Source organism: Lepeophtheirus salmonis, chromosome 1 (assembly GCF_016086655.4).
Source record: "Lepeophtheirus salmonis chromosome 1, UVic_Lsal_1.4, whole genome shotgun sequence".
In the NCBI taxonomy this organism is placed as follows: Eukaryota; Metazoa; Arthropoda; class Copepoda; order Siphonostomatoida; family Caligidae; genus Lepeophtheirus; species Lepeophtheirus salmonis.
This window is the reverse complement of record NC_052131.2, coordinates 45,313,201-45,385,289: the sequence shown is the minus strand read 5'-3', so window position 1 is coordinate 45,385,289 and position 72,089 is coordinate 45,313,201. Positions and strand designations below refer to the sequence as shown.

General features: G+C 31.0%; 1 long non-coding RNA gene and 1 pseudogene across 3 annotated transcripts; both read right to left on the bottom strand.

Moving 5' to 3' along the window:
- Positions 1 to 12,140: 12,140 nt before the first annotated feature.
- Positions 12,141 to 31,954, bottom strand: LOC121130368 (uncharacterized). 3 transcript variants are annotated; one of them, XR_011784299.1, is made up of 7 exons: positions 31,914 to 31,954; positions 31,318 to 31,846; positions 30,527 to 31,206; positions 30,359 to 30,452; positions 20,405 to 20,500; positions 20,260 to 20,342; positions 19,583 to 20,190 (listed from the first exon to the last, which is right to left on the bottom strand). It is a non-coding gene; the product is annotated as an uncharacterized lncRNA (long non-coding RNA). The 3 variants fall into 3 exon arrangements; XR_011784298.1 differs by lacking the exon at positions 31,914 to 31,954 and having other exon boundaries at positions 31,318 to 31,890; XR_005868719.2 differs by lacking the exons at positions 19,583 to 20,190; positions 20,260 to 20,342; positions 20,405 to 20,500; positions 31,914 to 31,954 and adding an exon at positions 12,141 to 12,455 and having other exon boundaries at positions 31,318 to 31,893.
- A 24,599-nt stretch (positions 31,955 to 56,553) lies between these two features.
- Positions 56,554 to 64,429, bottom strand: LOC121117557 (eukaryotic translation initiation factor 4E-like; annotated as a pseudogene).
- Positions 64,430 to 72,089: the final 7,660 nt, after the last annotated feature.

Here is a 72,089-nt window from a genome sequence, read left to right as displayed (position 1 = left end):
ATTTTAAGATTCAATACTTTACAAACACCAGTGCATAAAGATAAACTAATTATTTAGTTACAAAAATATCCCATTTAGTCTGGATTAGATAACTTTCACTATCACTAAATTTAATAGAAAATAATTAAATATTCGTTGGTATAAATGGATCAAAATTTAATTTAACCAATAACTTTGCAATATTTTTAATATTAATAGTATATAAGAAATATTTAATTGATCTATAACAACTTAACATAATTTAAGTAATATCGCAAATTAGTACTTAAGCTCAAATTAACTAATTGTTTATGCTTTAATATATTGAAATATGAATTAAATTCCATCACTCAACCTTCATTACTTATTGAATTAACAAGTGTTCAGATTTCAATGGACCACCCAATTTCACGGAATATTCACCTGATTAACTCCATTTAATTCTAATATTAAGCACAAAACAGTTAAATTTTCATAAAATAAAATCGGCATAAGAATTTAAGCTCATACTTGGAGTTCAGAGAAAAGTGAATGAATGTGGGAAAAGTTACTCCAATAATGTTAATTCAGAAAATGAGTACCATCTCAGGGTTAGATGTACTCGGCCTTCTCAAAGAGCAGTAGCCAATGTGGCATTAATTAAGAGCACAACTCGTATCATCTTGCTATAAATTGAAGAAGGAGAAACTATCCTTGTACCAATCAGCTGTGCCACAACTCTTTGAGTTGCTAATCCTCTGTAGGTTAAAAGTAGGCAATTCTTCTTCAACATTGACACATGTGCATAGATTTGAAGAATAATTCCAAAGTACAGGTCGCAGAAGTGGTTTCGGTACAGCCTGGCGACATCCTCGATATACACCAGCAAGTCAAATAAAAATGAACGTGGAGTTTTTATCTGTAATGAAGAGGTAGAATCTTCGTTCCACGTATTTTATTTTGTGTGATCGAGGGAAACCTCTATTTTTGATGGTGGGGAATTTAATTACCAATATGTTTAATATAACTCTAAAGGTGTCAGACTGGCTTATTGCTCTCAAATTGAGAGGTGAGAATGTTTATAAAATCGAAACAATAGTTGCAAAGATATTCACAATTATTTACACTTGTAGAACAACCTCTTACACCTCTTTCTGCAGGTCTAAACAAAACAATCCCAAGATATACTGAAAAAATAGACTTTTAAACTGGATAAAGTTGTAGATTTTGGTTTATAAAGGGGATTATTACCCCAAACTTTTAATAACTTTGGAATCTTTGATATTTTTTTTAAACAACTTGAGAAAACTCTGTATTTTAGTGATTTGTTTTATAGTTTAAATAATTGATCTTTCGTAGGAGTTTTGTAGATGTGAAAGGATAATAATAATGGGCAAAGATAAAAACAAAACAATTCAAATTCAATATGATACTATGGTATTTACCATACATGTGAATTATTACCAATTTTGTTTAATTTAAATGTAGTTGTCTTGTTCAAAACAAAAGGCCAGTACTTTGAAAAGAGAGTTGAAAAAACGACAAGATTGAGAATGATCACGAAAGTCGCATATCTAGTACTGATACAAAAGATACGTATAGCAATCGCAATGTCGATCTTGAAATGGCTTGAATAATCTTAAACTAAGTATGCACATACATATTGTAATATTTGTATCCAATAAAGCTTTTAAAATAATGAAAGGATCTTGGGTAAAATCCAAATGAAGCTACTACATATTAGAAAAAGAAGTAATAAAAAATAAAACCCTCACATCGAATTCTGTACTTAAACATCTCATTAAACGAAAGATAAATGTATATATCTAATATCTATGTAAAGTTAGAGAAAGAGAAAAACGTCTTTACATATATACAAATAGAAATATGCACCCTATAAATGAAAAAATAAAATAAATTAACATAATTAAATTCGAATTTACATACTTTAATAGATGGGCCAAAGGATTTATTGGTCTAATAGAAAGAAAAAAGGATACACACACATACATACTTCGATCATTAATCTAAAAAACAGGGCTTTTCTCTCCCTTTCTCTATTTGCTTGCTTTCTCTATGATTTAATTTTACAAATTAAACTCTCAAAAACAAAAATATTATTTTCTTATCCTTTGTATATTGTACGTCATGCAATCTCCAAAATAATACACAAATGTTGACGAAAACTACTTATATATCAAATACGTCTAAATACGGAAAATGTATCTAATTGTCATTTTTATTTCGGGGCGATATATGAGGCTGGCCCACAACTCAAAAAAGTGCTACAAATCATCTTAACTTTTAATTCAAGCCAATCTTATGACAAAGTGATTAAAAATATTATTCTATTTATATATTTTAGCTTGCAAAGTACTAGAAAAAAATATTATTCTTTGTATATATTTTAGCTTGTAAAGTCCTTGAAAAAAAAATATTTTTATAGTTGTTATTAATATTTTATAAATCATCACAGAAAATTATCATTGGATTTTTGGAGAGATCTTTCATATTATATCTCCAGTTTTTGTCAGACTGGATCAATAAGCTTTGTAATCAGATTTATAATCATCTTTGTGCTGTTATTCTACATTGGGAGATTCTTGTTCAAAGTTTCTAACTTTTAGTATTCTTAAACAATCAGAACATGGGGTGTACGTTAAACCAGTCTCCTAATAGATGAAGCAAATCAGTTATTATTAAGATATGTTAAAAACTTCTACACTATGTGATCAAAAAATCATGGCTTTGTAATACTTAAATAATCATTCATAGTTCGTGCTAGACCTTCTCTATTTCCTCAGTTCACAGGAGAACTTATCACTTAGGTATAATCTGTGAAGTCAAATACCAGAGGGGATGACGAAGAGTTTGAAAATTTTACAAATAATTAAATATTCATTATTTTCATTTAGTTATTTGCCTGGATTAAAAGGAAATTTGGGGTTGAACTTCCTGTAATTGAGAATCAACCCATAAATACATACATCATTCCTAGCTGGTGAGATTGTCACTGGGGATTCAAACAAATACTTTACATATAAAACTGCGATGAATTGAGTTGATTTCTTAATTTTCTTTTTGTGTTCTATATTTTCTACTTTAAATTTGTTCGCCAGTATTGCTAAGATATTTGCAAGCTTGATGGTATGCCCTAGACTGATGAAATTAAACTGAGTAATACTTCCACCAAGATAGACTACTGTCAAAGAAAGTTCTATGTAATCACATGTGTTACAAACCTTATTTTGTAGAGTATTCAGACTCTAACTAAGAACTTTGTTTGTTTCTTTTTTCATACAGTCAGGTTATATAGCCTTGTCATTAAATCATCATATCATATATACAAGGACTTTCATTCTCTTTTTAAACTTGAATTCAAACTAACAACGTTCAGAACCCTGATTAGAAGGAAAGAAACATAAACATCGAAGCCACGGGTTTTTATTTATTTTTTTGGTTTTTTTTTGTATCTGTAAGGTAACAAATCTGTTAATATTTATAATATCAATATCTTAATATTCTCCAACTATTCTGTATTTAGTAGTACGAGTCCAAAAGAATACTTTTACAGCTTAAAATGTTATATGCAATGTTGTGTATTACGATAGACTTTCGTGCCAAAGGAATACTCGATCCATGAAACTAACTGAATCTTTCGTCTTTATAATAAATGATGATTATTTTTATGATGCCTCTGATCAAAAGAAATAAAATGATTTTTTCATCCATTTCCAAGTCTAATGTGAGTTTGGGTGGACTGACTATATATAATATACTCAAATTTGGAAAAGATTGAAAAAAGACACTTGATGTCCAGTACATTCACAATCTAGGGTACAATGGTGCATATTGATTTAACTTTAGTTAAGGGAATTTAACATTAATGACAATATTATTAAGAGGGTAACAGAAATCGACAATTGATAAACAAATAAATGATTATCCATCACATCTTTATTTTTTTATGCATCTCACCAACTTTCTTTGAAAAGAGAAAGAAAACATATACAATTAAGTAAAAATATAATTTGTTCGTATTATAATGCATTATTATGAAAATAGTAATATTTTTTCCAGATTTAGGAAAAGCACGGATCGACCATGAAGAACAGTGAAGGAACGGTTCTAAGAATAGACTCGACAGAATAAATTGGGACCGACATAACCAGGGAAAAAATCCTTCTTCACAACATTAACGTTATCTATGTACTTTTTGTCAGCTGTTGATTGATCTATTCTTACCTTTACGTAGCCCTATTATCTTATTCTGGCGCTGCTATAATCTACTCTATCTTATCATGACCCATATTCAGTGTGAAACAGCAATCCAGTTGGATTTTTGGTTATGGATCCTAGATAAGGATGGATACAACATTTGTTTTCTAATCCTTCTCCCGTAATTTGTAAGAAAGTGCACGCAAGCTCTAAAATTGAAAATATAGTTTTATAAGTACCTACATATTACTTAATAAAGAAATAATGACCTTGGACTTTTCAATTCAAATAATATACATAACTTATATTTTACATGCATAAGTTGCTGGCAAATATCTTTACTGAAACTCAGTTCGAGACAGAAATTTTCACCATGATCGTCGTAGGTAAAAGTGGGATCAAATTTAGGTTTTTAGGAATGAACTGGAAGGAACTGCAGTATTCAGTACTAAATAAGGACGGACACGATACTATTTGTATTACCTGTATTACCTGTATAACTCGCAAACAATAAATGAAATACCAAATTAATTGCTCATTAATACAGTAAGTGAGGGGTAGGAGAGTTTGATGACTGAATAAGACTAGGAGTCATCAAGAATATAATGAGATATATATGTAGCTATGCCCAGGTAATGAAATTGGATAATTGTGTAAGTCAAAATCCATCATAGTTTATATGTTTATTTTCTTTTCCCAGAATAAATTCCTACTTATAAAAATATGTTCATTCATCCAGGTTTAAACATTTTACCCTTTTTGGAAATTATTTCAAAGATATATAGACGAGAATGAACCCTTATTATAACAAGTATTAGTGATAAAATACTGAAGCAAAGAAGCCAACGCATATGTTTACATCAATGTCATGTTTTTGAACGGCTCTGAGAATTTCTTCGATACTTATAATAATAGCATATGAAGTGGGATAAATGATTCTGGAATGACGAGTGGAATTAAGAATCCCCTCCACGCAACTGACATCAATCCAAACTATGTAATAATATAAATGGCCCTGAGAATCAATCAGTTTTCATCTTCTTAAACAAGTCATATTACACAGATTTTTTTTAGCTTGCTTCATTAGGGACCGTATTCAATTAGAGGATGACACTGCAAAAAAGAATGAAAAAAGATCAACATCATTCAATTTTCCTCCATTTGGCCCTCATCAAATGCTATTACAATCATGAAAGCATTTTTTGATTTTTTTACTTGATTGTGAGCTTATATCTTAAATATTTTTTTCGTAATAAATAACAGTTGGAACAATCAATTAATGTATATGATTATTTAGACAAAATACTTATGTATGTGACATCTTGGCGAAATAAAACATTAATATCAGTTCATAGACAACTTCAAATGTAAAATAATAGTAGAAGATAAAGGGACGGTTTTATCTTGAGCGGGCCCTGAGCTAAAGATACATGTGGGTCCCTCTTTTTCTTTCCTTTTTAAGAAAATAAAGGTCGGGACCCTTTTATTCAATGACCTTTTTTTTGTTATAAAAAAAAGGGAGAGTGTTCTTTTCTATTTTTAGAATGAGCTTTTTTAATGGCTTGTGTCCATATTTCAATTCTCGAGATCGGGGCTGCAAGAATCTTCCCTAAATACATGTAGAACCAAGTGCATAGTGAGTAGAGTTGACATTTTTGTTTTAAGGGTATCAGATACCGCCCTAATTTTGAGGGGGAAAAGAGCACAAGGAGAAGGGGGGAACGATATATATGGCACTTCTGAATTAAGATCCTTGTTAATATCATCAGTTATTTATATTATTTTGGTGGAGAGAACATGAACTACTGCTAGGAACCCTCTATTACCCAAATTATGTTAGAATTAGATTTTAAAATTTATCTCGCATATACGAAGTATATTCTAGATAACTAATCCATATTTAGCATTAAAATGAAATATTTTGATATTAACGTCTATTTAATTGATATGTTCCAAATTTAATACATCAGGCACACAGACATGTATAATTATATGGTCACATTGGGCATTCAAATGCAAAATATCATAATATTTAAAATAATGATTACATGAGCATATAGATCATAGGATTCATAATTGTTAGAGCGGCTGAGGACCAATTAAAACACGTGCATACCTATTGATTTTTAGACGTAACTGAAATACCACGCGGTTTTTTTTTTTTTTTTTTGCGCAATACACAGTGTCAGTGTTGCGCTCCAAACATCTACTTAACCTGTTTCAAACAGATGCATACTCAGTTATTTGATTTATAAGTAATTTCCAAATGTGCCAAATATGGCACATTTGGGTCATAAAGGGTTAAGAGGAGAACCTTCTACATTTAAAATAAGATTAGTACATGGAAAGTATTATAATTATATGTAAATTCATGAATATATTTTTCATTATGCATTTTTAAAAGAATTGACACCAAATGTAGACGAGAATGCGTACTTAAAAGGGAGAAGCTAACAACACGAGGAGACCCATTAAATAATGAAAAAAAAGTAGGAAGAGCACACACAGTAAGCGTTTTTCCTTATCTAATTTTTAAAAGTAGTTTTTTCTTGACAAACATGTCAACTCTACAAATTAGGAGACAATAGATTAGTAAATATTTAAATCTAGGAATATGACAGATGGAAACTAGGTTCTCTATGTATCCATTGCAGAATCCATCGAATCTCTCAACCTCTTCTTCCACAAGAGAAATAAGTTACCCAATAACGTCACTCTATAATTACTGTTGAACTATAATTATTTTTGAAATGGTAGGGATATTTAGAACTTAATCAGCTTCATACTTGATATTTGAGTTCACCAAATCAACATTCAAGACACTAATACGTGACTTATAAGTAGACAAATCAACAGCTAACGAAAATCAAATTTACATTTTTCATTTCAACGGGATGTAACGGTGCGTTGTATTAGATGGCGCGAAATTCAAAATAAACCAATGAGGGATGGGATAATAAAAGAGTAGAAAGCAAAAATGGAAGATATTCTCTGTCAATGGGTTATTTTAATATACAATATTTATAAATGAAGGCATTGCTTATGTTTTGAATGTGTTTAACTATCTAGATATTTCAGGAGCTCTTTGTTGCGTCTTTGTCTTTGTTTCTCTTTACATAATTTATATTCTTGTGTTTCATGAATTCATTAAAACGATAACAACACAAACATACATACACATGTAATTCAATAGTCTATTTAGACTCTTACACGGATTATGCCCAAACTCATGTATGTATGTGTGTCTCCCAAGGCACTCAAATTCTCTTGTTCCTTTTCCCTTTACTTTACTTTTATTTTTATATGAAAAGTATGTCAACTCCTTATACTGAAGTAGCAAATTAATAAACAGAGTTTCGCAGCTGATGTTCTACGTCTCAGCCATAATTGATAAATAAGATTGTCAAAACAATTGTAAAATTAAATAAATAAATATATTGGACCTTTTAGATACGTTTTTATCTAGGATCCATCCTGGAGATCTGGAGAGCAGGTGGGGTTTTAAAACCAAAAATTTGTGCGGGAGGGTTGAAAAGTGGGTATATATGTGGTGCGTCAACATAAAAACAATCTTGAACAATTTCAAACAAAGAGAAAATCTTAATATACTTATTTCTTTCATAAAGTACATACAGTCCAATATTTTTATATTTCAATTATTGAGATGAATTATCATACCTTAGAATTATAGCTAAAGCTAGGAACCTTTTTTGACTTAAGAATCATATATTGGTCCCAAATTGACTTTTGATATAAATGTTTCTCCTTACTTTATTGTGACAATCAATTTTGACTACTTCAAGTACAATTTGTGGCACACACAAGAATACTTTGTTGATAGAAATTGAGGATAAATGTAAATCATTGTCAATTTTGAGAAAAATATTTCTAGCTTACCTTTGTGTTAACTTCAACAATAATTTGAGTTATATCTATTTTGGAGGTCGTTTATAAATTAAGATGGAAATAGAATCTACAAAAATTCTCCTTAAATCAGCCTCTGCTAGAGTAAAAACTATCAAAAAGATCTTGAATCAAGATTATAAAGAGGCTAAAATGTGTCTTGTGACGAATAGTTCATAATAAGACAATAATGGATCTATTAACACACACAAAAATAAAAGATTAAATATTTTGATGACTCCATTTTCTCATTAGTATATTAGTTTTTTTTTTCTCACTATCTATTCATCTTTATCAGCTGTCATCACACACAAGTGAAAAATGCTTTTTGTAAAAAAATAAAAAAGATAAATAATTCGGAAACAAACACAGAACTAAAAAATATCAACCTTTTCTCGTACAAAACAAACAGAGATTATGATAATAAAAAAAAAGATAAAATAAATAATTTGATATTTTATCACTTCAACCAACAGGAAAAAAGATACACAAAGATTTTCTGCAAAAATGATAAATGGAAATGTTTAAAATAAAAGTGGTTAAAAAAGAAAAATACACACACAACCAAATGTTTTTGTCTTGTTATTGTGCTTCTTCAAAACAAATCTCAATTTTATGATTCATTTATTACATACATACATATATGTGTATAGTAATAATATTTTTTGGCAGTTTTTTAAATTCATTTCCATCATAACTCATATGTCTCAATAGATAATAACACCGTTTTAACAGACGTCAGAGATTGCATCATAAATCGAGAGCGACGCTGTTTTGGAGATATATACATACATACAGAATGCTTATTAGAGGTGGGAAAAAATCTTTATCATGGAAGTTCAAATAGAGTCTCAAGTCGTAGAATATTTGTATCAAGCCCACGTTGAGTCCTCCGATTTCTTTGGAGTTATTTCAAAACCATCAATATAATATAGGGCCTGTTGTGTTGTTAAGGATTTTCTGAAGTTAAGTATTTAAATCCAAGATGAGTTGCGAACAAGGTTGTGCCCGGTTCAGGTTCAGCGGATCTATCGGTCCTGGTCTCGGTTCTTTCATTTCGACAGTTTTGGTCTCGGTTCCGATATTCGGTCTTGATGATTTATTATACTAGCTCAGTTTGGTAAAAGGCACTTAAAACAAGGGGCATCGATACAAAATTAGGGCACAAGAAATTATATTAGATACAAACAGGGACGCAGCTACCTTTTACGTGGTGCCCCAAGTTTCAACAGGGGCCCCGAAAACTAAGGTTGCTTAAGACAATATTTTTCGCGAGTGGAGGCAGGGTGGTTGATACAGGAGGATGGAGAATTGAGGATTGCTTTCAGTCTAAACATATATAGTACACATGTTTTGTATCAAGGGGCCTCAGCTAAAATGTATTAGTGTTGGCGGGCCTTGTTATAGTAAAGTTTGAGAAACCCTGGATCAGGAAATATTATAGTTATCATATTAGGGGGCCTTTACAAGCTTAATAGCGGACCTGGATACATAATCTACCCCACCCTTCCCTCTTTTATTTACACCGGCTGGTGCCTAAAACCACTTTTCCAGATCCATAAGAATCCCTTAGTCTTTTGGAACTAAAATACAACTGTATCACCATGGCGACATAAAAAATCATTGGGGAAACGCTGCAATTGGACAATGAAAAACTTAGAAAATTGACTTATTTATTGAAGCTAATTTATTTTTTATAATATATATTATATTTTATTTATATATGTATTGTATATAGGAGCCAAAGCACAAGAACCAAGACCGATAAGGGCACATCCTTAGATGCGAGTCTCAGTTATTGCGTCAAGCCTCGAGTCTTTCATTGTGAGATTAAATCTTCAAAATATAGACTCAAGTCCATGTCTTTTATTAAATAAAATGAGAAAATGTCAAAAAAATCTGAAGAAAACTTCATTTAAATGTAGGGTACTCAATAATCTCGAGCGAGTTTGATCAAGGACGCCATTAGCATTATGGTTGTTCTCAAAAGACACAATATAACTATAACATAGAAAATATTTAATCAAACTAAAATACATATTTTAATAAAGAAACATGTTTTTTATCGGTATAAAATTTGTTTGATTATACCTCCTCTAATATGGCTGGCTTCTATAATAATGACGTCATGTAAAAATACTCTTTTCGTTGTATATTTTTAATGGTTGAAAAAAACTGCATATAAAAGATTTTTGATACAACAGTTCTCAGTAATATTTTTTACGAAAAATTTCTAAGAATTCCTTGGCTCACATATTGTAAGAGTAACTGCATCGTCATTTGCAAATTAACCATCAATTTGCATGAGAACATTTCCTCCAATTTCTCATTCATCTCATAAATTCAAAGCACATTTAGTTATAGCTCTTTTGTTCATATTTTTAAACAATGTAACCTTGTTGTGGGAGTACTTTTTATTGAAAGTGCAACCTTCTAAAATAAAAAAATTATATTTGATATATATACTATAGCCAGGGGTGTCCACAGGGTTATATTTAGGGGGTTTGGTTTTTGGATTTTTTTTTTTTTTAAATTTAAAAAATTAAACCTCACAGTTTTTGAAAAAAAAATTTCAAATATTAATTTTTTCGAAATATTTTTCAAAAATCTACAAAAAAAAATTTTTTTTTTTTTGAAAGACCTTAAAAAATGGAATTCAAGTCTTAAATTTTTTTGGAAAAAAAATTCAAAAATCAAATATATTCACAAAAAAAATCAAATATTTAATTTTCGGCTACAGCCCTCCTACACACATACCGTGGACACCCCCTGATAGGACGCTAACCTTTTGTAAATGTAACTATGATCCATTCTTAGTGAATCATTGGCACGCTTAGGGACTCGTACTTACAGTTATGGGGCTCAACTAGGAGTTTTGCTTAAAAGAAACTGTCAAACAACATTTTTTTTTTTTTTTTTGTATGCGTGTCTGATTGTTGTTTTTTGATAGACATTTTAGAATCATGCATGAAAATTGAGTATGGATAAATCTTCTTTACCATCGGAGGCTCTTAGTGTGCATGATTTACAACATTTTTGTCTAACTAAATTTAGTCTTAAAAAATATTTTAAGGATTTTTTTTTTTTTAAATCAATAGTAACTTTTTGGTATGCGTTTGACAGATTGTTATAGTTGTACCTTCCTTAAGTAAAATGTATTTTTACATTATTTAAAAACTAAAAAAATAGATTAAAAAAATATATAATAATAATAGTTTAGCCATCATTCTATCAATCTGAGATATACTTATTTCAATACTTAATTAATTAAATACAACATTCATAGTCATATAAAAAGAATTTGAATGTTAGTTTGTTGCACTGATAGTTATAAACAGTATTGAGTATTACTGTATAATACAAAGGATGTGTCAGCACTCGTATCAAAATATTTGAGCGTGATTTTTTTCTACTTTTATAAATAGTAACGGCTCAAATTGTAATTTTATTTAGAGTTGGAATCGCCTTTATTTTATATAACATTTTCTATTATGAATAATGGCAGAGCAGGTAGCAAAACATGGAGTAATCTTCTACCTCCTTCACGCAGGAATGGGAAAAAAAGAAGATTATTGCTATGGTTGTAGACGTCCATCTAAATACATTTTACAATGTTAATAAGACTATCAACAAATTGAGCTGTCTTTTAAATATAATTGGAAGGTCAAAACAGAAAGAAAGAATAAAAAAAAATATTGCAGTGTAAGCTTGGTCCCGCAATGCAATAAACTTTCAGTTCTAGTTTGAAAAGTAAAGCTATGTCTGATCTCAACACTATTTCTAGTGAAATTTTTAATTTTCAGTTCTACTCGTCATACAAATTTGGATTCTCTCAAAAAGGAATAAATTGTCTCCAATGGGAGTATTGAGAAGGTTTTTTTTGAATTTCTGACCCTAGTATTGATACAAGTATCACTGCGAGAAGTGGTGCTATAAAATAAAAAATTTGTAAATTTAAATTACTTTGTATTATTTTTAATATTTTTTTTTAACATTTATGCAGAGACCAACTAATGAAAATCATTTATTTGAATACATATAAATTTTGTAACGAGTGCTCGTATATGAATTAAAATTATATTATATTCTGGAAACAAACAAAACCAATGGCCACAAGGGATGGTTGAGTTCCATCTTGTTGGTCATCGTGTATAACTCTCATAAAAGTAATTTAAATATATATTTAAAATCATAAAAGAATTTTATGAGACTATTGTTGGGCCTTGGAGATTTTGAATAAACCAAGGGATGAGATTGAAAAATAATGTTATAAAAAACTCTATGATTGGCAGACACTGAGTTAATCCAAACCCATAAATATATACTTATATATTCATCTCCTGTTTAGAATCCCATTTGTTAGCAGAGAGTGATCCCTAGAAAAAAAGAAAATTTACAACTTGTTTTTTTAGCAGCTGTTGATCTGCTGAATAAATTGAATTAAATCTTGCTACTGAGGCAATACCCCTACAATTATTAAATAAAGAAAAGTAATAGCAGAAGAAAATGACGTAATTTGCAAAACCAAGTAGATTTCGTATCTTTTTTCCTAATTTTTGCAAGAAAGGTTGAGAGACACTACAAAGAACTCCATATCTCAAATTATATCAAAACATCTACATTCTATCTACAAACCCATCAAAGCAAGGGGGAGGAACAGATAAATAATTCGTATATGACCTTTAACAGTTGTAAAAAAATAAAATATACGTCACTTCATCAATGACGTTTTAGCCTTACAAAACCTAAGTTGAAGTTGAGTGCGTCTTTAAGCCCCTATGGATTTCCATTGAAAATAATCATACTCTATCTGTATATTTTGCAAAAAAAATGGGGTTCCAGACGAATTCTAGGGGGAAATTGGCAAATTGTATCAAATATAACAAGGGGCGACCGCCTAATGGGGGCTGAAGCCCTCCCCCCCAAATGTATATATATATATATATAGAATTTTGCAGATACCCCTGATAATATGCTTCGAAGGCTGTTGATATTTTGACTCTAGTTTTTTGTTCTTCATACCTCAATAATATTACAAAGCCTCTGAAGGAAAGTCGATGTTTCGTTAGACATCAGAGGAAATACAGGGTCCAGTCAAACTTTTTACTCATGAATATGTATGTATATATACATATACGTGAACATAATATAAGCCTTCTCTTATCATTTGAGATGATCTCTTCTTTTAACTAATGACGGAGTAATTATTCAGGTTCACACAATCTCAAATCTGCCAGACTTAACTTACTTCAAGTACGCACATAAGTACGTTCTTCTTAAGAAAAAAGAAAGAGAATCAACCGTACTCGCCTTCTTTATTTCTTTCTAAAAAATAATAATAAGATTTATAAAATAATAATAATAATTTCCCTCCATTTGCCAGATTTTAAATATCAAATTTCAAACGTTGTGTTGAGTATAAATATAATATAATGTAATAGCCTGGGTGTACGTGATATCACGTCAGTTTTTAGAACTAAGTAAGTATATGCTTGAAGAAAGAAAAGTATAATATAGAATCAACTATGGGTGGATGCCATCTACAATTGATATAAATTGACCCAGGGACGGTACTAAGATTTTTAAGAGGGGCGGGGGTGCTAAATTTTTGTTTCATTTTTGTTTTTTCAATTTCTCACTAAAATCTCTATTTCTTTTTGACTGACATATCATTTTTCAGACTTTAATCTGAAACGTAATTTTAATACGTGGCCATAATCACCAAAGGTGGGGCTTGAGTCCAAAATAATTTCTTTGGTAGTAGTATTTATATGTATATTAATAATGAGTCAAATAATGTATATAAAATCAAATGAAAACTTTGAATTATAGCTAACATTCCTTAATTTATCAACCCATCCCAGAAATTTGAAATAAAATCCAAAACCTACCAAAATTTGAAATGAAATGTTACGTTTTTTGGAAGAATATATATTTTTGTTCAAGACTCATTTTTATTAACAGACCACCTACAAAAATCAGCAAAAGTACTTAAATAATTGAAATCTGATTCAAAAAGTTCATACTTGATGCATTTATTTCAAATCTACAATTTTTGTGTCATAAAAGTGCAAATATAAATATTTTGTTTGATCCTCTAAAAGTTTAATATGAATTATACATACTATCAAATCATTCAAATCTAAAAAGAAAAGTGATATTAATGTCAAAAAGGTTCTCTTTATTTAGGATTGTATTCAAGGGGCATAAATGACACTTCAACTTAAAATAACCCCTATAAAAACGTTAATAAATAAACGTACATTTTTACCCTCGGTACGGTACGTAAATATATATTGAAATATTAAATATTTTGATTTAATAAGTTTTTGGTTATTTTTTTATTTATTAATAGACATAAATAGTGAGGTAAGATTTTAATCTATAAGCATCCTTTTATATGATAAATAACTGATATAGATTTTTTTTATAGAGATAATGTCTTACAAAATGATAAATATATCCCAGTTGACGAGAAACAAATGATATGGTGGAGGGATAATTTAAATAAATTTCACAATTTTTCCTTGTTAACTTCACGATACCTCGTAACTACAGGTACATCTTTATTCAGCTAAATAATTTTTTCGACTACTTGTGATATAGTGAATACTAATGATATTATGTATTTCTGGAAAACTGAAAGACAATTTCATCTTTTTGTAGAAAAATTCATAAATTACAGTATTATATAACTCGAGTATATTTTTTCAGGCCTAGTATTCTATAGAATAATATATATTTAGGAATAATTTACTTGTACATAAATAAATTATTAAACAATAAAATATACAAAAAACTATTTTTTTTAATTATTTTATTATTGCATTGTACCGAACCGCGTAACGTACCGAACTATGGGTTTACCGTACTGTACCACCCCTAGTTAGTACTGGTACAAATTTTATTATTTTTGTATGTATATTAATGGTAGCTTTTATTTCATAAAAGGGTCTTGAATTGAAAAAGAAAAACGTGTTATAATAGCGATCCCCAGACAAATCCAATTCAAACAACACGGGATATTTCATGTGTAGGGTATTGACAATTTTGTTTCATTTTTTTTAAATTTAAACAAAGTTTAAATATCAGCGCTAATTGTTCCTGTTCTGTTTACCTATATAATAGTGTTATCGATTAACTACTGACACATTTGAGACGGTGCTCTACTAAAATGATCAATACCACTACTTCATTAAAGTATATAACGTTTACTCCTCAAATTTCACAAAAAATCTAACGTCTTTTTTTTAATTTTAAATGTCATATGTTTTAATATCTGAGGTGCCTGAACTATACTTTTTTGATTAATATTATAGTTGAAAAAGATAAAAAAGGATCGAATTATAGATAATCATTATGTCGAAGTAAATTATACTTAAATGTATTATATAACAATTATGCAAAGGGTTGATCCTTTTCAAATTGCAGGGAAAATCTTATCCAGTGGTACTCATTTTATTATTTTCATTTTTCAACATTAAAATTTAAACGGAAGGTTTTGTGAGTACATTTATTTAACGCGCTCATACTTTTGAATGCCGAGCTAGAGCAAAATAATCTAAAAATAGTTCTTGGTTTAAGTTTTATTGAATATGTAACCCCTCAGCTCCAATAATTGTCTCAATACGAGGCCTAAGCCCCTTGCAAGCCTTGACTATGAAGTCAGACTCGAGCTTAATCCACTCTTTCTTGATAGAAACCTCTAGAGACTGGACACTCCTGTGATAAGTAGCACTCAACCTTTCCTCCTGACGCACTTAGATGGAGTGGTCCAAGTGGTTTGCGTCTTGAGAGGAGGGTGGCCACATGTTGAGGTCTCAAAAGTCCGGAAAGTTGTATCTTAGCGATGTGATAATACAGAACTCCATCTTGAGTGGAAACAGAGTTGTCCCCGAACTTTTCTCTGTCTCAATGTAAACCTCTGCATTGAGCCACTCCTTCCTCTCTACAAAAATGGGAGGACAGACTTTGTCTGTTCTGGCCACTGGATTTTTGTTCTGAAGACATGTTTCAGTAATGCTGATACGTTGTCTGGATGTTTTGTTTTGATGTAGTGGCTATTCTGCTTATGCACAGTAGTACCAACGATGAAAACTTTTGTATCAGAAAAGAGCAATACTTTGCCTGAATTTTTGTTGGCCTCGAGAAAATTTAGAATCTTATTTACTTTTTCTGACCGTCTCAGCTTGCTCTGTTCAGGATAAGATCTCTTGTTGTCCTCCTCCGGGATTTTGCACCAATGCCATTCCGGATTGAAAATAATAAAATGTGTACCACTAGATAAGATCGACCCTCCATAAGCATCTTCAATTCCAGATCTTGTTTGTTCTTTTTGTAATATTTTATTGGCCATATTCATTAAACTTAAATCAAGTTAATATTACAATATTCGTGGTAAATGCCAAGAACTTCTTTTCAGTCAATCTATAAAATATATATGAACGCATTGCTCCATCAAAATAAAACATAATATTCACATTTTTAGTGCGTCAACATAAAAACAATATTGATTTTTATAAGGAGGAAAATCCTTATATATTATTTGCTTCATATATACATTCCAATATTTCACAAACACATTTGAGCCGATTACACTGGCCAACACAATTTTTCTTGCATGGGGATTAAAGGTTTTATTTTATTTTTCAATACGAGACACACCAATCTAATTTTGTTTAAACATACAAAAATAAAAACGTGAAAGTACTAACAAATATTTGACAAAATTCAATATTATTACAAACATAGATATCATTATATCAAACTAGTAGATGTAAGAACAGTGTATTTTTGTTTGTAGACAAACATATTAGTTGATTTTTGGGGTAATAGCCACAAGAAGCCCTTCAATGTCACTGCAGTATACAAAGTGATTGTTGGAATCAAAGAACTTCCTCAGTTCTGCATCTCTGTTACGATCAAATGTGACACTTGTGCCCTGAGCAAGCATATTTCGCTCTTGCAGTCTGGAAGCCAACAACTCAGCAGATTGTTTAGGTAAATTCAACTCTCGAATCAGGTCATTCAATTCAGGTTGACTATACAGAAAAGGTTGACCAAACAATGAACACAATGGTATGTAATTTGCATCTGTATCTTCTTCATCATCATCATCGACTGAAGTATGTGCTTCATCATCAATATCTGCTAACTTGGTGAAAACAGGTACAGTTATTTCGTCCGAATGAGGAACTGGTCGTATTGCAGAGGAGATGCTAGGGTATGTCATGTATCGCTTATTCTTTTTATTGAATCCTTTAACATTTACAAGGCAAAAGTAGCAATCATCTAGGTGATTTTGTTAGTTCTCTATAAATAATCGGCACACCAAATTTGAACTTAGCATTTTTTCCTTGAGACCAATATCTCAGAGTTTCGAGACAAGTCGTGCATACTATGTGAGGTGCCCATTTTTTGTTTTGGTCTCCAAGCGGTACTTTAAAATAAGCAAGGTACACACTCTTAACGAAGTGAGTTATGTTCCGTCTTTGAGGTGATAAAGTGAAGCATCCACAGATATACCAGAATATATCTGGGTCGTTACAGTACTTTCTTCTCCGTGAGGATGTAGACGTGGCTAGGTTATACACTTGAACGGATGCGTTCAGATTTCTTAAACAGCTATGATGATGATTTAAAAAATATTATATATATATAATCTCCAACGTTTACTAAATCCAAATGAGAGCAACACAAGAAATAATATCCAATCAGAGTTTTACTGTTATAGATTGGATGAAATAAAGGATATATTGATTGCTAAAGGAAGAACTGGCACACATCGAGATATATATTAAAACATGTTAAGTACTCGAGTCAAAGAGAGAGAAAGATACATATTTAACAGGAACACGTGGTATCATTATAGGCTTTTTTATGTAAACATCCACAGACATTAAATATCAGATATCACAAAAACTTGATGTGATGTGGCAAATCTAAGCATATATTCGGAATTAGCAGCCCAAATTCTATAAGAATCCGTTGTCAAAGTCCATGCAAGAAAAAAAAAGTTAAATTTTGTTGACCAGTGTTATAGACATTGTATTCAAATTATTGGGAGGAAATATGATAGCGTAGAATTTTAGCTTGAGTTTAAAACCTTTATTTGATTTAAGATACTTATACTGGCTCCTGATGCATCGCCTTTAAAATTTAATCACTTTCTCATTATTTTACCGTATTGTGGCGATCAATAATGACAACTTTCAGTGCAATTAATTATTCATCCGAATATTTAATAAGAATAATTTGTTAATAGAAAAGGAGAATTCATCTTATAAAAAAAACTAATGTAATCCACATTCAGTTTTGAGGAAAAATAATTATTGTTTACTTTTGTTTTGAAGGCCACATTTCTAATTGATATATTTCAAACAATTCATTTTGCTAATTTTATTCATATTGAAATTGGGAACAAACAAGTTATTGATCCTTAAATGCAAATTTAAGTTTATATATCCATTATAAATACAATATATAGAATACAACATTAGTATAGAAAATAATTTGGAATGAGTCTGTTTCGACCAATGCTTTAAAATGAGGGGCATGTTAGATAGAGAAAATTTTATTGGATATGAGAAAAATCCCCCACTCAAGATGTCGTTTTTTGAGATACAACGGATGACGCTACTCTATCTTTTTTCTCTAGTGATGTGTGCAATTTATGATTTTCTTCATTGAATTAAACTTCTTAATTGAATTAGAAGGGTGAATTCATAGTTAGTTATAGAGTAATTCATATCTCGAAACGGACAAAAAGTATTCTCGTAGACAATTGAATTTTGAGTTCTAGGTAATTTTATCATTAACATTTTTTTATTATTTTGTACATATCTACAAGATCTTGCCGCATGACATAATCACTGCTCTTTAATATTCTTATAATATTGGTTCGAACTTTACTGTTGTATCTCAATCAGATTAATTATATCCCTAGGAGAAAAAGAAAAAATGAATATAATAAAGCAAAATGATTGACTTATCATTTATCAACCATTGATTAATGAATTTTATAGTCAGCCAGATCTTTGATTTTTGAATTGTATATATTCAGTCGATCCATCATTTTTTGGAATTTCAAATATTATCCAAAAATGGAAAAGTTGTATAAAAATACCACGTGATGTTGCTATAAAATTACAAATACTATAAACATTATAGTTTTATAATTGTATAAAGTTCATATGTATAAATATTTGATCTATCATTTATAAAAACAACATTGCTTTTCAAAAATTTAGTTTAAAAGGAATCATTGATTAATATAAATGATTTTTTATTGCTCAAGATTAAGTGTTGATTGCATCATAATCAATTAATTAATTATATTTATTAAAAAAGATAATAAATCTATAGGTAAATAATGCATTTATTAACACATCAACCTCGAGAGATCACAAAACGTGACTTGCTTTTTCGTATGAAATCAAGATTTCAAGCATTTTAACATATTTTATGCATTTAAGCCTACTTTTGAGTAGGAATAAATTGATAATTCAACGTGAAAGTTAATTTATTTACAAATAATTTTACATGTATTTCAAATAATAGTGTATTTTACGTAGGACACTTCAATCATGGGAAAGAACAATGTAGAGACAAAAAAAAATTACTAGCATCACAAGAATTAATATTGAATATTATCTTGTTTTTTTCAACATTTCCAAAATGAAAATGAAACTATTTGGAGCTTCAGTAGTTGATCTCATTACTTTTAAGGGATGCAGTTCACCATAAAGATTGATTTGATTTTAACTTTATGTATTAAGGTCAAAAATGGGATTGCTATGAAATTTTAATACCGTCAACAATAAATATCGAGGGCTTTTAATATTAAGCTGCATGTAATTAATTAATCATCCCATCAGCTTTCCTCTATTTAAGTGTGTGAGAGTTTGACCCATTTAATATTTTTCATCATTTGGATACATTTGTAAGTATCTTATACCTATACTCTAGCCCCAGGACTAAGGATGACTTCAGGGCTATACATACATATATAATCTATAAGTGAGGTAGTTTGAGTAGTTGGTAGAGACGGGCAAAATATTTAATAAGCATCCTGAAGTGTGAAGAATGAGCTTATTAATAATAACACGTTACCTAGAAGAAAAATAATAAAAAAAACAGGTGAAGAAGGGTGATGTAGACATACAATGAACATGAGGTTACCTTTTTAAGTAGTGTATAATTTTATTTTATTTTTGAATGATGTATGAGAAGTAGCTGATGTCGAAAAATATCTGAAAATAATCCTCCAACAAGCACAAGAAAATTCAGTATTAAAATACATCACATATGAGGGAAGAAAAAATACCTATCAGCAAAGAGGCTTACAGTTGATATCCCTAAACTCTATTATATATCAATTTCACTCACGTCAGAGATTGAACCATAAACCGACAGTCACACCCTGTTGGAGACATATCAGCTGCTATAGTTACATGCTTCTTAAGCAAGTTGGACAAATTTTCCAATAAGGAATCTTTTTCTAATGGCTTTAAAAATGACAATGGCTAAACTTCTGTAGTTTAGGAACAAGATTTTTATTATTAGAAATTTTGGGCGTTTATGAATATTTTCTCCAAAAATGTTAGACTTTCAGAATGAATACGTCACATAAAAATATCTTGTATGAGATATGTTTCTGAAGCTAAAGAATATTAATATTGAATTTATGAAGAAAAAAAAGATAAAAATGATGTATGACTTATCGTAAATTGTAAAAAAAAACCTGGAATATAAGTAAACGCCCAATAAAGCCTCTGAATAAAATTTACTAAAAAATGTCAACATTAGTAAATTAGACATATGTTGCCTGGCAAAACAAAATGAAAGTAAGACATTTGGTATTTTTAACTCATTAATTATCTTAAATATATATTTATAAACTATTCTGGTTAATATTTAGAATAACTGCAAATTGCAGTGAACAATCAAAAGTATTTGATATTATGTTTTTTTAATCAAATAAAAATTATAAACTATTGTTCTTTTCATTTTTGTAATTCTTAATAATCAGATTACTAAAAAACTATTCAACAATTTTATATAAGTAGTGGGGCTAGTTGGCACATGGAGTAAGTAAGCGGTTTTTTTTTATTTTTAGCTAGAGTATGTATTATAAGAAGAGCTTTATTTGACGGATTTGTACCTGTCAAATATGTAACTATGTATAAAAATAAACACAATCAATATAGACTCAATATTACCTCTGTTTATGTTGTGTACAAGTTGCAATGTCTGTACAAGTTCCAACGTGTATAAGCAAATTGTACAAGTTGCAAATTTTTCTTCTTAAAATGCATTATTTAATTACAAAGATGGTCATTCTATTTACTTACTATTAATTGATACATTCATTTCTTTTTGATCTATTAAAATTACATGGCTCTTATTTATTTACGAGTAATATAACTCTGGGCATTTGATCATTATAAAATGCCACAGAATACTTATATTTCATTAATTTGTAATAAAGTTGTCAAAAATTACATTATTAATATATATTCAATTATAGCATGATGATCATCACAGGTACTGTAAATATTTAATCTCATTTTGAAGTTGTAACTTGTACAATTCGCAATACAATTTTACAAAATCGTAACTTGTACACAACACATATATAAATATACAGGGTTCGGAAGCAAAACGTGGACTGAATGACTGATTTTAGAAAAATGTCAATAATTTTGAAAAAATTTTAAACAAAACTTTGAAACACGACCTTTATGAACCTGTTTACTCAAAATGGCGGCCCTCAGAAGTAATCACAGCCTCCATACGGTCGCGGGAAACCTTGCAAGAGCTGATGATGAACTTCTTGGACAAGTTGTTCCACTCCTGCACAATGGCGGCCTTCAGAGAGTCCACGTTTGGGTGAGATGTCCAGTTAGTCTCCCTCTCCAAAGTGCCCCACACAGCAAAGTCCAACGTTTTCAAATCCGGTGAAGATGATGGACACATGTCCTTAGGCCAAAAAATCAGCCATGTTGTCAGCGCAGAACTTCTGGCATTTGGCCAATGTGTGTGAGGGTGCACCATCTTGGGTACACACATAGTTGTCCTCTGGGTAGGTGGCCTTGAGCCATGGCAGAATGGTGAACCTCAGCACCTTGTAGTAGGCCTCCTGACCGATTTTCTCCCCACCCTTAAAAAAGAAGGGAGGCATCTTCTTGCTGTCGGACGCCACGACCCTCAGCACCATTGTTTAGGCCGAATGTTTTGTATGGAACACCTCCTTGATCTCTCTGGTGATTCCCCTAGCTAACAGTCGTTCCGACGGTTGTAGACCTGGTCCACGGTGAAAATCTTCTTGTCAGAGAAAATTTTTACTGTGGATACGTTTGCCTTGATCCACGTACTAACTTTCTTGCACCTCTACAGTCTCCTTTCCTTCAGAGTGTCCGTCAACATGTGTTGTGGGTTCCTTGTGTAAGAGGACAAACCCAAGTCCTCCTTCACAGCCTTCCTAATTGTCCCCTCGTCCACGTCAAACTCGTTAGAGAGGCGATTCATGGATTTGGTGGTGTCCTCCTTGATCTTCTTCTTCAGGTCCCCCAGAAACTCAGCATCCCTATTCAAGTTGTGTCCCCCACTTCCTCCTTTCCGTGAGAGGTCCTTTTCATCCTTTTTCATCTTGACCACCGTGAAAATGAGGCTCCGGGAGCACTTCACAATGTCCATAATCTCTGCCACTTCAATTTTGGCATCCATAAGGTCTGAGATCCTCTGCCTTTTTTGCTTCTTGCTCACTCATGATGAAAGATTTGAGAAATGTTTATTATTGTTTACTTATGAAAAAAGGACAGAGGATTCGGAATATGCAGGGAAAAATCACTAACCTCCGTATTTTAATTACATAATTATCATTTATTAACAGTCCACGTTTTGTTTCCGACCCCTGTATATATAGTATAAAATTAAGATTTGAGCAGTTTATAATACAAAAAAGAGTGCAAGGAGAAGGCCAGAGCGAAATATATGGTACACCTAAATTAACAACGTTGTTAATAACATCTGCCATTCATATGATTTTGGGAAGAGAAAATGAATTACTGCTATAAGAAGGAGAACCTTCTACATTTATTAAATCATAACAACAAGGAAAAATTATAATTAAAGTTAAACTCATATATCTTAATTTTATTATGCATTAATATAACAATTTACACAAAAAATACAATGTAGGCAATAATGCATAATTCAGATAGAAAAGTTAACACCTCGACGACCGATCAAAATAATGAACAAAAAATAAGAAAGAGTGCAGTTGCTTATGTGTTGACACTCTAACTTCTATCAAGTGCATATTCTACTATATATACCTATATATATATACTATGAAAAGGTATGATCATATGAACAAATCACTCGGTACCTTCATATTTGACTTATATTCATTCATTTATGGAAAAAAATAAATTCATATCTTGTCAATTTTTCATGGATACATATTTTCTCAAATAAATATAAATAATCGTTTTCTGCAACAACAAAAAACAACAACAACCATTTCTTATCTTTTTAAAAGAGCTAAAAAACGATACTAAATATTTTTTGTCAAAATTTATAAATTGTTTTTTTTTTCTCCTACTTAGAAATGTTAGATTATTTCATATATGTATTTTTTTTTCATTAAAAAATAGTTCAATCTACTGCATATACATACATATACTGTATATGTTTTGTAAGTACATATTGTATACTTCATAATGAAGGCAAGCGTCTTGAATTCTTAATTTTCTTCCTTTTCCGTATGTCTAATGTTTTTATTTCAAGATGATGAATGGAGCTTATTATTATTAGAGAAAATTAAAAGAAGGATGATCTAAGTTAGTCTCACTAATAAGTTGTTAAAAGTCATGCGAGAATAACATTTATAATATATATATATATACTAGTGTTAAGACCCGGTCCATGAGCAAATGTTTTTGTTTTTTTTCGGTTTGGTCTAAGGTGATCTTTAATACACTGATATTTCGATCCATACTGCAATCTCAGACTGTAGACTGAAATTAAATCATTTTCAAGCGTACACTAATTTTTCCCATATCCTGGATTTAGGTTCTATAACACTTTGCCGAAAACCTTATTCCCGAATGCAATTTTGGGTAACGAGCACAGACCATTAAGTATATTTGATGATTATCCGTGCTGCAATACTATGTAATTATCTACAAGACTACTCCCATGAAAAAGGCATCTTGCAAGTAATAGAGTCAGAAACGACTTCAGGATAGGGGTCTGTTGATCTGATACATATGTGCTCCAACACATTCGACACAAAAGATTGATTCACTGGCAATGCGCATTGAATCTCAAGCATGGATGGATTGACTCCCCCTTCTTTATAAAATTATTCTCTTTTTAATTTGTTTATTGAAATGTAGATAGTGTTATGTCAGGCCTTATTTATTTGGTACAGTCCAGTCTTCGGACTGTCCTTAATATGTAGAACTGAGGAAAAAGAAGAAGAAATATAATTGAGTGACATCATCAAAGACCCCACTTTAAAGGTTTTAGGACTGAACTGGGCGGGACTGAAGTCTTCAGTCCTACTTCAGAATGGACAAAAATCTAGATCTAATTATGATTTTTTTACGACAAATTTTAATAGAGGTTCGAGCCAACTGTTGAAGCATCCCCATAATGAAATAAATCCCGTAAATAATTAATCAGTATTTCTGCATGAATCGTCATCAAATATGTTTATTATTTTTTTCGGATATTTGTACCGTTCGGCAAAGTGTCACAAATATGATATTGATGTAACACAATATGATTGTGTTACACTTTTAACTTCATAATTATGTTTTTTTGCATAAGTTGACAATTTTAAAACGATTTGTTTTGTAAGAACCATCCCATCCAGACCGATTTTTTTTTTTTTTTTCCAGAACGAAACTCTTTAGACTGACCGAATTGGTTCTATCTACTAAAAATTTATAACAGTCTGAGACCGGTTTAGCACTTTTAGATCGAAACCTATCACTTGTAAATATATGAATTACATAAAATGAGAACCTCTTCCTTTTGGAGATTTTTTTACGATTTATTTTCTGTAATAAATATAATCTGAGAATATAATTGTCATCCCAAAATGAGTATGATCAAGCCATAAGCTTGTAAATGGTGAGTTGTTTTTTTTTTTGCAGCTCAATATACTCCGACTCAAAACAACAACATAATAAGAAGTATTTTACAAGTTGTGTACCTTATTTATTCATAAATGGGCAATATAAGGTAAAATTAAGAATCGATTCGAAGCAAAGGCTGCATTTTTTGCCAATATTTATCGTTTTGAGTGTGCCTTTGATTTACTTACACACTTTTTTTTTGTTCTACATAGGCTTTACCTATATAGGTCGTAAATTTAAACTATAACATTTACTCATAAAAGTATGAAAAGGAGCTAACATTATCGTGAGGGAGTGTGATAATGTTTTTAGAGTTGTAGAAAATATGATCGTAATGTGTGGGACATTTAAAGAGTGGGTTTTTTTTCCGAAGCTGGTATCATTATTATTAAATTCTTGAAGACAGAGCATCTAAGTATAATGTAATAACAAGTACGTGTACTCCTGAAAGACGCAGTGTAACAATGAGGGTTTCCCCAGGTTATAAGTATAAGTCCTTGTTGGACTCGGAATATAATTAATGATCGACATCGGAGTAATTCTTGTCACTGTATCCTTGCTATATACGAAGAGGGATTTGGCATTCCTCAAAGTGAATAAAACACTCATTTGTAGCACGAACGTAGAGGATAACATAATACATATGGGCTAAGAATCACGTCATTGAGTAAATGGAAGATGACGTAGTCATCTTCCCTCATAGTCGCGGATATATCATTCGACTTCATTCCATTAGAACAACTTCCTCATTCTATGCACATTTGGATTGTCAGCAGCTTTTCTATATATATATATATAGGGTTAAAAGTCCCGGGATTCACATATAGATGGTGCTATAGCCCTTCAATTAAAACAAAATCTTTTTTTAATTTTACACTGCTTCTTGATAAAATAAAAAAAAAGCGTTTTAGATAAGCAGTGGCTTGAAAAGTGTAATGCAGACTCCGCTCTATCAGGAACAACAATTGAACGTTGGTTTTCTGACTTCAAACGTGGTCAGTGAGACACCAATGATGCAGAACGCAGTGGACGTCCAAATGAGGCGGTAACAACAGGAAACATCTTACAAAATCACAAAGTTGTTTTTAATTATGGGAAAGTGAGGTTCCATTAGTTAGGTGATATTGTAAAGATATCAAAATAACGTGTTGCCTTTATATTACATGAACATTTTTCAATGAGAAAGCTCTTTTCAAAGTGGGTACAGCGTTTGCTAACCATTGACCAAAAACAAAAATGTCCAAAGATTCTGAGCAGTGCAATGTTTTAACATAACAAACTGGAATGTGACAGTGAATGAAACATAGGTCCATCACTTCCTTCCGGAGTCAAAAAGATCACTTCCACATCCAAGTTACTCTCCAGATTTGGCTCCTAGCGACTACAGACTGTTTGCCGACCTAAAAAGAAGAAAATTTCGCTCCCATAAAGAAGTTATCCCTAAAACAGATTACTATTTTCTGGCAAAAGATAACACGATTTGTAGGCATGGCCTTCAAATGTTGGAGCGGCACTGGAATGATTGTATTGCTCTTGATGGAGGTTATATTGATGAATAAAGCCAATTTTGAACAAAAAGTAAACATGTTTTCTTTGTTAAACCCGGAACTTTTCAGTCCATATGTTGTCCATGTATTTCTTGAGGAATTTTAAAATACTATTCAACATCCTCATAAGTATTTGGAGCTAATTTGAGTTTGGTTATATCTTCAGGAGTCTTGTTGGATGGAGGAGACTCGCCGTCACCAACACTGATTATTAGAGTGATGCAGTTGCCCCCGAAATTGGAATTCATTTTTTCAAAATCAGTGGAACCTAATTTTGGTACTGCTCCTTGTTAGATAGAATGCAAATAATTTTTTTTATTTAAAAATTGACGAATGATCTATGTATTTATGTGTAAAGTAGTTACTAATTTAATTATAATTACAAATTTATATTATTATATGAACATGATAATTAGTAAAAAAGGAAAAACTATTATATTTTTTTTCTACTTTTCTCAAATGAAGTTTAATAAAGTCTTCTTTATTAAATAAATAGCCTTGACGCGGTCACATATCCCTTGATACAAGCAAGGAAAGTGAAGTGACAAAAAAAAATTATTAACAAGATAATCTTTATTTGATTATAGAAATATGTTACTCTTAAGCAAGTTCTTTATAAAATCCATAATAAAAAGTTTTGCTTCATACACGTTAAGAAAGTTCGATTGTCCTAAAGGTAAACGTTAACCAAATTTGCTTCAATTTTGTATTTGGGCTCTACTTACTTAGTTGCAGTTCTGCTGATTCCGATAATGTTGAGGCAACTACATCACCCTACTGATTATATGTTCAAACTTTTGCATAAACAAAAGATTAGAGTTCTCCAATTTGGCACAAAATTATTTATCCTTTGTTACAAGATTCAAAGGGGATTATTCAACAGTCTTCCTCTAATTAGCTGTTCTCAGAATCTGGCTCCCTCGCATTTCCAAGGCGATCATGTGATCATAACACTGATTGCATCAAAAACATAGTTTCCCCTCCAAAAAGAGAGACCTAATGAAGGAGGGTTTTTGCAAGTGGATTTTCCCCAAAAAAATATGTTATATAATCTAACCAGAATCCAAATTTTCTCTATTTATTTCGCTCCGTCTTAGAAAAACGAGCAATTTTCACACAAAAAGGACAAAATGAGCCCTTTGAGAGCGATTGAGCGATCGCTCACAAATCCAAAGTCTATTAATCATAGATAGAAGCTGTCGAAGCTGCCATTGTTAAAAAATATAGAGAAATTAGGAGATATCCTTTTATGGTTATTGAAGCGGCGGCGGTGGTTTTAATCTCCTTCGAGGTCACATTACTGTTCATTCCATTGAGTTGGAGCATAAATGGTTATATTTGTGGTTCTTTAAAGCTGCAGTGGTGGTTTTTAAACTGTTTCGAAGTCAGTCCCACGGTTCTCCTATACGAATCTTGGGGTACAACTGTGGAATTTAGGAGAGTTATGCTATTGTCACCCATCTATAGATGGGAAAACATGCAACTATCATTGCTTGAATGATAAATATAAAAATTTGACATGGAACATCTTTTTTATAAGGAAAAATGAGTATTTACAATGTTAGAACTCTCTGTGTGTGTTTGTTTATCCCTCTGCCGGTGAAAAATAGCAATAGACGAGGAACTGTTCATGATTGACGCTGTGTTTTTTTTCATAAGGTGTACCATTTTTTTGGAAAATATTTGTGTACTTCCTATTTATTAAGGATGAGTGAGAAAATGTAAAGATACATAGGGGTATAGATATTATAGTGTTGAGTGCACGTTTGTATGGAGTCAATCAACACTATCAATAGGAAAAAGTTGGCTCTTGTAAATCATATATCTAATGTGAAATAAATCAGAAACTGTAAAGCTCCGAGTTGAATTTATGCACCCTGTGTTCCGAAGATGTCCGTCCATAAGGCTTTCTGCATACTGCAATTGTGTATCAATATTAGCTATTTTCATTCGTAAATCAAGAGAGAGAAAAAGGTCAAATAGATTAAGTTTGTGTCTCGTCAGCTTCATCCATCCAAGGGAAATTAATTTACCCGAAGGGCCAGCAAGTTGATCAGTTACTAGACATTCCAAATCCAACACCAATACCCTTATTTCAACCAACCAAGGAGCAAAGAAATGACCAACTATTCTCGTCTGATAGAAGAACTTGGTGGGGAAAATTCAACAGTTTTTCATATATTGAGGACAGTTCCACAGCAATACGAAAATTTAACACAACCAGAGTGAAAAAATGTACTAGTCATGTATTTTTAGAACGGAAAAGTCTATTCAGATTTTATCAAAAAACTCTGATGTCAAATGGAAAAATTATCTTTACGAGACTCGAAAGTGAACTCTCAGGAACGGAAAAAAAATCTTTGATACTTATGTTAAAATTTCAGGTAATTTTAAGAAAATAATTTATTCCAATGTTCAAGTTGAAATATTAGATTTCTGATTTCACCTTCAACCTTAATTAATAAGTGCTACAATATTTAAAAATTATGTAGTAGATAAGGTATAAATATAATTAAGTATTTTAATAGGTAATTTAAGATGCATATACCAAACCGCTTGATTAAGCGTATTTTTTCTTAAATATTACTATGAAAATGTAAGAACAAAAAGCAAAGTGATGGAAAGAGCTCAAAATCTAATATTAAGTTATTCATTGTATAACATTATAATAACTATTCACTTAGATAAAATTAGTCATTGTTAACATTTTTTAAAAACTCTAAACAATCCTTAGAAATCGCTCAAGAAATTGGATATCTGCTAGTCCAAGATGGCATGAGGAACGTGCCTTACGAATTTCATCGTCTAGGGTTCATCAAATCCCTCGTGGGCAAAAAATCGAGACAAGATTGAAACATATGTTTTAATCTCAACCCCATTTGCGAAACTTTACATATAGACGGGAGCAGGAGCCAATTAGTAGGTAATGTTTCAAGCAAGTTAATGGTTTTTTTGGTTTTTCAAGCTGGTTTTGTTATTCCAGTAAATCAACCATGGCTCTCTGCAAGCCCTGAAGCGATATTTAAAAACGAAAATAATGAAATTGAACTTTTGAAAATTAAGTGTCAATAAAATGCCAGGGCGATAAAATCTATATTGATTTTATTAATGATGAATAATTGAAGTAATCTTCATCTTAGTTTACTCAAATACAATGTTGAATTGCTTAAATTTAAAATAATGTACACTCTTTTTGTTTTCAAGTTATGATCATAAATTAATCAAAGTTTATATTGATAAAGACTTGCTTTAGAAGGTTATTCCAAAAATGAAACTAATTTATGTACTTTAAAGAAATAATACTAGCCTTAGCTTAAAAGTATCCCATTTTGGAATAATCTCTAAAAATAAAAATTTATAAATATAATTTATTGAGTTGTTTTATTTCTTGATTAAGTGATTTAAATGATTACAAAAATAACCTATGCACAAAATAATTTTATACATTTTAGATACCAAAGTGTGATCGACAGACTTGAACACTTTAAAAAATTTCATAAGGGGTATAGCTCTCTACGTGCATGCGGATACTTGCCACATGATAGAAGATATTGTTTTCCTGGTTGAAAAATTGCTTATTACCCGATGTAAGTGGTAGCATCAACAGCAGCAATGTACCTTTTTTGTAAGGTCAGGCAGAATTCAGGGAAACCCATATCTGCAATGACTTCATCTCCTGGAATTAAAAAGATTAAAAAACTGAGTAAATTGTTAAATCAGTATCGGTGGCTCGTCCACCATAACACTTACTCAAAAACATTATGAATCCACTTGGAGCAATTCCAATTAAAGATTTTAGTGTATGAGAGCTTTTGTAGTTTGAATATGTGAGAACAGATGTGTTTAAATTTGTCGGAGTTTCTATTTGATTTCACTAGCATCAGTAAATACGGTAGTATTTGGATAATTTTCTTTCAATTGCTGTGACATAGCAGTCCAAATTTTTTCCGGAGTCAGCCAAAAAAAAAAATCCATTTTTTCCCGAATAAAAAAAATTCATAAAACATTTTAGAAAAAATATTGAACGGTTATCCTATTAATGTTAAACATAGTTTTAAAGAATGTAAACGACATAAATATGTCGTTTCATTTTGACAAGAAACATAAGGAAGTAATCAACTTATGGCAAACCTTGCATTTTTTTTAATTTTTGACTCAAATTGAAACAGTAAAAATTGAAAAACCACTTTTCTATTCCCCAACATGCTTATAAGTCTTCGTTTATCACTAAATTATTTATTGAAAACGATTTTTAAGTCGAAGTTCCCTTATTTTTATAGTGAACCTTGGATATAGTGGTTGCCATTTTGGAAGTGCTGGGTGGGGCTTTAAACGGACACAATAAATTCCACGATCAAATGCGAGAGAAAAATGGGCAAATGAGAAATAGAATGAAATTTCCCATCCGCTTGCATAGTTCTTGAGGATTTCTGAAATTGTAAAAATATACATTATTTAGTCACGAAATAACTACTTCTAAAACATCAAATATATCCGTGTTAAATACTCTTTAAATTTGTTACTGTGTGAAATATACGTACACTTAAAGTCAACTTTGCTTGTTAGTACTTCTAGTCTCTTCTTCATTTCTCTTCGTTTCAAAAACGGCAGTCACGGCTCTGGGATGGACAGGGAACTTTGGAAATAATGTAGGAAAATAGTCAGGATGACCGCAAGTGGAATTATATTTAGCGGTAATAAAATGTTTGGAACATATCTTAATCCAAGTATGACGCTTCCGCATAGTCCTATCCTCATTCACCCTTTTAATAGTCTTGATCCAGAGTTCTCTTTTTCCCATGTTACAAAGTGGGAAACCAAACATTTTTACGCTTTCAAGCCCTTTTCCATAAGTATTATTATTGCATCCACCGACGGAATATTAATAATACGACTCCTTTTTTACGATTTTGAACACTCATAACTTAAACTAATGAGTGTTCATTTTCAAATCAAAGAAGTTTTTCCAAAATTATTCAACAAACGAATATTTGCTGCATCAACGACTCAGTTGTTGAATATTCAGCTCACAACACACAACAGTTTCTCGTAAGTTTAATTTTTTCGCCACTAAGGTGATAAACAAACGCACATTGAGAGTTCTAATATTGTCTATTAAGAGGTTATTATATCTTACTTCTTTTATAAACAGAAGGAGGTTCAAAATCTTTTATCAACAGGATAAATACTTATTATTTTTACATGATACTTTAATATCGGTAATATGTGTAATATCAAGATACTCTGATTTATATAAACTTTTTCATTGTTTTTTTCTAACAAACACAGACACATGACTTTAAATAGGCCAGTTTTTGTATTATGACAATTTATAATTGACTGTCTTCTTATGGATTTTTTTTAAATTTCTATCGTAAAACATTAATCAAAGCTTTTAGCATCATATTTATATTACTTATAAAATTTGTTATAAGTTCTAGACACTAGAGGGAGGGGGTCTCGCAATGTTGATTGGTTATTAATGTTTTCATACTTAAGTAGTTATGATAGCATGAAAAATAATATGAATTATTTATTCTGTTTGGCATAATTTTTGCAGAAGGTCAAAGGTCTGGGAAAGGTCCTTTTATCCAGGAATTTGATATCAGTTGTGGATAAAAAATATAGAAAACACGTTTGATTGTAAAAGGATAAAATAAGGGATATGAATAAGTAATGAAATACCATATGATTTACTAATACCACACTCGTCGCTAATTAAGAGATGTGTACAATTTTGTAGCGGGAGCTTGCAGGTATACTGATAAGCCCCGTAATTAAAAGATATTAGTATTAAATTTTGATCTGTTAACTTCTACCATAGAACTTGGAAAATTCTATTAAAGAATGATAGATTGAAAATTAATAAAACATTTAAATTGTCTAAGAAATTAACTTTATTTAAAATTAATCGTAGCACTTTTTAGTCGTAACTTGGATTATTTTCTGACACAAGTTACATTTTGTACAAAATCGTAGCTTGTACACAAAATATATATGGTATTTTTAATCGCGCACATGGATTATTTCTTCCTTTCCCAGAATTCCACTTGTCAATTGAGTTAATAATGGGAATTCATGGAAGTTGCGTAGATAGTAATAAAATAATCCGTGACATTCTCAACGCCCCTAGCAAACAAAAAAATGCTATTGTAACTAACAAAGCATGTACTGAAACGGATCACGTATTCTTTGTTTCATAAATATCCTTTATAAATTGGATTGCACTCATTTAAGATATTTGAATTTTCAAAAAAGTGGACACGTCGGTGTTTGAAAAATTCTGAAATAAAAACTAATCTTCTACATATTTTAGTACTTTTATTTAAAGATATATTTTTAGGTTGGATATGGATCTATTTTTGCGTTTGGAGGCTTGTCCCAAGAAATTAGCTAAACTTTTCAAATGTTTTCTGTTTCCATGTTAGCATTGCATGTCTTAGCAATCAATATTACGTAGGTAATTTATATTCCATTCAAAAATAATCTAGGAAAGTTCAATTAAAGCACAAAATTCAACCTTTTTTACATCATGTGTGGAGTCAAATGGGTGGTGTATCAGACTTCCTGGTACGGCCACCAAAAAAATGTATACCCTTAGAAATTTTATAATTAATTTTCATCTAAAAAATCTGACCTACTTTTTGATACATAAGTATATACAATCTTTGGATCGGATAGGGCGTCCTACATTTTTAGAACCCCCCCCCCCTACTGTTAATGTTTTGATACCACTTTTACTTAAATTGGTTGTCGTATTTTTATAATTAATAACCCAACAATTTAATTTGAGTGGATAATCTTCTTAGACCCTTCCCGTCCAATGATTGGATAATGTTCTGGTAGACCTTGGAAAGCCCTTTTACTCGGTTTCACTTCTCCTGAGCTTTTTTGTGACCTTCTTACATCTTTAAATGGGAATAAGGTCTATGAACCACTTTGATCAATTTTTCATATTGTGCTTTCTAATTCATTTCGATACTTTTTCGAAGTGTAATCTGTTTGGCAGAGTAAGAGTGCAATTGATTATAACGTAAAAATATTAACTTATAAATTGTTCATTCTTCAGTTTTCATTGATTCCAGTCACCAGGGGTTCCCACATAGAAAAGTGTATTATTTTAATATAAAAATATATGGATTATCTTGAAGACCCATGAAGTACTTCATATTGAAGAAGTTTTGTTGATCAGTGAAACAGGGATCAGTTCTCAACGTAGTGGTCTCCAAATTTTCCAATACACCCTTTCTTCTCCACCCCTTTTATCTTTTAATCGGTCCCCAGTCAAGTGTACGTTATAAATGTATGAAAAATGTGATACCGTGTTTGTGGTTATTTTTGTATTTGTAATATCAAGTTATTTTCTAGGATAAATCTTAGCACTCAAATAGAATGTCAAGCTGAATATACTTATAGAGATGTATAAATGAAATCATTAAATATGTTACATGATTCAAAGGCATCTGTGGAGGCTGTCGCACAAAATCTGTTTTTTCTGGAGAAATAGTATAAATTAAACCCCTTATTTTGACGAAGACTAATTATATTAAACAAAGGATTTGGGTTTTTTTATTGGATATTATAGCGGGTATCACTTGTTAACGAAAGAGGTACAATTGATCATAAGGAACAGGATATAAACTATAAACATAGATCAAAAGAAGTAATGTCACAGTAAGGGGATCAGATGTTGCTACAGGCTTACCAGTAGCAACAGTATCTAACGAAATGAGAATGGGAAGACTATAAATAGGGATGGAAATAGTGTGTATTTGAGACATTAAAAAAACGCATCAACATAGTAACCCTAATAGTCTTAAAAAACTTTTTACTCGTCAGTTTGCTAACTTAAAAAGAAGACAAAAAACTGGGGAGCTAAAAAATACACCCGATTTCCATCACTAACTTTAATATTCAAAATATGACTATATTTTAATTGTAGTTTACAAGAAAAAACACAACTACCTTAATTAGACGCTGTAAATTGCGTAGATTCCCTAAGGGGCATTGATTGGAGGAGAGGCAATCTACAAACCTATAATTTCCATATTTTAACTCCTCTCATAGGTAAAAATATATTGCCAATGATACTTTAACAAATGTTTTAGTTTTATCTTTCCCAAATTCCCACCGCCCCCCTAATTATTTCCATGAATTTTTATAAAAAATAAATGATAAATTCACAGAAAAGTCGATAATTTTGATATTGCATGTCTTTTAAGTGACCTGTTTTTTGGAATATTATATTATGTACTAACACACATAAAAATATGACTTCCCTTAACAACAGCTATAGCTAAGCTCTAAATGTAAAATATAGTTGATTGCATGTGTTAGGGCGGATCTACAAAGTATTAAATTTGGAATTACATCGATCCACAAAACATTGGGTTTAATTTGACATAACGTAATTCTAGGAAGATAGGAAATCAATCCCTTTTGGATAATAAGAGAGGGGAGCTACGGAAGCGAAATAGTGAATAGAAGTCTAAGGTCTTTGCAGATGGTAAACAAATTCTCCCTTCAGATCTGAATTAAGGAAACATCTATGGAAATAAGTCGTTTTATAAGACATTAAAATACTTTAAGTAACCTAAGCGGGATTTTTTGACGTCATCATTCTGGATACCGGCCATCTTGAAGGAGACTTGAACAATCATATTTATAAGAATGTAAACCCTTGTTCCATATATTCCACAAAAATGAAGGAAGTTTGATTTTACTTTTCATTTTTAAGCTATGAAATCCATTTTTCTCCGACAGTACGCCACGAAGAATGACCCACTGTATCGAAAAATGTATGCTTCTATTATCTAAAACAGTAGCTTCGAAACCTTTTTACTATAGTTACCACATGAAAAAATATCCAGATCTCCACATACAACGATTATAAATAAACGGAATATGCAATGGAGAGGGTGCTCTTGTACCAAAGTTTGAGAACCACTTATATAAAAGAAACAAAACCGATTTTTTTTATCTGTAAAGGTGATTTCATTATTAAAATCTATCATACCTTCGTATATACGTGTATAATTTTGGAATGGATAATTTATTTATAAGAACCTTGTTTATTAAAATCATCAAACCTCAACAAATCTTCCATTCAAAATAATGAGTTTCCTTGAATATAAAATGTGTCCAGTTTGTAGAAGTGAAAATACCACAATAAATTAATTTTTTTGAAAGCACAATAATTATTAAAATGTTATTTGATCTCCCCGAAACTATAAATATTTTCAAACGCAGAACGTCTTTTTTTGGATAGGTGAATGGGGCATGACTGTTGTTTACTTATATTTATTTATAAACAAAGCAACAGGGAGTGGCGCCGTCTCTTGGCCAAAAAATGCAACTCCGTCAATAATTGTAATAAAAATAAATCTGTTATTTTTCGGATATAAATTTTAGTAATCTGGATTTCGCAATGTATATGTCCGATCAGGTTAAGTAAGATCGGATTAGAAAGATAAGATTCGTATTAACAGTAGTTCTTATACAATTTTATTATTGCTGCACTCATTATTGCTTAATCCAGCATCAAAGATGAGCACCAGCAAAGAGAAAATCCACATTTTTTGATAGTTTTTCTTTGATAAAGGCGAAAACGAAAGCTCAGTGGCTAAAAGTGTAAATGATGTTTATGGTTCGTATACAGTAACAGCCAATCTTGCGCAATTTTGGTTTTGTCTATACCGTTCCGATTATTTTGATTTCAAAGATGCACCACACTTTGGAAGACCAATTATCAAAAACATCGATAAAACTATGGAAATTACCGAACCTGACCTTCATTTTAGCCCTTTTTCAATGTCCAAGAGCTTACCTTTGCACAAACAAAAACACGTTTGGAACCACTTAAATAAGGTTGGATTCAAAAATAAGCTCGATGTATAGGTGCCACACAAGCTTACTCAAAAAAACTCACGGACTGAAATTCCATCTGTGAATTCCTACTTAATCATAACAAAATCAATAAGCGGATAATTACTGGTTATGAAAAGTGGGTAACTTACGACAACATCATGAGAAATCGATCGTGGCGAGCTGGCGCAAAGGGTTGCACAGCTAGGATTAACGCCAGGAAGATTTTGCTGTGTGTTTGGTAGGATCGGCATGAATAATCTACTAAGAGCTGCTCCCCTATGGATAAACTCTTAATTTGGAGTTTTACTGTCAACAATTGGACCGTCTGAAGGAAGCCAGCGCCCAAAAGTTACCATCTTTGACCAAAGGGGGACGATTGTATTCCATCAGGACAACGACAGACCACGCACATCGACATGGACTCGCTGGAAGCTCTGGAAACTTGGTAAAGAGGCTCTTATGCATCCACTTTATAGTCCGGACCTGGCACAAAGTGATTACCACCTGTTACTCTCTATGGCGAATGATTTTGTTGTTGAAAAATTTGCCTCAAAGTAGCTTGTGAAAATTGATTCGGTCAGTTTTTTTTCCATAGGGACGAGGGTTTCTATGAATGAGGCATTATGAAATTACCTTCAAAATGGAATCAAGCTATAGAACAAAACGGTGTATATTTTACTTAAATCAGAGAGTTCTTACTCTACTAAATAAGCATTGAAATTAAAGAAAAAATAATTGATTATTTTTTTAATAGACCTTAATTTAATAAGAAATAAAATACGCATGTTACTCACAGCTATGAAGATTCTCCTCACCATGAAGTATTTTTAAAACAAACAGCTATAGGGTATCACGTGACTTTGCAGATAATATTTTTTTTTTTTAGTTTGCACTATTATCGATGTTTGAAGTTTATAATATGCAAAGTTCTAATGAATAAATAAGTGTACACTCGTTGTAGATGTCGTTATCTCCCTTTTTGAGCCCCACATTTTGGTTAATTTATTAATGCAGCTTGATATTTAAAAATGTTTGAGAAACACTGCATAGGAAGGAACTCTTCAAAAAATTTGCCTATTTTGTGTATTAACTATGTAAGCACCATAGAAATTTCTTTCTCTATGGTGGGTACATATATCAACAAAGATTACGTCACTTTCGATGAGTTAATTATGCAACCGGTGGTGTCAGTTAAAATGATATATATATATACACATGATTAAACTCAATTGTTACTCCTACAATACACTTTCAATCCTGGAAATTAAAAGACTATAAATCATCTTTTTATCGCAATTTATTTCTCATTCCCATATAATTTAGATTAATAAATTAAACAGTTATGGAAATGTATTAATTCAAGAGATGAAATACCAAAAGGAGACATCTGACACATTTTGTCACGTCAGCAAGTAGTGGCTTCATGAATAATTTATACATTGATCAATTATAACTAATTACTATTATATCTAATTACTCGCATACCAAATAAAAACACCAACCTAATTACAAGTCATGCCATATTCATGAAATGAGATAAAATGTAAGAATGTCATGCGGAGTAGTTTAATTATCTATTTCATTGGTCCTTGATTGCTCCTGTTCCCTCAAACATAGATATTTTAAAATTTGATTCAAACTTACGTTGTATCTTTTAGTAAGAAGAAATTACATCATTGTTTAGGAAGAAAGTGCTTTGAAGCCATGGGCATAATTTTTATACTTGTATGCTTTTAAATATCTGCTCTTAATAGATTTCACTTCACTCTGCTAGGAATTAAAATTAAGAGCACAATTAACTTTGTATATGTTCTTTGTCTTCTTTTGATCCCAATGTTTTGAAGACTGTAGAAAAAGTCTTGGAAATGAGTTCAAACATTACTTTAATTGACTAATTGTCTTAATTGAACATCTCTTTTACTTTTTTAAATTAAATATTCTTTGTTAAAGCTACTTTTTGTACAAAATGTACATATTACTTACTCTAGTCATTAAAGAAAGCAACTGCCTTTAAATAAACTCAAAAGTATAAACATAAAAGATTTTCTAGGATTTATGTAAGCGTTTCGAGAAACCAAGACATTGTTTAAAAATTAAGCCTAGTATCCTAACAAGGCTATGATCGCACGAATGGAAAGGCTCAAAATGCACCCTCATCTTCTTATTTCGTCTTTTCAAAAACTAGAATAGGCACTCGGTAGAGTGGAAACCTCAGCCTATGCTCATTTTTCGTAAATGAAATTCTTCTCTATATTGAAATAAAAAATATGTAATAATTAACAAGTTGAATTTAATGAAATTTAATATTTATTGCATTCATGCATTAATATATAAAATACTCGTATATGTATAGCGTGCCACAAAGTGCAAAGAAATCCATCACTCCACTATGAATTTTATTCCAAACTTACTTAAAATAATAACAATTTCCTCTAGAGATGATGTAAATATAAATTTGCTGCAGTGATGAGTGAGCAATATTTCTTTGCTCAAGAGATGATTTGAGCTTCAAAAGTGATGGTTGATTTTGGGTACCTTTTATGTGGCTTTTACATTTCATCTTGAACTTGGTTTTTTTTTTTTTGTTTTTTTTTGCTATATGAAGCATCGTTATTAAAACTACATAATGACATGAATTTGAGTTCTGTAGCTCAATATTTTCCTAAGTTATTCTCGATTATGTATCTTTAACGTTTGATCTACCTTGACATCTCAAAAGTTTGATGGCCCTCACTATGACCATATAGGACCAAGTCAGATAAAAATTGATTTGAAACTTCTGCTATAATCCTGGTGACCAAAAGGTAAAGAAACAGAGGAAAAAAATAGCCTTTGTTCAACTTCGTTAGTGGAGGTAAAAATGGGAAATTGTGAGGAATAAGTTCCTTCTTAATAAAATCACAACCTAATTTTAAAAAAAATAGTTTATTAAGTTTTGTTAAATAGTCTTACCCCAAGGAAAGTCATGGTTCTTTCCGATTATTCAGAAAATCCTCACACTAAATTGTCTTGTCAATATATCGGTGGAGCCCAAGGTTGATAGATATACAAGGTTATAACATAAATCTTTTCCCACTGATGTTTGACTTACAGCACGCTTTTTACAAGTGACGTCAAATAATCTATACTATTACTATTAATTATACAATTTATAATATTATAAACATAAAGTGTTAGTATACAATTGTTATTCTCTATGACGTGAAAATCTGTTTGTCTTTCCCGGCAGTCGGTATGGTACATCAAACTTAAAAGTCTAGCAGGCCCCATTATGTGATTGTCTAACCATGTATTTCCATTAACTTTTGGTCGAGCCCAAGACTAACATTTTGATAATTAATTATTATCCTTAGAACAGGATCAGTAATTGGTTACAAAACACTTATCTGCCACAATTTGTAATTTCTGGATGAACCCAAAACAAGCTTAACAACAGTTTCCTTCTGTAGTTGACAGATAATTTCCAAAGTTTTCATTTTCCTCTTCAAACATATTTTTTTTGTTCATTTAATTAAATTTTTTTAAATAAAGGAAAAACCATTAAAAGAACACATAAATTAATTTTTAGCTCTGTTTAGATGAATATGTTCCAAAGTTATTGTCAATTATGTATTTTGAACGTCTTGATCACTTAAAATTTAATCACCTCTTAATCACCCTCTTTGTTGGCGGAGGAAATGATCTTTGGGAATGACTACTAGTATGGTACTTGTACATGTGACTTCTGTGGTTGTTCTTGTGGTATCGAGGATATTTTACCATGTATGAGCAGGCCTGTATTGGCAATGTCCTACCAACAATTGATTAGTACACAGCCTATCAGGTGTAGAAAAAGTACTAAGTCCTGCCTCTAAGTAGACATACAAATACTCATAATTGATCAGGATGATGTTGTACATAGAAAATTTTATTTTTTATTAAAAGAATACCCATTAATTATGAATCTGGCCACCATGAGCCTCAATAACAGCCTCCGAACCCCCTTGGATACATTGGCAAAGTAGTCATTTTTTATTATCCTCCTCTGCTGGTTAACGAAGATTTTCAGGTCATCAATATTCTGGTGGTGGACTTTGCAGGCCTTCTTCTCAATTTGCCCCAAATGGAGTAATCCAGTGGATTCAAATCTGGGCTCTGAAGGGACCAAAGGTTCAAGGAAAATAAGTTCATGTTGCTACTCATCGACTCTTGTACAATATTATCAGTAAAGGCTGGAGCCCGTCCTGCTAAAATACGCACATGGCCTTGTTGGACTTCTTCATGGCCTTGGTGATCTATGGCACCCCATTTTCTTTCAACAACTTCAATTAGTCGGTCATGTGAAACCAGTATCCAACAAGAAACCATATTGGAGGCATTTTTTCTCCAGTTGATACCACAACCCCCAATATCATCACAGAGGCCGGATGTTTGTTTTTGGTAACTGTCCTGATGCTGTTGTAAGCCTCGCCCAGGCATACCACCCGATCATTTGCTTGATATAGCCTGGTCAAGGGTAAAGGTCTTTTCATCAGAGAAAAAAATTACTCGGTTGCTGTTGTCGACTTCAAGGTTAACTATGGTGGTCTCCACTCTTGGGGTTGTCCTTAATGTTGTCCCCCTCAGCCAAACTATTTCTGAACAACATAGCCTGGTCTTACTGACATTTAAGGCCTTCATGATGTCCAAGGTGGTCCTTCCAGCAAGGATTAAATTGTCTTACTTCCCCCAATTCGCGGCATATCATGTACATCAGTCAAAGGCTTAGGATCTAAGCTATTCAAAAATAATCGGATATGATTTAATAAACAACACCTATTCAAAAGTGTATTTTTAGAAGGTCCTATTACTTTTTTTTACAACAGGTAGATCTTTACATTTACTATCAATGTACGAATGATGATTAAATTTTTCATTTGGGGCATTCTGAACCAATTTGGAGTGTAAATAAGTAAACTGTGATTGTTTTGTACCTTTAAGAAAACAAATGTAAAACAAACACAAAAATTAATATTTCTATTAAAATATTTGATGTTTTTATTATTGATCTCAAAGTAGAATTGAGAATCCAAATTTCAGTAATTCCTGTATATATCTTTGCTAAGAATATGCAGAGTGGGATTTGTGTGCATTTCCTTTATTTCTAGCTACTCCCACCTAATCAAATGAAACGTCATGATAGATAAGCTGCACTCCACCCAAAAAATCATCAATTTGTTAATTTTTCGTTTCTTTTTTGAAACATACCGGTACAATTATGGCTATACATGAAACGCGATTTCTAATGGGCATTTTAAAACAAAGTCTAGCTTCTCCTCCCATCCGCGGTCAAGAACCTTTGTTTTTAACAATACATTAGGCATCTATACATGATTAAAATTCTCTTTAAAACTAAAGTTAGTAGGATTATTACTTTCACATACCCGTATATTATGATTTAATCAAAAAAGAGACTAATTTTAAATTCAGTGGAATACATCGTTCAAACATTAGTAAAAAAGTTTGGCAATACAAATATATCCATTTACATATTTTAAAGGGGCAATCTATAAAGAATTCTTCTTTTGGAGAAAGAGATGTTAACACGACTGTGATCTATGGAAGAATGAACAAAAAAGAAAAATGAGCACACGCACCAAGCGTTTTTCCTTTCCTAATTGTTAAATCCCATGCCTAGATATAGGGATTAGACTTGGTACTTTTTGTTTGTTATTTATATTCTATAATTGTGATACTCTTTGCATTTTACTATGGGTTGTGGAAAACATTAATAATAGTCCAAATTATTCTCACTAAACCTATCACTTACGTTACAATAAGTTATTGTTAGAGACTTTACAACTTTATTCCTGGGGATTTTTCTTCCTTTCTTTAAAAAAAAAAGAGAGAGATTCATGTACTGTTGCAATTTCAACAGACATAAGTATAAGTTGATTAATATAAATGCCTTCATATCAAGTGAAAGGTACATATATATTGGTATATGTTGATTGTTCATGTACATACATAGGTAGAAGTATGTATTTGGTGTTCAAATAGAAAGCTCCTGAGTAAACGTATATGTAGATAAATGAATCTAAACATGAAGGGAGAGTAGAGGAAATCTGATTTGTTTGGAAGGCATCATTATTTATTTAAAGTTCATAGAAAAGGGATGGAAAACGTGGAGTAAAGCCCTAGAGTCAACAACAACTCTCAAAGTATGATATGTATGCTGTAGATATAGGTTATAGCTACTCTTTGTAGAGTGATTCAAAGTGAATTTATTAAGCGTATATTTCAATCTTTCTTGAATTTCCCTAAGAATTCTTCACCTTTTTTTATTTTTTTGAAGGGATTTTTATTATCGTTTTTTTGCTTTACATTAGGTTTTTTTTTTATTCAATCTATGTAGATAGGAGATATCTCTGTTAGAATAAAGCATAGAATAAATATGCAAATTGAAATATGGGAAAGAGGTAGAAGAGCATGGAAGCAAAAGATTGCCTTATATTATTATTATTTATATAATAGTACAAAAATAATATGTCTTTTCCTTGCAGAAATCAGCCGCAAGTATGCTTCACTAAACTTTGTATTTATCGAAGGTACCGTTAAAGCTTTAAAACAGAGTGGTGAAACGCGTCTGATAGCCTAAGAGAGTTTTCTTGTCTTACTGATATATTTTCCCCAAGGCAAGATGTCACTTTTATGATATCCAAATGACGTCACTATATCATTTTCTGTCCTTCTACATGTAACTTTTTTTTCCTTTTGCATAATTCACCTTATCAATTCAGTTGAAAGGGTAAATTTATGGAGCCTCTTAAAGAGTAGTATTCAACAAGGAATTCCGGCACTTAGTTTTAATTTCAACCCAGCATCGAGTTAGGAATCACATTTTATTGCCTCAATTTGGAAAACCATCATGCTGGAATTCGTTCCAACACACTGTTTCAAATAGCCGTCAGTTATATGGATCATAGCTAACTTTTTGTATGCTTGAAAACAAAACAGATGTAAAGGAAAAAAATATTCCAAATGGAACAACATTAAATCCAAAATTTGATTAAACTACTCAAAATTATGACCATTACATAGATTGCCATCTTGGAAGTGAAAACGAAATGAATGGCGCTTCTCACAAACCTTTTTTTTTAAATAGTTTCTTCTTTTATTTTACGAGAAAAACGTCCAGTAAACCGTTCAATCATGCTGAATATGCGTTTATCCTTGGATTTAGTGTCTTATCTCCTAAAAATATATTTTTTTTTTTTTTTCACTTTTTTCTTTTCTTTTTTCTTCTTAGAGTGTCGACCAGTGTGCGGGCCAAAAAAGCAAATGCCCCTAGTGTGGTATAGAGTAGTGTGGCGGGACCACGCCAAGGTATAACTTTGGAAGACCTTGATATTCAAGTATGATCAACACCTCTAATGCAGAAAAAAAAAAATCGTTAAGATTAGTACTTTGTACGAATATTGATCACGTGGTCTTTGTTTCGCCACATGGTTTAGACCTTAAGGACGGGCGATATACACAATACAATTTTATGGGTTGAATTTAATAGGAACTATTCATAATATTATCTTTAAATTTAAAGAAGTCCTGTTCAGGTGGAGGAGATTTTGTGATCACAAATATAGGGTATTTATAATAAGAAGTACACTTTCAAAGCACTCTTTTTTTTTAATTTGCGTTTTTTTAATATATGATGAAATAAATGTAATAATTAATATATTTGCGTAATTATAAGTATATCGAAGACTATAATCTGTTTTTTTTTTTTTTTGTTTTTTTTTGTAAAGCTTTTATAAATATTGCAGACTTATTATTCAAATTCGAGAAGATTGATTAAATATTTTTTTTTTTTTTAAGGCCATTTGATGATTTTTATTCAAGATTAGTCAATTTTATTAAATAAAAATATCTTTTATTTATGACGACTGTATAAAAAGTTTATTGATTAATTTTTATCTGTAGATTTTAAGAAATTGAGTAGAAATGTAACGAATATGGCTCATAAAACTTTCATTTCATTAAAAATGTAAATTTAACACACAAAAAAATGTATAATTTGTTTTATCCTTTTTTATTAGTATTTTATTTTAAGTTCTTTATTAAAAATTATAGTTGGATTCGAGTAAAAAAGATTGAGGCTTGTCAAAATTGGGTAGTTGTGCTCTGTGGTAAGTCCAGTTCTTGTTACGAAAATATAACAACTTTCAAATTTGATTTCGTTGGAGTTTTTTTAGAATTTTATGTAATATGGAATGTGACTTCTCCTTTTTAATCGTGTAAGGAGAATTCGTCTTGAACATGTAACCCTTGCACATATTCACCTTGTGACATTTTTGTACATATAATAAACACAAAAGATACTAAGATAATTAACTTCCGAGGTATAGGGAAGCACAAGTGAAGGGTCGATAACAAACTTACGCTGATAAAACCTACATACAATGGTAGTTGAAGAAATCATGCAGATTACCACATCTATCGTGCATGATATTTCTAAGTATATATTTATTAGGTCAGCGAAACAGTATTTCTTTTTTCTTTTTTTTATTCCCTTTGATTAACTTGATTAATGTTTTTCATTATTGAGCACATCAGATCCTACGATAAAGTATCGAAAAAGAGTGAGTATATACTAAAAACACTTGTGGACAGTATTGCGCTTGGCCAGTTCAGTTGTAAATTATCGTGCAGCTGATTGTTTGGTGATATTTCCAGGGAATAATCTACTATGAGCTACTTCCCAATTGTAAAATGCTCAATTGTGCCCTCTACAGTGAACAACTCGACCATTTGAAGCTGGTTAACAATATCATTCAGTATTGGGGAATAGGAGAGGAACCGTGTTTCATCAAGACAACACCAGGCTGCACACATGTTTGATGACGCAGCAGAAGCTTCGGGAGCTCGAATGGGAAGTTTTTACGCATCCACCCTACAGGTAAGACCTGGTACCAAGTAAATACAACCTGTACCTGTCTATGGGCAACGCTCTTGGGTGTACAAATTTGGCCTCAATAGAGGCCTGTGAAAATTAGTTATTCGAGTTTTTTTGCCTAAAAGGATAAGGGCTTATACAAGAACATTATCAAGTTGAATTCTTGTTAGCAACAAGTTTTCGAACAGAACTGGACATCCTTGGCTTAAATCGGATGACTGTAATACTTCTTATAAAGCATTGAAATAAAGGAAAAAATATTATATATATATACAGGGTTCGGAAACAAAACGTGGACTGTTAATAAATGCTAATCTCTGTAATTAAAATACAGAGGTGTCGTGATTTTTCCCTGCATATTCCGAATCTCTTGTCCTTTTTTCATAAGTAAACAATAATAAACATTTCTCAAATCTTTCATCATGAGTGAGCAAGAAGCAAAAAGGCAGAGGATCTCAGACCTTATGGATGCCAAAATTGAGGTGGCAGAGATTATGGACATTGTGAAGTGCTCAAGGAGCCTCATGTTCAAGGTGGCTAAGATGAAAAAGAATGAAAATGACCTCTCAAGGAAAGAAGTAAGTGGGGGGCACAGCTTGAAAAGGGATGCTGAGTTTCTGGGGCACCTGAAGAAGAAGATCAAGGAGAACACCACCAAATCCATAAATCGCCTCTCTAACGAGTTTGACGTGGACGAAGGGACAATCAAGAGGGCTCTGAAGGACGACTTGGGGGTGTCCTCTTACACAAGGATCCCACACCACATGTTGACGGGCACTTTGAAGGAAAGGAGACTGCAGAGGTGCAAGAAAGTTCGTGCGTGAGTCAAGGCAAATGTATTCACAGTAAATATTTAATTTTCTCTGACGAGAAGAATTTCACCGTGGACTAGATCTACAACCGTGGCATGGGGGATCACCAAAAAAGGTCAAGGGGGTAATCCATACAAAACATCCGCCTCGAACAATGGTCTTGGGGGGGCGTGTCGTCCGACGGCAAGAAGATGCCTCCCTTCCTTTTTAAGGCTTGGAAGAAAATCGGCCAGGAGGCCTACTTTCAAGGTGCTGAGGTTCATTATACTCCCATGGCTCAAGCCCACCTACCCAGAGAACAACTATGTGTGTACCCAAGATGGTGCACCCTCACACACATTGGCCAAATGCCAGAAGTTCTGCTCCGAAAACATGCCTGATTTTGGGACAAGGACATTTGGACATCATCTTCGCCGGATTTGAACCCGTTGGACTTTGCTGTGTGGGGTACTTTGGAGAGGGAGATTAACCAGACATCTCACCCGAACGTGGGCTCCCTGAAGGCCGCCATTGTGAAGGAGTGGAACAACTTGTCTGAGAAGTTCATAATCAACTCATTCAAGGCTTTTCGCCGCCTTGTGGAGGCTGTGATTACTGCTGAGGGTGGGTCATTCAGTCCACGCTTTGCTTCCGAACCCTGTACATAGACGAGTATGCGCACCATAAATGCGGAATTTGCCTATACTTACCTTCATTTTATCGAAATTTTGGAGCCAAGCCCCTCTTTTTCCATAACACTTACCCATTTTCATTGATTAAATACATCTACCAAATAAACATTAAAGAAAGGGGAGCCAGGAATAGATTTATTATAAATTGTATTCAATTCATCATTATCCAAGGCAAAAATGTTTAAGGCGAATCCTCCTAATTAAAGATTCCTTATACTTAAGTTAGAGTACATATATTACTCAGAGTCAAAAATATTCCATTAGAGGCATTTAATTAAGGTTGCAATATGTATTTCCCTAACGATTTCCAAATAACATTACAAAAATACAGATATCATTGATACTACCAGAGAAATTGTTAAGTTTTGGAGAGCAATTATATAAAATACATATAGTCTATCCCCTTCTAAATTCTTGTTTAATGTAAATGGGGTCCTTATAATTTTAGTGAATTAATAGATTTAATTTTGGGAGCATTTAATACTTTGCTCATCAATCTTGTTATTATAATATACAATATAGTCGTACAACTCTGTTAATATTCTATAGAATGTTATAAGTTGTTATAAATTGAAAAATTATATTGACTCTAGTGTGTATTGCTATAATCAATAGTAATATGTGGTTATCTATCCACGATCACTTTCAATAGTAAAGTACACGGTTTAAATCAAATGAAATTCAAAATTTTAAAGATTACTAAATCTATATAGAGCACTATTGTTAGATCCACCAGTAGTACTGACAAGGAGGGTAGTTAGCTTTATTATTACTTTATTGTGGCCACAAATGTTCTTTATAGTGCAAACATTATTATTACATCAATTGTGAATGTTTGACTTTATGGTCAATAGCTGAAAAAATTATGCTTGGCTTTAAAAAAAAGAAGATGAATCTAATCGGTCCTTAGGACTGTTTTCCTAAAAATGTCGACAGTTTCTTAAGCCAAATAAGATACATGCCCATATTATATTCGTACTATGTTATATAATTTACTAGCGGTAGTATCCAGTATTGCACGGAGTAATAAGGCGACGGCTAAAATACAAATTTTGCTATAATAATATAGAAAATGACTCCCCAAGAAATCATACTTACACGTAATAACCCATCAATGAAATTAATGGGGCAAACACCTTATTTATTTATATATATTTGTTTGTAAACAAAGTGAAAGAGAGTGGCGCCACCTTGTGCCAAAATGATACAACTATATTACAATATTATTTAATATAAAAAAAGAATACGTATGTTTCTCACATAGAAGAGGCTGTCAAAATTCTTTTGAGCATGCGCTACTTTGAAAAAACAAGCCACAGACTAAATTTATTTCAACAACAAAGCAGCGTTGATATGTATTTAATTCAAATTTAAAAGTATATACTGAAAATTCACATTAATTTTGAGATACATAAGTGAGAAATAACAAAAAATGAACAGTCCTACAAGATTTCATTAATAGGACTGTATTATTATATACTTGTGTAGGTATTTAGCAGGAATTACTCTGATCTTCATGTTTAATTCTAGTCTGCGTCTAACAATGACTTAAACTTTATAACTCCCAAATAAATCATGAATAAAATATGTCCTTCTATATAAGGGGAGGGCTTTCTTTATCTCAAGACTGCTTGGAACTGATCTGATATAAAAGTTATGATAAGTGCATTACTCTCTTCCTAAAAACTCATTAAATTGTCGGAATCACTACGTAAATTTTTTCAGTTTCTTGTATTTTTACATACCGGCAGGTCTTATTTTATACTCTAAATATAGATATGACATGTAGCATGTCCATTTGACAACTTTATTTTTTTGTGTATTGTAATAGCAAAATATTTCAATTAAAAATGAGTTATGGCCGCCCTCATTTTTTTCCAGACGCGAACCCCTTGGCCGGCTCTATCTATGCACGTCGAGAGGGGAGAGTATGTGCTACTCCTCAGAGGAGAGTCCAGTCTCTAGAGGCCGCATAAATGTCCGCACAAAACTTCCCATTTAATTTTCGATAGCTCATAACTTTCAAAAAAGTCGTAAACTACTTACAATATTAAACTGTTGTCTCATTCCAACCATCATTATTCTCCAATCAGAGAAATAGCAATAAACCAAACCAAAGAAACGCAACCTACCTATTCACATTCTCCATTTTCCTTTATCGTTCCTTCTTTTCCCTTCCATTTGTTTACAAAATTATTGTATTTTCTACGTTAATTCTTTTTAATTTACTTGTCAGAATAATGAATGTCAAAACTTTTTTTATTTTTTACTTTCATAAGTACATTGGTATATATAAACATGTATACTTTGTTTTTAAAAGTAACTTTGCTCAAGAAGCAACCTTCAATTGTCAAGACTTTTTGGATACAAAAAAATAACGAAAGAGAAGAAAGGAAGGAGAAAATAGGTAGGTTGCGTACGCAAACGATCCTTCAAGACAGAAATTGAAGTTCTCGATTCAAAGAATTCAAGTAATGCTTCTTATAATCTCACTAAAGTTATTCAAGTCCTCTTGTATAGTTATTTTTAGTTAGTGAGATGACAGAAGGCAGAATTTCCCTCCCTTCTCCCTATTTAATCAAATTTTACATCAGGAAGAATTGACAAAATCAGGAAGAAAATACCACTATCCAATTGTATCATAAAACTGAATACGATTATTAATTGTGATGTAACCACAAAATTAATGAAAATAAAGATTCATTGGACATTGTGTATTTTTGTGCTTAGTACAGCCTATCTAGGACCAAAATAAGGCCAATCAGGGGTATACGGAGGATAATATATATTTATTTATGTAAGTTTTTGAGACAAAAAATCCTAAAATTAAAAATTTTGGAATTTTTTTTCGAAAATCCATAGCTTTTCATACAAAATTCTACATTTAAAAGTTAAATATTAAATTTTTTCGAAAGAAAATCTAAAATTTTTTTCGAGATAATTCCAAAAATCTATAGCTATTTATAAAAACATTCTCTGTTATTCACACAAAAGTTAAATTTTTCAAAACAAATTACAAAAATTAAATTTTTCAAAACAAATTACAAAATTAAATTTTTCAAAACAAATTACAAAAGTTAAATATTAAAATTTCATGACAAAAATTAAATTTTTTTTTTTTTTTTTTTTTTGATAATAATTTGTAAAATGCATACCTATTCAAAAAAAAAATTCACAGCTACTCTCAAAAAAAGTCCAATATTACTTACTTTTTTTGATATTTTTTTCAAAAATCCATAGCTATTAAATTCCTTAATTAATTTTATTTTATGGGGGGCTCCAGCTCATCCCTTATGCACATTTGTGTCAATACATAGAGGCAAGGTTTCCAGAGTTATTTTTAACGTATCCAATTCTTGTCGCAAGTCTTTGAAACTCGAATACAAGTCAGTTTCTGAGTATTTTCACTTCGAGTCTGAAGTTGCTTTTTAATGAGACTAAGTTTGACTTTAGTTGTAGTAGTGAGTACCAGTCCCCAGCTCTGATTCCGTCATCATCAATATTACAATTATATCATTTCAAATCTGAGTTGTGAGTACTAATCTCCAGCTCTGCGTTGAGAAATCGAGGCCTAGGGTTAAAAAGATAAAAAAAAGATTAGGATTTTGTCGGACCCACTACAGGACTACCTAAACCAAGACTTTAGGATATGGAGACGTACACCTTCAAAATTTTGTCTTGAGACCAAAGTCAATCTTAAGAACTACATAACAATCTTGAGTACTCTTTCTAAATTCCAGAATATCTTTGGACATTCCAAATTATAAATGTGTTTATTGGTTCAAAACTTAAATAAAAATAACAAAAAAAAGTATTACCTTATTATTTATGAAAAATGCTTGATTTACAGTTCCTTTGGAACACTGTTAATTGATTTTTTTTTTTCGTTTTTTCCCTTCTTCATACTGTGTGTATGTTACATTTTTCACACTTTTTCATTACCTTATTTTTTTATAGGAGAGGAGAGAGGGGTTTAGAGGGTATGAATAGGATTTTCATTCTTTTTTACAAGTTCTTAAATAGACTCTGATTATTCAATAACTTATTTCTTTGTGTGTGTTATAAGAGCAGAGGGTTTGAATGTAAATTGACTAATTTTTAGGACATTTACCCCCCTCTCAGTGGTATGGTGTTTTATTTATTCATTTACAGTTGTATTTAATGGGCTCTAAATACGCCATTTGCTAGAATGTAATAAAGGTTTTACATACACCTAAGCGTTTCAGACACATTTATTTTAGAAGATATTCATTTCCTAAAGAACCTGACTAAAGGTTTACTGCCACATTTGTGAACAAGAAAGAGTTGTTTGTCAATTATCTTTTGATCTTGTCACAATTTTAAATTTGATAATTATTTTCTTGGGTTAAAATTGTGTCTCTTTTTAAAAAATTATTTATTTGTCGAAATTAGTAAAGAAGTCATCATCTCATCTAAAAAATTTTAACTGTCATCATTTTTTGTTAAAAACTATACTCAATTAACTTTACGTAAAAAAGGTAATTCGTTTAAATTTTCCCTCTTCCAAAAAAAAATCTAACTCTAAATGGATACCATAAAACTAAGAAGAGGGGATGTTTGATTTCGAAAAAGTCTTCTACTCAATATTTCACGAGTTCCTAATAAATCAACTGCGACGATACAAAATTTCTGAGAATATGATTTAAAAAAGTATATATATTAAGACATTCCAAGTCAAAATTAAACCTACCTGGTTTACGAAGAGGATTTGATATCTCAAGGAGTTGACAATAAACACATTATGGGATCGCATCTAGAAATATAAAAATGTTAGAGTCACTAATATCGCTGGGCTAGGTTCTTAAGGCCCTCTCATTTACTAACAACCTTTCTATTATATGCTCAGGCAATGAACAAGAAATCACATCTTTAAATAGAATTCGTTATCCTAAGTGTTTAAGGCCGAGCCTGGACTCCGAATAAACAAGGGAAAAACTTTGGTGATAAATCATTAGAATCCATGGTAAAAAAACTTCCCATAGATTATGATAAAACCTCATAAACTCTTTCAGGTTTATATGTCTTCAAAAATGGGGATGAATCCTCTATAAATCTAAATAGAAAAAGAGCCAATAAGATTCAATCAGCTCGTAGCCACCGATCCAAGGGACAAAAAGGTATTTATTACTGATGCAATGATCTCGTTGGTGCTCCATGTAATTTATGGCACAAGGTCTTCTGGGTCAGCCATGCCTAAAGGTCTGGAAGAGCTAGTCAAGGAATCAGAATGATTAGTGTTTTTAACGAACAAAGAGCGGGAATGGATTTGCAATAGAGGATCGACTGCCCTTCTAATTCCAATAAAGGAAAAAAATGTTTAAAAGCATCTCTTGTAAGAACTAGCTTGAGATCCTTTAGCTTTGGATCTACCGCTTTGGGAGGGGTGGGGCATTTTTCTTTTCCCTCATTTTTTAAAAAAGTGCATGTAAAACGTAATAAATATTGTGTCAGTACATATTTAGGACTGGAATAACTGAATAACTGTTCAGTACTATACATCAGTCCTAAAAACCTATAACTTTCGGTCTTGATCATGTCACTCAACTTTATTTCTTCTATTTTTAATAATTTCTAGTACTGATAGTCGGAAGGACCAACAGTCTGAAGAACCAGTCCCCCGGACTGATAGGACCGGTCCTAAGACTGAACTGGACTCTATAAATAAGGACTCACACAACACTAAATTGTAATAATTAATTTAATATTAAATTAAAAATAATATAGTTACATTAATAAATTTTGAGATAATTGTCCAATATAATCTGTACAGGGTGTCCCTACTTATCCCAGTTTTTGGAAACAAGAAAAATCCGTATTACATGATATCAGCGTTGAACAAGGACTTTTTTAGTTCAAAAATCTGTAAAACGGAAGAAATTTTTTTGCAAAGTATATTTATTTTTTCTTTATATTTTAGTATGGTTAAGACAATATATACAATTTATTCATCATAAATTATTTAAAATATATATGTATGTCTGACAAAATACTTCTAAAATTATTGTAAAATCAGCGAAGTCCGCAGGATTGTATTTTTTTTTGGGGGCTTATTTTTGGATATTTTTTTTTTTTTAAATCTACAGCTATCTACAGACTGATAGGACTGGTCCTAAGACTGAACTGAACTGAATATAGAAGGGCTGACACAACACTAATTGTAATGATGGAGGTAGGGAGGCTTAATTTTTGGAAAAATTTTGATAAAAAAATTCAAAAAAATTCAGAAAAAATTAAACTTTTTAGGAAACCATTCCAAAAATATAATTTTATTTATTAAATTTTTTGGAAAAATTATTCAAAAATCTACTGTTATTCATAGATTATTAAATATTTTGGAAATATATTTGAATTATTCACGGTGTTGTTTTTTTTTTTTAGTTAAATTTCCAAAAATAAATTTTTTTTAAAAAAAATTTAAAATTTAATTTAATTTAAAATATCAATTTTTTGAAAAAAAAAACTAATATTTTAAATTTTCTAGTTAAAAGCAATATACCTAAATGGGGGCTCTGAAAATTTAATCTTAATCGGGTAGTTTTTTGATTTTTAATACAGTTATTACAATATTGTAATATTTATATAATCGGAACCTAACCAATATTTATTCAACAACCTTTTTAATCGCAATAACCAAAAGTCTAGGCATCAAATCAAATAATTAGAGTACACTCCTCCCCTCCTCCTTTGAAAAATTATACACTTTTACTATGCGAATATATAGAGATAGTATGAACGAACTCTTCAATACCTACAACAATTCATGTTTGCCTAAATATATGGGTTTTTTTTTATAATTAATTATCATAATATACATTTCTTATTCATTTAGATAAACTTTGTTTTATTAGCATAGATATGATCTGACAATTTTTTTCAAAAATAAAGTTTTCTTAAGTTATATCATTGATTCCGAAAAGGTAAATAATTATATTAATGTCTACGATTGTATATACCTATGTACTCACATATTTATCCGTTTGGTTCATTAAGAGTTTTATTTTATAAGGCCCATTAAACCTAGGATTTAAGCGCAATTATTTAATAATAAACAATAGAAAAAGCAAAAATAAAATAAAAAATTATGGAAGACAAGAAATGCAATATTTTTATTTATTTTGTTTAATAAACTTTTTTTATTTAAATAAATCTCTCTATTGTTTTAATTTATACTATTTTACATATAAATTTCTATGTGGTTTTTAATGGTTTTTCCTTCATTTAAAAATAAAATTGTTAAATGAATGGAAAAAAAATGTTTAAAAAGGAAAATGAGAACCTTGAAATTATCTGTCAACTACAGAAGGGAAACTGTTTATTAATCTTCTTTTGGGTACCTTAGATAATATATGCAGTTATAGTTTTGATTACAAATTGTGGCAGATAAGTGCTTTCTAACCAAATACTCTTCGATGACAATTAATTATCAAAGTGTTTAGTCTTGGGATCGACCGATATATTGACAAGACGATTTAAAAGGACATCTCTAAAGCAAATTGTTATTATTATGAGTAAGTTTTGATACAAAATTAATATTGTGGAAAACTAATGATGGATTTATTTGCAGTTTGTGGTAGATTGTACATATTCAAGGATTTTAAATATTAACATATGAATGCAATAGATATTAAATTTAATTAAATTCAACATGTTCATTATCGCGTATTTTTTACTTTAATATAGAGAAGAAATGATATTTCCTTTTCTGAAATTTGAGCATAGGCTGAGGTTTACATTATATCAAGTGCCCATTATAGTTATATTTGTGTATTATCAATTAGTGAACTGTGATTGATAAGTAATCTTACTTGGTCTGAGCTTTGATCTCACTTTGAGTTTTTTGGTTCCAGTTAAAACAGTTTAAGAATCAGAATTGTGAAAACCGATAGAATCGCCACACTAATATAAATGCAAATTTGCAGTTTGAGAAAAATACATAATTGCCTATAATTTGTCCATTATTATGGATAAATATTTTTCTAAAAAATGATCCGTATAATTATTTAAAAGAAAACACAAAATTAATTTTTAAATTTGTCAATCTATTTCATTCCTGTAATCCCAGCAATAATTGGACCAACCATTTTAGAACATTTTTTTAGCCAAATAATTAAATAAATAATTTTTGACTGTAAAAGTTTTGATAAAATAATAAATAATATATAACTTGTTTTGGATCTATATAACATGATTTTTTTTTTTTTGATTTTTTTTTTTGAAATTCTGAAGGTTTTAGTTATGTGATGTCTCAAAATCTTGGAAGATGAACTATTTTTCAATTATGATCCTGACAATTTTACAATAGCTTAGCTTTTGTGTAGTTCATTTTATTCTGATTTGAAGATTTAATTTGTGTTCTTGTCCTTCTTTTATTCAAAAAATAATTGGGAGGATTCGAATTCGCTCTTTTTAAGGTGGGAACAATTCTAATACAAAAAGTTATTAGATAGTAATTTTATAGTTGGGGAGAATTGGCAATCTACCAAATGATTTTTGGCCCATTTTTTCCGTTTAATTTAAGAGGAAAGGTTGTGTGATACAATAAAAGTAACGACGTGATAAGTAAAAGGTTTCATAATTACTTTTATTGCAAAATAATATTACAGTTTAGAACTACTTTATTCCTGGGACTACTTTATCCCTTCAGTCAAATTTAATTGATAGTCTCAACTCTAAAATATCACAAGGAAATAAGTTCCTATTATTCAATTTAATTGTTTTCAGTGCTATCAAGATTATCAAAACTCCAGTGGTTTAGAAAGTCTTGCATTGAATTTGTATAAAGATATGTTATGCTTTTAAGTTAATTAGGATTAAAATAAACCATAAATATAATATATTAGTCTGGGAGCCAGACAGGGAAGATTTCACCCCATAAGGTACAGAAGGTTTGACCAGCTGAAACTACTTTGTCACATAGAACATTTACGGTTTATTTCACCCCATAAAGTACATAGACAAAACATGCATTAATATATGGCACTATCTAAGGGCATATCAAGCCTGGTAACCAATTTCTGTCCGGGAAAGTTAAGTCAGACCCCTTAAAAAGTACCTTATAGGTGAAATCTTCCATGGCAGGCTCTCGGAATATATATTTAGTCTCATCGTTACTTTACTGACATAAAATACTTTCATTGTTGTTTTGTTGTAAAATGTCAATTTTACTCCTTTTTTTATCCTTATGCTGATAGGTTGAATTCGAATTAACTCTTGTTAAGCTGTGCATATTCCAAGAAACTATTTTTTTTTAAATCATACCTGGAAGAACCGTATACCTAAAAACTAAGCTGGGTCATTTTATGTATACCTAAAAACTAAGCTGGGTCATAGATAACTCATCAATTTTTAATTTCTTTCTATATATGATATATAAACAACAATTTTGAATAATAAATATGCACTCATTAATTTATGATAAATAACATTGTTGGGAAAATAAATTAAATGCAGTTATGTTTCTATGTATAAAGTCAAATCAAAATAAATAGACTATGACTACATTTGATATTTTGGACGAATAGTGGTAAAGTTTATACGTTTTTGATACTCAGGATAAATTTTAAATGAAAGATATTTGATTTTTAGTCCAAGTTTTAACTGGAGAATTGCTCAAATTATTGGGGTGCCATCATCCTCGTTATAACGGGTGACCCATCTATCGGTTGCATTTTTGACCTACCATTTTTTTTTTTTTGACGTCTGACAGGTGTAGTAACATTTTTATTGTGTCTAATATTTTGTAAAATATTTCCGGATTACGAAATGGTTAAGCTTACGCACAAAGAAAATTGGGAAATACTGAAGACTTACTTCCAAAATGGAGAGTCTTCAAGCGAAACTACAAGAAAATTACGTCTGTCGAATAAAGCGCCTTCCAGTCAGTTTGCGGATAAATTTTTGAAGCGTATGCGCGAAACTGGTTCGTTAATGGATAAAACAACGCGTTCCCGTGTTCGTCCAGTGCACTCAATCGAGAACATTGCTGCTGTTGCCGAAAGTGAGAAAACGAGCAAGGAGCTGCCGTTACGGTCAATGGTGAGCGCTATCGGGCCATGTTGGAAGATTTTTTGTTTCCCCAACTAAAAGGAAGACATCGACGACATTTGGTTCCAACAGGATGGCGCTACGTGCCACACAGCCAACGTTACAGTAGATTTTTGTGCACTGTCTTCGACAATCGCATCATAAGCCGAAACGGTAACGTCAACTGGCCACGTCGTAGCTGCAATTTGACTCCGTTGGACTATTTTTTGTGGGGAACCGTCAAGGATAAATGTTACGCCAACCCTCCAGAGACAATTGACGATTTGAAACACGAAATTGGAGTCGGCATTGCAGCTATTGAAGCTCACACAATCGAAAATGTATTGAAAAATGGGTCGACAGAATGGACTACTCTAAGGCCAGCGACGGCAGCCATATGAATAAAATGGTGTTCCATTATTAACCGGAATGTTGAGGCTTTCAAATAAATAAAAAATTATTGAAAAATATCCATCTGTCTTTTTTTTTATAGCAATATCAAAAAAAAAAAAAAGTTTCGTAAGCCGCTCTTTATGTTGTACCCAACCAAATTAATATTTTATGTGGTTTATTGCGGAGACAAACAGCAGCAACATTAATCGATACACTGGAGTTTCAAAAGCTTCACCTATAGAGATGGCATCATCACTTTTGGACAGTTAGCATCTAGTTCTCACTCAAAGAATTTTCTAACTATAAACCCAAAGTCCTCCATTACAATCAGATCCGTCTTCCCCATAAGTTTTACTCTCTTTTAAAAAGACAATAATCACATTTATCACTTATCTCAGAGCCTAACTTGACATGATAGTCCAATAAATGGGCCTAAATTATTCGATAGTATTGAATGAAATTACATCCTTGAGATTGTCTTCCTATGCATTTTGTGGAACATGATTATAATTCATGTTGTGTTAGTTCTTATTTACGACTGAAGACTACAGACCCGCCCAGTTCAGTCTTGGTCTAGTACAGTTCAGTTCTGCATATCAGTCCTAAAACTTATAAAGTTCAATCCTTGATGATGTCAATCTACTTAATTTCTTTTCGAAATTATAGTGCTGACAAAACGAAGGACCCTCAGTCTTAAGGACCGGTCCAAAGACTTGTCTGAACCGAAAAAATAAGGACTGATACAAAACTAATTATAGTACCAAAGAGGCCATTCATGTTATATCAGATACTTGCGTTTAGAGTCAGTAGGACTATCATTAGAATGAGGTGAGGCGCTTTCAGCCGAATATTTCCGCTTACGAGCAACGTATGCCTTTGAACTAGTTTTTATCTTTTAATTAAGATAAACTTTTTTCAATATTTATATTTACTTTGGATCACCACCTCCTTCTCCGGAAAGGTTAATGAAGTTATCGGATTCATAAACTCATTTTAGACAGACCCAAGTTTTCAATTTCACGGGAGAAATCATTGGAAAATTTTTTGACTGGGAGTCCATAATTTTTTCTCATAATAATGCCCTTTACATTAGTATGGTCTAGGAATCCCTTTCCCCCCGCCCCTATAAGAGAGTCAATGGATAACTTCATTCAACCAACAACTCATACATAATTAAGAATAAGTTTTAATAAAAATTAATTTTATATTCATTATTAAAATTTATATATTTCATAACATTTTTTTTAAATGAATAAATTCTTGAATTAAAATAATATATATACTATTCTTCTCTTTGTAGTCAAGGAACGATGAGAAGGAATAGTTGGCTCTTTTTTTTTTTTTTTTTTGCTTCATTCAATAGAAGTTTTAATACATACTTATATATATTTATTAAAAAGCTTTTTAATAATTTTGAAGTCTAAAAAAGAAAGGTAGAGCGGACAATGAGCCAGCAAGACAGTGGGAGATAGAAGGTAGTATTTTAAAGATATTAAAATGGTTGCATGGACAAATAAATCAATAACTAGGATATAAATTCATCAAAGTAAATATTGCACGACTCAACCTATTTTATAAAACAGTAACTTAACAATAACTTTGCTGTATCAACATAAAAACAATTTCGAACAAAAATGAAAAAATCCCAATTTATTTTTCACTTCATACATATATGCAGGCCAATATTTCATCGACATATATCAATCAATTATAAACCTGGTATTCAAATTTGATGGATGAGTTCAGATACCCAATAGTTTTAGCTATAGTTTAAAACCTTTCTTGGATTGGAGATGCTTATATTGGGCCTGATATGACCTTTCAAATTAAATAATTTATCATTGTTTCTTCAGACAATTCATTTTCGATACTATAAGTGTAATTTGTGGTGTCTTTAAAGGGTTAATAAGAATAATTTGTTTATTGAAATTGACTATAATTTTTTGAAGAAAATAAAATATACTTTCATTTTATTGATATATTCAACTATATTATCTTTAGTCCGGAATTATTTTTTACAATAATTGAAAGGTTGGAACATCCAACACGAGAATACATATCCAGGCCGTTATCTTTGTTGTATCACGTAACCTTTCCTTGAAAAGGAAAAATAATTTATTTTCCCAACAAGGGAGATATTATTCAATAAATGTTGGGAAGTGTTCATAACTTAAAAGGTGCCAAACATCAAAATCTACCAATCAATGTGAAAAACACTAATAAGGAGAAAAGAAGAACGAAATTCTAACGATGTTAAAATATGGAGGATTTGAGTACACAAATGTTGCTTATTTATAGAAGAAAATTGCCAATTTTATTCCTTGTTGATTTAAACTTTGATTATAACTTCTTCTTCTTCACATTTCGTCTTGTCTATATTTTCAGACATCCTTTGAAGGATGTTTGCTAATTTAATAGCTGTCCAGGCAATTTTGCGGATTACTTTTAGAATATTTCATTTACTTTCTTGAAATTAAAGTTTTTTGGACTGGAATGAATGTTATACTTTCTTTAATTAGTATGGACAATACTTTTGTATTAGGGTTTGATAAATCAATTGCAAAAGATTAACGACTAAGCAACGGGCAAATAAATCAAAGGATTTATTCTAAATATGCAAAATGATTTATTCTATATCTAGTCATCTTTTGGCCCGGTAAGATATTAAAAGTAAAAGCGAATAAAAGTCCTTCAAAATTCTCGGTAGTGCACTTTTATAATTTGACAGAACAACACCTTATTATAGCATCAAAGCAAAAGCCTCCTCCCCCTTATTCCTCGTTATAACCCTTTGTGTCTCATGGAGAAACATCAGAGAGGTAAAGTTACTGGAGTGTGACAAAGTAAACAAAAGAGCTTTTAGCAGCTATTTTAGTGGAAGTATCAGTATTAGGGGGGTGATAATACAAAGAGATATATATATCAAAGAGATCTCTTACAATGAATTAATTTCCATGAAAGGTTTTGTAGAGTATTCAAGAAAAGAGACTACTAACAAGAGGACTTATCAAATCATTGATGCTCGTATATGCTATTTTACAGAGCACTTTTAGCATTAAATAATTTTAATTCAACACTACCATGAGCAAGCTATCTTAATGATAGCCAATGAATAATTAAAAGATTTTTTTTTTTAATATTTAGCTTATTCATGTTAAAATTCTAAACTATTTTAACAATTTACTATAAACTATAATTATAAAGGGTTTTCCAATAATAAGTGTTATTTTGAATAGGGCACTATTTCGAGAGATGCAACTTTTGAAGTTCTTAACTATACCATTAATAAAAATGGAACGATAAACGCTTCAACAGTGTATTCAAATTATTAAAACTCACTATAAAAATGGGAAAACCTGGCTGAGACGGTTTGTAAAACTTAAATATTTTTGAGTATTTGTGAAGCATCTTGTCGGACTGTAATACATAAATTGGTGGAAAAAATCGAGCTGTTGGGACAGGTAAATGATGTGAAGAATAAAACCAGTGTACATCACTCAAGAACAACCGAGAATATTGCTGCTGTAGCCCAAAGTGTTGAAGAAACAACAGTTACGGTGAATGGATTGCGCTATCGAGGATTTTTTGTGGGTGGAATTGGATGGTATTGATCTAAACAACGTTTACTTTCAACGATATTTAGCTACGTTCCACACAAGCAACGAAACCATCGTTCTTTTAAAGGGAAAAGTTTCCGGACCGTGTTATCTCTCGAAGAGTTGATCGCAATTTGCGACCGATTTAACACCTTGCGACTTCTTCCTTTGGAGCCCCATGAAAGATAAGGTATACACCAACAGCCCAGCGTCGATGTAAAATCTAAAAGATGAAATTCATGAATCTATTGAGGGCATACAACAGCCACTTTGCGATTTGGTGATGAAAATTTCATAAAAAGGATACGATCCTGTAAGCCATTTGCATGATATTATTTTCCATTATTAATGGCATTGAAATAAACATCGGATCATTTATCTCAAAAATGTAATTTTCTTTGAATATCAAGATAATACTCCTATATGGAAAACCCTTCATCATAGGTAAATTTCTAGTGTTACTTCTGTCCATTTGATGTAAATATTAAAAAAACCTGCACCCCTCTTTGTCACTGTTGAAAATGCAATTAATGAAAATATGTGAGAATACTGATTTTGGTAAATATAAAGCATTTTTTTAAATGTTTGACCCTGTGATTTATTTATTGTCATTACCATTGCTAACTTGCCATGTTCCTTGTTCAACCATAATGAAGACTGAAGATACATACTAAGATTAACTTGCTCATTGTCTTCCTAATTCCTTTTTTTAATTTGTATTTAATACACGTTCTCGCTTTTTTTAATTTTTATGGTGCATTTTTGAATTGACAACCCAAAGCTTTAAAAAAAAATTTGAGACACGGGGAATCAATCTTCTTTTATCAAAAAAAAAAAAAAATAAACGTATTACCGTAATATCAAACATGCCCTCCAAAGCCCAGGAATCTGGTCTGATCAGAATTAACCCCATATCCCAACATACGTAACTCAAAATTCTGAACAACTTTTATTTTATGTGTAAAGTCTGTATCTGTCTCTGTTTTTGAAATAAATGGGTTTTCGTCATTGTTTGAGAAAAAATCCTGTTTCCCCCGTTAACACATAACTAAGCTGGAATGAGTGTAGTCTCAAAATAGAGTGTGGATTACATTTGTATTTTTGTCAATTTTGTAATAATTGTCAATTTCTAAAAAAAAATAATAATAAATAAATAAACCCTTTACAGGGCCTGCAAATTGTACTCAAAGTAGTCAAAATTATTTGTCAAAATAAAGTAATTATACATTGACATAATTTAATCGAAATGACATATTGGAGCCAATATAAGTCTCTTAAATCAAATAAAAGCTTAAAACTATAGCTAAAATTCATAGATATCTGAATTTATTCAACAAATTTGAATACAAAGCCGATAATTTACTCAAATATGTCTAAAAAAACTTTGAGTATGAAGTTTGAAAGAATTAGAATTTTCTCCTCTTGTTGATTTTGATTTTTTTTTCTCAAGATTTTTTTTAATGTTGATGCACCACATTTTTGAAGATATTCTATTTGGTAAACTGATATGAATTTTTTACAATTATACAAACAACTAGGGTAGTACAATATTATAGTCCTATCACATCAGATGTTATTTTAATCAAACTTTTCATGTTGTAATAACATTAAAATATAGTGTGTACCAAATTCGCCAGATAGATATTTTAATAAATAAAAAAATGAATCACGATCATTTTCGCAGAATATTTTGAGAACCTCTGGTCTATGTACACCTTTTCCATGTCGTATTTATTGTAGGTACATTGGAGAAAAAAATCAATTAAAATACATAATATAGGCACAACGTACGTTTTCAATCAATCTACCTTATCTGGCTCATTCATTACTACTGAACGATATGTCAATCATTTTGAAATATAATTTTCTTTATTTGAAAGGGACTTATGTTATATTTGTATTTCATCAATACAAATGAGGAGAAACTACTCAACGGAAAATAGATCCAACATCAAAAAAAGACTTTAAAAAAAAAACGTCAAAAAAAAAATTAAAGTCAAATCAATGAATGATAAATGAAAATTGGGAAAGGGAACAACACTATAAATTTAATAATATAAAAAGACGGAAAAATACATAAATAAACAAACTTTCCCATATTTTCAATAGATATTTTGCTACAAACCTACATGTACATATTTTGCTCTTGGAGACAATTTTTCCTATTTTACGTAGATTGCTTACATAATATGTATATAATTTATAGTTATGCTTCCCTAATTCCACAGTCACTCAACCAAAAATAGGAAGGCAAAAAAAAAATTATGCGGAAAATGTTTATTTTTTTATTGCTTAAAAGGTTTGTTTACATAATTAGAAAAATATTTATTTATGGTTGTTAAAACCTATTCTTTATATTAATACTATGGATGCCCCTGAGCCATCTACAAGAGAAGATTTCAGTTACAATATTACACCTTATTAAAATATATATTATATAAAATATAAAATAATAGGAAAAAAAAAAGTTAAGAAATGTTATGTAAAAAGATCCTTTAAAAAAGTTAGAAAGTTATAATCTAAATTTTATGGTCACAACAAATAAAAAAAATGAAAATATCATATATTTATTTTTAAAAATTATTTTAAAAACGTAAAGAAAAATAATTTTCCAGGAACAAATCCGTAATTAAATATTATTAACATTTGCTAAAAAATGTCATTTCACAAATTATAATTGAAATTTTTCTCAAAAAAAAAAAAAGTCGTTAAGCTAAGGTGAATACAGCTTTTTTTATGTGACGTCATCATTGTTGATATCTGCCATTTTGGAGGCCTAAACAACCGGATTTATAACAATAAAAACTTTTTCCCATTAATATCCAGAAAAGTAGGAAACTATTATATATGTCAAAATGGGACCAACAAACAAAAAGGACTAAAACCTGACTGTCTATCAAAAATCTATTCCTCTAAAGCCTAGTTTTATTAAATGTCAGAACCAAATATGTTTTAAAAACAAGTTATTAGAGCGTTGTATAATCTTTTTCCCATATTTATACAAATTAAATGAACAATTACAATTGAAATAATTGACTTTTCTCTAAATATCATACTTTTATCGTCCCTAATCGAGCATAAAAATAAATTAATTGAACAAATCAAGCCACAAGCCATTTCCAGGGTTTTTTAGTATATATTACGTTGATTTAATTCAAATGTAGCAAAAAAGGCCACACTTAGGCGATGTCCTACTCGCCGGTGTCAGTCCCAAGAAGGCTGCATACCCAGTTAACATCTCCATCTAAACTTACTTCTAGACAAGCTCCATGTGGCACTTCTCCAGGCTTGACCTCAACATCTGGACTTTGAAGTTTATTGTGTCTTCGAGGAAAATGTCTGCCGCATGCATCATTCATCTAAATTTGGATTCGCTTTGAGCAGCCATTATGACAGCGTGTGACAGATGGCCTTCATCGACAAGAGCTGACAATCGGTTTGCCGGCGTGTCGAGCCTATTATTGTTTGTAAATGGAGAGATATTGAATAAAAATATAGTATTCATAATTGGTTTTGAGTTTTATTTGCTTGTTTCCATAAGTTTTGTAATTTATTCCTGATAAACTACGAAATTTTATATTCATACTCTGTGGGTGTTAATTTTTCTTTAGATCATTTGTTAAAGTTTCATCAAGATTTATTGAAAATTCTCTATTTTATCTATAAAAATATCAACCCCCAGGATAGTGATGCCTCCCCAATCATAATGCAATATATGACGTAAGTGAAAACACTCTATATATGGACTTATTTATACAAAAATATGTTACATTTCTTTTTTTAAAAAATAGAATCTAATTAAAAAAGGAATGAAATAAAAGTTAAAAAAAGTATACTGAAGAGAGTACCAAATGGCATAAAGATCAGATTTTTTTTTTCTTAATACAAGATCAAATTTCCCTGAAAAAAAGCTAATTTTTTTTAAATACAATTTTGGTTCATTGTAGTATAGGGGTGTTGCACATGGCCTCACATGATTCTCTGCCAATTGAGTTGACTATTAATATTTATTTCCTTTTTGATACAATATTAAAACAGAATTTAAAAAATTTCAACTCTTACAATTATTATGTTTAGAACGCTCCAATAATTATGACAACTGATTATTAGTTTATTTACACAACTATATAATATTGTATCATTCACTAATAATCAATACACTTAATATACAAGATCATAATGGTAAATCCCATATAGATAATGATTACCTTGTCCAGTACCTAGTGCTGGAGAGAGATACGTTCTAACCTGTTTAGTAAACTACTAAACCCCCTACAAGCCTCAAGTGATTTCTACTTTACATATAAATCTAATATTTAAAAAATTGTAGTGTTATCTCTTTTTAACAAAAATTATTTAAAAATAATAATATTTATTACCCTTTTAAGGATTGAATGAGCCCACATGAAATTAACAAAACATTTTGCAGATAATAGATTTACTTTGATGTGCATTACTCAAAAGCTGGCTTAAATCTATGGAAAGGGAGTAAAATAATTCAAAAATTTCTGCTCAAGAGTTCTCAAAAACAAGATTTTGCTACGGAAAAACTAATTACATATTCAAGATCAGCGCGTCAAGCATTAATAAAATTTAGTTATGACACTCAAAAAATATTTTGTTGTTGACTTGTACAAATAACTTTACCCTTGTTCATAACATATAAATTATAATCATTTTATTTTAAATGATAAAATAAAAACTAATTTCGTTTTTGAGTGATGAATTTCATATGAAGCCAGCGGGAAATATCTTATTAATTGCTATAAAGTGACTTGCAATCCCTACTAAAAATATGTTCATAAATAATGGGAAGGATCATTTTCTCATTTGTTCACAAAGCCAAAGTCTCCCTCTTTCATCTCATTATAAGTTCTTATACATATATTCAATGACCGCGATATTATATTTTTAAAAGTGTTTTTAAAAAATAATGATTATATTGATTGTCTATTTACGCGGATACCTCTAGAACGGAGCATGAGTATAATATAACTTATTACTTCGTTTATTTATCACAATAGTAAATTATGAAATCGCCATGACGTATCAATATAGACGAGGGAATCGACAGCTGATAACAAAATACATAAAGTATTTTTATGTTAGCGAGGTAAGAGCGTGCAATTGTTTATTTATTCTAATTCAATCTCCCCGATTTTTCCATAAATCATTAATCTTTTGAAGGCTGGACTGGCCTTGACTACTTTAAAATGTTAAATCTTAAATGGTAATAAGTTATACCATCTATATATATAATCATAGTCATCCGTGCAAAATTTCAATACTCTAGAAGCTGTCTATTAGTAGTTTGATTGAAATAAAAATGTGACGAACGAACTACCATTCCTTTTTCAGGGGGGTCCACAAGGGGTGGACTAAAGATGATGTAGCCCCCCTCCCCCCCAAAAAAAAAAAATTCGCTCTTTAATTAACAATTTTTCCCTCATTCGTGAAAATTATGGGTCAGAGCAAAAAAAATAATTTTTGAATTTTTTTTTCATAAAATATAATTTTTCTGTTAATAAATATGGATTTTTGAAATTTTTTTCCATAAAAATTAATATTTGAGATTCCATTTTTTGTGAATATCTATGGATTTTTTAATTTTTTTTTGAAAAAATTTTTAAGTTAAGTTTGAATTTTTTTCCAAATAAGTTAAATTTTTTTTTTCTAAACTTCAATATTTTGTGAATAGCCATGGGATCTTCGAATTTTTTTTTCCAAAAAGTTTAATATTGAATGAATAGCTTTGTATTTTTGAATTTTTTTTCACAAAAATACCGAATATTAAACTCTTCCCCCCCCCCCAAAAAAAAAAAAATATATATATATAGTTCTATGCAGGAACCTGCTTTTACACATACAAAAACATATATAGGAATTAATTCATTCTAAGCATTGCTTAAAGCTTGCTTTTTGGGGTGTGAAATGGATAGATAATGACTATGAAGCAACCATTTTACTTAATTTGATATAAAACCTCTTATATATTATGTACACTATGAATGAATGGATGGATGACCATTTAATCCTGAAAGGAAAACCATTTAATTTAACTTGAGTAATGCTTTGCTTTTAGCTTCTTAATAAAATATGTATAAAGGTACACAGCTACATACATACATACCTATAAGAAAAAAAGATTAACGGACATGTGGATGAGAGATCATTAATCCTTCATTCATTTCAGATTCAATTAATATAGGTATATATATGTACCAACTAACTGAGCTTTCCTTCTGAATTTTTTCTTTTTCTTTTCCCTTTTCTTTTAATTACTTCTTCTTTGTACTTATTAATTGAATCCTGATTTCCTTCAATTTTTTAATGGACTTATTCAGTAAGTATACTAGTTAATAACCATCATCTTTTTTGTTCAAATCATTTGTAGATATCACAACGAGAGTGACCTACTTCTTAAGGACTTTAAATATTATCACGTGTTTCTCATGAATGGCCTTAACTATGTATTGTGAGGCTCTATCCAAAATGGATTGCACAGGCTCCTTTGGAAGTTTTATAACTAACCTGACGGATTGTTCGAGGCTGTCAGTGCTATAAACTAAGATTGAAGGTATTTTTGCATGTAATTAGTTGATTTTATTCCTACAAAAAACTAGTTCCTTGAAATGAAAAAACATACTCGAGTGAAACTTGGGCTCCGAGTACCTCTTTTCAATTATAATAACGAATACATTCAGGAATTGGTGGGAATTTTTTCCTCTGTAGTTACTCATCCAATAAGTCAATCATACCAATTGCTATTTTTCTCCTAATTACTTTCAGAGTCATATTATTTCTCTACAATTTTTTAAATGAATTATATGTATATTTCATAATATTAAAATCTACATAGTATTTTATTAGATAATATATTATAAAATTAGTGCTTAGTAATATCTTATTAAAAGATAGTGATAGCCAAAATTTCAGCACATAAATTATAAAATGGTCAATATCAACTATAATATAATATAATAATTGTACGTAAGTTGCTTGTTTGTTTGTCTACTAATAAAAATGCATAAACCAGGGGTATTTATTTTTCAAAAACAGATCAAGATACATACTTTAGATTTAGAATAAAAGTTTTTCTGAATTCTGAGTTACGTATCTAAAGCTACGTTATATTCTAATCAGACCAGATTCCTGGACTCTGTAGGGCAAGTTTGTTTTTCGTTATAACTTGATTTTTTTTTTTCATAACGCAAAATTGATTCCCCATGTCTCAAAGTTTTTTTTTGAAGTATGGTTTGTCAATTCAAAAATGCACCAACAAATTATAATACAATAAACAAATTATTGTACTAACAGGAAAAGGGAGAACGATGAATTGAATACGAATTAAAAAAGGGAATTAGGAAGAGAATAATGAACGAGTTAATCTTAGAATGTATTTTCATAATGATTGAAGGAGGAACATATTTCTAATTACTCTAGATAGGTAGTTATGTAACTTTACTAAACTGGGAGAGTTAAATTCAATTAATTCTTCGCAACCAGAGAGGTTTTTTATTATTTGGGTTTACGAGCAATTTGATGTATGCATTTGTTTCTTCAGTCACAAAAACATTTCATTGCATCTTTTCAATCTTCATTTACTTTATTTTTTTAGATATCTAGGGAAAGAGAAAAAAAGGAACGGGGGGGAGGAAAGTTTTAATTTGCCTCTTGATGAATGACTTCGTATTTATTCAATTATAACCGTACATTGTACATATACAAATATATGAAGCGAGCTTGTAATCTGCAAAGTGAAAAACTAAAAAATAGGTATAATATATTTTTTAAACGATCTACGTAATTGATGAGAGCCTACGTCCAAAAGTCGAATAAATATAACGGGTTGATTGATTTTTTTTCTTTACATACAAAAGGAATCTTATACGTCAATATCCTCCTTTCATCGCATCAAAATAGAGCAAATAGTGCTTGATTTATTGGCTATAATATCTACAGTTTAATATAGACATACTAGTATGTACACATAAAAAATATGGATTTATTAATGTAAATATTTAACTTAAAATATTCAATAATTGCATGTCTTACTTTGTAGGTCTTCCATCCATTCTCCTTCAAACTTCAGGAACATATTGGGTTAGATTGTATAAGTTTGCATGCACCTCACACTTTATCTTTCTATCTCGAATCTATTGTCGAAAGTCGAAATTAAATTACCGCACCCTTTTAATAATCAGGAAAGAACTTTGCTAAGTGAGGCAAGGAAACGACTAGGGTGAGAAGCAAAGTATGGTATTATTGGATAAGGATGAGAGCAATCTCAACTTCTTAACTTTCTCGAAATATTTCGGACAATTGACACATTGGAGGATCATGAAAGTAGATGGAGGATCTTATCATGTGGACAATGATGTGATTTGTCGCTTATTGAGTATTCAGGGTGGGTGGGCATTGAACAGGAGACATGATCAGGGAATGAAAATTAACACATTATGCAAGTTCATCATTGTTCAAGAGTCGGGGAGGGGCTCGGAGTCGATCTGTGGAATGAAGGGTGGTGAGCCCATAGAAGACTGCGATGCACATAGTGAGTTTCGGCAAGGATGGGCATATATTTGCCTGGATCAGCTTTGATGTACCTCTTGAGACCAGCCATGAACCTTAGTGTCCTATTTCTGTTACTTTTTGGAATGTGCTTGGACCTGCGGGACATAATCGTGTTTTTTTATCTATTGATAATGGTGAAGACGGTGCTTTTAGGGTACATCAGGAGTCCGATGATGTCCAGTGTAGAGTGTCCTGCGCAATGGAGTTCGTTGATTGGTGCTCCATCCTCATGAAGTGGACTTTTGCTTCGTTTTTTCTTTCTCGTACAGTTATATATATACACTACAGACACTCTTCAGATAAAAAAGCTACGTGTATAATTCACTGTTGTTGCTCTTGACGGTCATAAACTTGGCTCAAATTTATCTGCAGGGGTCTGTACATGCTAGTATGAATACTTACAATTTATTATTTAACTATTAAATCTAAGGCAATCAACTACATTGTGCTGTTACTTGTTAATAATTAAAATATATATTTGTATTTCAATCATCGTTACCCTCGGCCTCAAATGACCTCGGAGGTCATTTTTTTTTATTACCTTATTGGCTACTAAATTTTAACTGTCCTATTTTGTATTTTACTAACCTTTTAAGTTTACTAACAAATTTTAGTATATATCAGTCGAATTGTTTGTCTGTTATAAGCTAACAAACAGACAGAAAAACCAATAGATTACATTTGACTAAAATACTATTATCGTTCCACTGGACTGGTCAAAACTGAAATTAAAAAAATAATTTTTTATAAATTTTTTTAACTAAATTTGTTAATTTGACTAAAAAGCTGTAATTTGTACTGTGGAGTGTACGGAAAATATTAAAAGAATATCATATTTTTGTTCTTGAAAAGAACTAAAATTAAAAAAAAAAACTTTAGCACCTTGGATATTCATAAAAATGGATCAAATTTTGTAAATGGTATTTTCTTATCAAAAGTAATACTTTTAAACTTTTATATCTGTACCTTTTTTTACAAAAAAAAAATATTATTGAAATACTCTCAGTTTAAAAAAAAAAGTAAACAACTTCATCAGTTTTGGTCTGCTAGTATTTTGGATAAATATTTAACATATATTGCTTTTAATCCAATGAATTACTAATGAATAATTGAATATTATTATCAACTTTTTTTTTTTTTTATCATTTATGATTTCTTCATTTTTTTCCATATGCAATGTTTCTTTTTCGTTTTGAAAGTAAGGTCGAGAGGGCTAGTAGGCTCACTTTTCGGTATATGGCACAGCTTGTAATCTGAGTTTTTGTTCTAAAGGTCAAAGCACTTGACACTAATTTCATGGCATATCTAATGCTACTTTACCTGTACTATAAACTCTTATATTGACATTTTTTAGTCATCATGGACAAACTAAGTTAGAAAATAATAATAATATTTATTAGTTTTATTGAAAAAAAAAAATGATTTAACCGAAAGTATTATAATTATATAATTAGCTGATAAACATATACAGAGCGAGGACCCAAATCTTGCATTAGCATGAAAGATTTACAAAAACGGTATTTTAATGGAATCAAGAAAAGAAAACTCAAAACTAATTTGTGATATGTTTAAATACTATATTTAGCTCTATTGATTGTTAAATATACCTGTTGTATAAAAAGTAATGAGACCTTGTAAAATATAGTTTTGAATAGATGTTGTTGATTAAGTTTTAAAGTTTGGATTACTTTTGAATAGCTTAGATTCTTAGCCTGTGATTGATGTACATACAAATTATGTATATGTCGCGATTGAGGCAAGAAGAGCCATCTTGGGCAAATTAATCCACGCCGTGAGGACCGCCTCGTACATCATGAAGGCCCTAAACGTTAGCAAGGTCACTTGGTGTCAGAAATCATTTGGCTGAACTGGAGGACCCACCAAAGTGAAGCCTAAAGACATCTTGAAGTCCTTTAATTCAACCCAACGATGAAGATGTCAGAGTACACCAAAAATAAGAAGGTGCATCGGTGCAAGTCCATCCAAAAGGCTGGATGAAGGTCGCTTAGAAGAATTGAGGGGCCACTCCTGTCCCCAACGTCAAAAAGAACTCCGTCTTTATCGATGTTAACAACTCTTGAATGATCTGAAGTACAACAGTAACTGGGTAATTTTTTTCTCTGATGAAAAGACCTTTGCCGTTGACTTTACCGTCTACAACAAGCAAAATGATTGGGGGTATGCTTTGGTAAGGCTGACAACAGTATCAGGATGGTCCCCAAGACCAATCATCCTGCCTTTGTGACGATGTTAGGAGTTGTGGTATCAACTGGAGAAAAAATACATCCAACTGGTTTCCCTGTTGGATAACGCTTACCTGCAGGCGACTAGTTGATAGTATTGAAGGAAAATGTGATCCCATATATCACCAAGACCATGAAGAAGTCCAACAAGTTCACGTACGTATTTCAGCAGGACGAGACTCCGGCCTATACTGCTAATACT